Here is a 72,089-nt window from a genome sequence, read left to right on the forward strand (position 1 = left end):
ACAATAGTCTTATTGGTTGTAGGTGTCATCAAAAACTAGGGACGGTGTTCCCCCAAGGGGGAGGGTTCTGTAATAGCCCTAGTCAAAAAATCATGTAAAAGTTAATAAATGGTAAACTATTTACCAAGGTCATGCGAGATGTATTCCAAGATGAATGTTGGGAAAAAACATAGTGATGGGGATCACTTGTGATTAATTAATGGCTAAGGAAATTAGCAAAGGAAATGGCAAATGATTTGGAAATGCTTGAGGCATTATTGGCATTTTATTTATGAAAATAATGGAAAATAGGAGAAAAGGGAGGTGAAATGTCATAGTTTGGATGTGAGGAGGAAAATGAAGGAAAACAATGGAAAATGAAGAAAATAGAGGCCTTGTTGATAAAAAGGCTTCTGAACATCCGTTGGTAACCTTTTATCAATTGAGTTTTGGAGCTCTCTCTCTATTCTCTCTATCTCATACTCTTGGTCACTTAGAGTTTCCTTGGAGCACTCTTGGAGGAGTGTGGCATACTTGGAGTTTTGGAGAAATAAGGCAAAGGAAGAGAAAGAAAGAACAAGAGGACATGGGGATCAACAACTACAACGAGTTTTTCTTGTAGGTACTGAGTTACATGTATGATTTCCTTACTAGATTTGGAATGCATGTGGTGTCTTGATTATGATCTGTCATTGGAATGGAGGATTCCCTATATTTACATTGGATTTGCCTAGAATTGCCATTTCTTGGATAGCCATGGTATTGTGCGTTCCTCTGTTTTGATTTTTGGTTGGTTCTCATGTTCCTTATGGATATGGGTTGAGTTACTAGTTCATGGAAGCCTTAGTTGGAAAAACACTTTGGAAGCCTTGTAAAAACTTGGGTTGATTTAGTAGTCCTCGAAGCCTTGGTTGGACAAACACTCTCGAAGCCTAACGATAGTTGTGGGTTGAGTTACTAGTCCTGGAATCCCTTCTTGGAACAAACAATCTAGAGCCTTAGACAACTTGGGTAGATAAAAATTTGGTGATGGTTAGTGATGTTTGACCATGAGGTGGAGTCACTGGTTGAGGGTTGAGGTGGTTTGGCCCTTGAAAGCCTTGGCTTGGTTTTATTTGGATTGTTCCATGAGATCCCACATTCATGCTTGGAATATGGCACAAGGGTGGTTGGTTGAAAGAGAGATTTGGTTCAACCATGTCTATGGTTGGATGGTTTGTGGAAGTCCTAGAGTTGGTTGCATTTTCCATATGGAAATAAGATCTCTTTTTCTATGGTATTGATGGGTAAATGTACTTGTTATTATGTGTCTTATATGGTTGTTCTATGCTTATCATTTCTATCATTTATATGTTGGTTATAACTATGTTTTATAATAGTGATGATGTATGGCTCTCATCATGTTTTGATTTGTAAATGAATTAACAATGAATCTATGACCTAATAGATGATAATGCAGCTAATGTGATAAGTCGTTAATCCTTCTTATAGATTCTCAGATATGTATGAGACCCCTATGCTTAGATCTTTTTTTAAGTCCTATATATTTCATATTTGTAATATGTTTGAAGAAATAATTGTCATGGCTAGTAAGGGTCCAGTCAAGTCCTTGTTCAAGAAATTGTGTTCGTATCATTGTTCCAATTTTTTCTTTCATTTATGGAAGTTTCATGGAATTTTGGGTAGTGACCTAAGCCTTGGATCTAGAAAGGTGGCACAAAATCTAGAGTCGCAGGCACATAAATACCTTGGAAATTCCCCAGTAACAAGCATTTTCTTGCTATGGGAGCGCCTATAGAGCTCCAATCGCACTCATTCCCATGTCATTGGAGTGACTAAGGGTTTAAGATAGTAAAAGGTCAGTTCGTCTCAAGGGCCAGTCACCTGGAAGGTTTAGATGGATCCTAAGGGGGTTCTGCAGTATGTCTGGAAGGTCTAGGTATTTTTGTTTCGTCGGTTCCACTTCCTTAACTGACACATACCGAGTTGAATCATATCGTAGTAACTCTTCATCACATGTTTACCTCAGTTGGCTAGTTACTTGGGTAGATGTGGGAGGAGGGTTTTACAAGCCCAATCTACAGTCGGGTGGTACCTAGAAGTCAATTAATTAGTAATTAGCATTTGTATATATTAATATGTGTTGATTCTTATTGAAATTAATGAGAAAAAGCCTTGATTTTATGTACAATTTCATGAATGATTTGTCATGGTTCTATTCTGGTTACATGTTGGTTACATGCATGGTATATTTCTTATCATATGATTCTCTCTTTCTATGGATCTATTCCATGGTTTGATGGGCTCCTGGTTACCTTATATGAATGCATGAGCTAATGTGTGTTTTTGTAGCTAGTAATAGAGGGAAACAATCCTTCCTGATGATTCTCTTATGAACTAAATGAATTATTGTACAAACATGTGTTCATGACCTATAGGCACTATTCTTACAATGTGTTTGTAAGAATGTTTACCATATATTTGAAAATTTTGAGTAGGGATTGAGACAAAAATATTGCAAGAAGAATCTTAAAGGAAGCTTTGGAAGTTCTGGGTAGTTTGGGTAGTTGGCCTATAGGTTAGACCTGAAAATCTTGAACATGGCTTCTAGCCACACTCTCAAATCCCAAAAATCTCAGTTGTAGTCACATGGAGGGTGAGTTGTGCATGAAGATGGAGCCTTATAGCCACATGCATAGGTCTACATGTGTGCAGATAGGTTGTGAATTCAAGTAAAAAGAAATTTCCAACTTAGGGAGGGATCACCAATGGGTGTTTGCTAACCTCGAGGTGATCAGGTGTCCCTAGGAGGTTGTAATAAAGTTTCAAGACAATGGTAGGTCATGCATAGTAACTTTCATCTCATGTTTACCCTAGACAGGTTATAAAGGCAGGTAAATCTGGGTGGGAGTTACATTATAGGTGACATTGTGGCAATTATAAGGTGGTCAACGACATTTTTCTACAACATTCTACAGTACATATTTTCTTAGTTATCAAACCCTTACAACTCATGAATTTCAAGTTACGCTTTCACGTAAAAACTATTCACACCAATAGAAAGGACAACAAAATGTTATCTCTTTTATTGAAAGTCTAACATTGGTACATTCCTAGGTGCTTGAAACATTCACCACCCCTAATAAACAATGACTCTTTAAGGCATCAATCGATTTCTAGTAATTTTTTTGGTGGGTGATAATGTTTGGTTATATTTTTAAAAAATATGTTTCAATGGTCATTGACACCATAAATTATTTAGGTGGATATAAGTACCCACCTATCTCTTCCATTAACTCAATAGTTATATATACTTTTAGTAGTTTTTCTATGGTCTTTTAGACCCAAACATCAAACACATTTTCAAGTCCTCAAATGATTTCTTTTGGCAATTCAAGGGGTCATAGGTTTCCATGGAATTTCTATACCAAGGATTTCCATGGAATTTCTTAGACCTAAACAAAAGTTGTAATCCTCGGATAATTTTTTGCAATGAGATACCACCCACCCAAAATGGAGATTGTAGGAAAATGTTGCACCCCTAGAAAGTCAATGTAGCAACTAACCACCTTGGGGCTTGTAAACCTTTTGATAGTTCATCTTCTAGGGTTACATTTTTGGACCCTTAGGGTTATTTTCTTTATGTTAAAATGCATTGTTTGAAACCCTTGTAATAGATTTTTCTAATGAGTATAACATCCATATGCCATCACCATCCTATCCAATTATGTTCTATAATATTCTACTATTTTATTTATTTATAAAATTTGGATTTTCACTAAACTATTTTTCTCTCTACTATATTTCTCTATGTTCATGTTCCATTTTCATTTCTTTTCTATCATTTCATTCCTTGTATATCCCATATTAGTGGTATTAGAGAAATATAGTCCATATTGTCTCTCGATACACGTCCCTTATGAGGTTAGGGTAGAGAGAGTTGGGTCTCAAGGTGTTTTCACTTGGGAAGATCAATATTTATAGCTTAAGCAACCTTCCATGATAGAATAAAAAGAGATAACGGAGGAGGAGATCATATAAAGTTATATCCCAAGGAAGCCCTTACATGAAAAAGGAAAAAGATGATGAAATGAATCAATGTTTTTTATACCTTTTTCTCAAAATTAGGTATCAAATAATATAAATAGAACTTGGCTCTAAACTATCATAGTGGCATATATAGGTACATCTCCTCACTAGGATATGCTTATCGATATGCTGTCAAAATTGAGTAGAAATTTATGCAAAAAAATAAGTGAGAGTTAAAATCTACAAATCAACTAGAAAATAAGTATAGAAAATGTGTAAATAAATCATAGAGAAAAGGGAAAATACATAAGAACCTCAAGATAACCAATCCAAGTCATAAGAAAATAAGCATAATGGAAAGTTGAATAAGGAAACTATAAAGTGGTGTGATTTCTACAAAATCCTCTAGCATAACATTAATGAATTTCATTGGAAGAAATCATTGTTGGATGAAATTAAAGAAAAATAAATAATAAAAATTGCACAAATTATAATTTAGACCCAGATCCGAAAGAACCTTATCTCAGCTAAGGTGATCAAGGGATTGAATCTTTCTATTTTGCCACACCACCAACCATACACCATTGGTTGGTTGATACAAGGACAAGACATTCTCATGAGGCAATAATGCCTCATTTCTTATAACATCAATCCTTCAAGTATGAGGTTTTTTTTTATGTTTCTCCACTTGGATTTTGTGATTTTCCCTCGACAAAACTTATATGTGGAAATGTCATTTTTTTATGTGTCATGTCACAATAGTTTCATTGTCATTTCTATAGGGTTCTAGAGGTATTTCCATCTATTCTAGTTTAATTGATCTTAAAAAAAAATTCTCAAAGGTAATAACTCATATTGATTTTTTTTCTCTTCATTGTTTGGTCAAAATGTAAAAGGAAGGTCACTGCAACCACCATAGCATTGGCATGGGGCCTCTTTACATAGTAGAATAGTTTGAAAATATTGTAAAGGAATATAGAGATATATTCAGTTCACCTTTTGGGGTACCTTTTCATTTCCAATTCAAACATTCAATTGACTTGATACTTGGTGCTCCTTTACATAATGGCCCATTATATAGATACTCTCTTCTAGAAAATGAGGAAATAAAATGTCAAATTCACGATCTCGTCCAAAAGGGCCACATTTTGTTGATATCATCACCTTATGAGCCAAGTTATTGTCTAAGCGGATGTTTCTAGCACTATATTGTTTGAGTGGATCATGAATTTGTTTAAGTCATGAATAGCATTTCTAGCTCGTTGTTGCCGTGGTGGTGTTTAGAGGGTGTTGAAGACGTTCGACTAAGAATTCAAGTTGAGGAAGCCGCAATTTAGCCTGCAAAAGGAAGCCACAATCTCTTCCTGTTACTATTCTGCAAAATCTTACCGGGTATTTATCTTTCTTTAATCTGAACAAAATGGACTCTGCAAGTTCTTCTGATTCAATGGGATGATTTGGTTCTAAGTATTTTGATGCATTGCAAAATGAACAAGAATTAAGATCTGGTTTAGATGATTTATGTCATTCTGAAGAATCTTCTGGAAATGAAGCATGTTTAAATAAAGAAGAAGATAATCCTTCTGTTAATTGGAAACTTCCCCCAGTTTCACCTTCTGATGTATATAGGGGTCTTACTCCTTTTAATTTTAGAGCACTTAGTCAAATAAAAATAAAAGAAAAATCTGTCAAGACTGAGTTAAGCCTGAATGTCATGATGACAATCCCACTACTTGAACAACACCATATCCAAGTAGCCCTTAAGTTGGGATATCAGTACACCCATCTCGGAATGGTGAGAGTAGGCCTAAATGCTTTGCATAGAAAAGGCCAAAAATCCTTTGTTTTCTCAGCCTTGTTTGATAATCGATGGACTAGTTTTACTCAAGCCATGATAGGAGGAATCGAGACTAGCCTCTCTGATGGTCTGATTCAATATGATGTCTATCCTGATTTTTCTGTTGCTCTTGATGACCCACATATTCTAAAATGTCTAACCTTAGGTGTTCAGACACAAGGTTATGAAAACTTTCATGCAAAAGCAAAAAATTTGACCATTTTTTATATTACCTGTGTCCGTTTCTATAATACTACTATTCCTGCAGTTTTACATTCTCCTGACAAAGACTCTGGCAGAGTAACCCTTGTACAGTATGACTCTGCATGTAATCCAGTAGCTCCTGTATATGTTTCCCGTAGAGATCTTTGTCCTCCAGATGATTGGGTTACTAATTGGGGAAAACCGACACGAAAATCTGTTGCTGCAGCCCAATCTATCATTACAGAGAAAGATGGGAAAGTTATCACACGTTTTCCCAGAGTAAAAATAGCTCAGCATGGTGGACCTTCGTCACCACAGTCCCTACAACAGTCTCTATCAATCAATTACATCCTGCTGCAACCCCAACTCCACCGCAGTTTGTAATTGACCAAGCTATGTATGAATCTATCAAAAGACTATTCTCACAGCCAGGCCCATCTCAGCCTTTCAGCTCAGTGTGTGATCATCCACACTGCTCAAAAACATTCTGTCAATTCTCATCTGATCCTCCTACTCCTCATGGAGAATCATCAAGTAACCACCGTGTAAATATGATCAAGTTCGTGCCGCCTTCTGGTGAAGATCTTTCTGAACAAAGTTATAAACAAGTGTCTTTCTTTAATGTTCAAGAAGACCTCCTTGTAAATTCTGTCAATCCTACATCTTCTAGAGCTTTGGGTTTTGTAAATGAGTCTGCTATCCCAGCCTACCGAAGAAATCCTATTGATAAAATTCCCAATTCAATAGAAATTCCCTCAGATGAAGAAATAATTGCCTTTTTGAAGATCTTCAAGGGAATTGGACCATATAATCCAGATGATGTCTGGAAAAAGAAAATGTTTAATTGGGATATATATATACTCATGAGAAGGAACATCTTTACATGCAAGAAATTCTCCTTCTAGAGAAGAAAGACAGAAAGGCTTTCAACCAGCAAAACAGTGAGAAATGGAAAGAATATATGAAAGCCCAAGACCTTTGGATATCATTCTATGAATGGTATTATCCCTCTGCAAGCCAGGTAGAGGAATCTCTAATGAAATAGTTCAGGAATGAAGCCAAACAGAAAAGAATCAAAGAACCTAAACAATATGTAGAAAAGAAATTAAAGGAGAATCGTGTCATCATTCCTTCTCCTCTATGCACTCTAGAATTCTCTCCTAAAATCCAAAACATGATCTCAAAACCAAATCTGCCAAAACATCTGATTGTAGTCAGAGAAAAAGGAGAAGAATTAGTAAAATTCATATGCTCCTAGTTTCATGTGAATATGATTAGATCAGGAACTCCAGGGAAGCATAAGTGGGAACTTCTTGATAGATCTATCCAAGAGACAGATACTGAATTCCCACCATGGAAAATTTTTGTGATTCGACAACAAGATGGAAAGTTGTGCAAACTCCTTCCATCTCATCCTGATGATCCTTCTTTGTCTGCAAAAGAGGCAATTGTAGCAACCAACTGGACAAACTTAGCCATATCCAGTTTGGAAAAATTTATAAGAAATAGATTTGATTCTGTAGAAGTTGCTTGCTCTGAGATGAAAGCTATGTTAAATAGAATTCTACAGAAACAGGATTATAATACAGTCTGTCTAAATGACAGTGTGAAGACTCTGGCAGAAAATGATCAAACTATTGCACAGAGTTTGGACAGACTCTCAATTCAAACAGATAAGAAGATCCATGAAGCAGTAGTGGCTCATGGAAAGGAAATTATCAAGGTAAGTAAAAGCCTTGACATAGTAAAACATCAAGTATGGGTTGTGTCTACCGGAGTGGAATCATTAAAAAAAAAGCCTAGTGCAGAGGCTTACAAATCAACCACTCTATTTTCTGAACCTAAAACATCAGTCCCATACTCTATAACTCCTTCAGTGGAAAGTCTGATCAAAGCTCCTAGCTCCATAAACTTTCCACCACCTACCTCTACACATCCTTATTCTTTGTTTGCTAATCCTAGTGTTTTCAGCAAGGTTCCTTATTTGCAAGAAAAACCTCATGAAGAAAAATCTGATGATTTTAAAGGAAGTGTTTCTGAATTCATATTTGGTGAATCCTCTCATGACAAGGATGATGCAGATACAAGTCTTCACAAGATCGAAATAACTCCAGAACTTGAGGATCTTGAAGCTTGTATTAGTAAATTTTCTGCACAGGATAAAGAACAATTTGGCATAACAGAACCTGAAGAAGATCAAGAGAATCAGATCAATGCCACTTCTTCCAGATCCAAGTGGAATTCTACTTGGGATCCAGCCCCAGACCATCGTGATCTAATGAAATCTGAGTATCATAAAGATTGGTCTGCAAATTCCACATATTCGTGGAATATTGATAATTGTACTGAGGCAGAGGTAATGTCAGTCTTACATTCAATGTTAGTATGTTACAGAACATATCTTGCAGATGACATTGGCCCTATTAATGCCTGTAGAAGAATAATTGGAGGTTTTGAAGGTACTTTGGATGCATGGTTAAGAGCTGAAACACTGAAAGAACCTAACCTTCTTCCTTCTTGGGAACAGTCAGTTATGCTGAATGAAGATGGAACCACATACATGGACCCTGTCACCCATCTTCCTATAAATAATATGATAGGAAAACTACTTTATGGGATCACTATAAATTTTGTTGGTTTTCCTCAGATCACTAATGAGATCACTACCATAACACTGCTTGCTATGAAGTTGCATAATATGCAACATTTTGATGAATATTTTAATGAGTTTCTTCACAGACTCCATACTTTGTCTCCTGATTTGATTCTAGAACCAAAATGGAAAGAGATCATTGTGGCCACTCTTCCACAATGGGTATCCTCAGCAATCGTCAATAAGCTTCTAGGAAAAGTAGGAGACTACAAATTTGGTGTGATCAGACAAGCAGTCAAAGCTGTAATTGTTGAGCTTTGTTCACAGATGAAAATTGCTCGTGCTGCTACAAATCCAAGGAAACCTCATGGCTATCAGCAGCTCTGCAAGCAATGGCACCTTGGGAAAGCTGGCAATTCTGAGGGGCAAAAACGAAGGCACAAGTACCATTCCAAGAAGAATTCCCAGCATTCCAAAAACAAGCCATACAAACATACTGAAATGTTCTCAAAAGAAAAGGAAATAATCTGCTACAACTACAATAAGAAAGGACATACTGCAAATAAGTGTCCTGATAATAAAAAGAAATCTTCTAAAAAGAAGATAGCATATAGGAACAAGAAAGGAAAAGTCAACTTCTTTGATCTTCCTAGCAGTTGTGATGAGCTAATCAGCTCTGATTCAGAGTCAGAAAATGACTTAAACTATGCAGATTATTCTTCATCATCAGAAGAAGAATTATGTAGAGACCCTCACTGCACTGAATGCAGAGATTGTGAATGCAGTGACCCTGATGTCTGCAACTGCAATACAGTAAGAATGATGAAGACAGACTATGAAGAGACTAGCAGGAATCTCTTCACACAAATGATGGCTGCAACAGATCCACAATTGAAAGAAATGTATAAAACATTGCTAATGGATCATCTTAGGAAAGTACCCACAAGTTTAAAAAATCAGCCACATAAAGGGTATGTTCCTCCTACAACATTATTTTCAGTAGAAGCATTAACAAGACAATTCAAAAATGAAGATTTTGGAGAAGATCTTCCACAGACCCTTCCAGCTATCCATCAAGCTATAAAAGAACTAAGGAAGACTGTGAAAGAAAATAAGAGATTATGCATTGAAAATCACAGAGATTTATCAATCAAAATGATGGGATCTCAAGAAGCTTCTACATCAAAGAATCCTCCTCTTTCAAGGAAAACAGAAAATTGGACCTATGTTGTTAATCCAATTTCTGAATAGATGCATAAGCAAGAGCCACCAGAAGAAGAAAAGGAGGATGATAGGATATCACTTGGATGAAATATTATGAATCAGGATGTCATGTATTGCATTAAAATGAGAGTAAAGATTGGGAACCACATGCAGATTGGAAAGTTTTAATGGATACTGGTTCAAGATTGAATATTGTAAGTGATATAGAGGTAAGTGCACATTTGCGACAGCCCACCGCATGTCCCAGAGTTACCATAGCCAGTGGTGACATTGTTACTAAAACAGAGGCAGAAATTGATGTATTTCTGACCAAAGATGTCGGAGTAAAAGTGGTATGTCTGATAGTTCCAGGAATGGATTGTGCCATGTATCTTGGAACACCCTTCCTTCAGAACTTCGATAAGCATGGAGCAAAGCTTAACACTGCTACTCAAAGGTATGGATATTTTTCCACTCTGAATAATAGAGAGATATTATTTCCTTTCATTAATTCAAATGCACCGAATAGACTACGAAGGATAGAGAGATTAGAAGGTCTATTGGCTAAAATGGAGATAAAGAAAGAATCTCTTAAGACAAATGAACTTCTAGATAATGGGAAGTATGCTAGGGAAATAGTAGACCTCACTACTAAGTTCAAAGAATGTTCTTCAGATGATCCAAATGCATTATGGCACATTCATAAACATGAAGTTGAACTCCCATTAAAGAAAGATTTTAGTGGTAAACTCAGAAGATCCAAAGCAGTTCCGATGAATGAAGAACAGATGAAAATGTGCAAAGAAGAAATCAAAGATCTTCTGAAAAAAGGATTAATAAGGAAAAGCAAGAGCCCTATTGCTTGCTTTGCATTCTATGTAAATAAGCATGTAGAGATTGCTAGAGGTAAGCCCAGACTGGTGGTCAATTATAAACCTCTAAACAACATTCTTGACTATGATGCTTATCCTTTGCCAAAACCATCCACAATTCTGGCCCAAATATCAAAATCCAAGATCTTTTCTAAATTTGATTTAAAGTCAGGTTTTTGGCAGGTTGGTATAAAAGAAGCTGATAAATGGAAAACAACTTTTTCAGTTCCACAAGGGCACTATGAGTGGAACATCATGCCATTTGGATTGATCAATGCACCTTCAACATTTCAAAGGATTATGGATGAGACATTTGAAGGTATGGATGAATTTTTAAAGAAATACATTGATGATCTATTAATACACTCTGATAATATACCAGATCATATCAAACATTTGAAGATTTTCTTGAAGAGAGTCAAAGAAATGGGAATTGTATTATCTGCATCAAAAATGAAACTCTTCAAGACAATGATAGATTTCCTAGGATATAATATCCAATATGGTTCATATATTGTAATTCAAAGAAGCCTCAATTTTGTGGACCATTTCCCAGATGAAATAACTGATAAGAATCAGTTACAAAGATTCCTTGGGAGTCTTAACTAAATTTCAAAATTCTTAAGTCATTGTACCCAGGATAGAAAGCTGTTAAATAAGAGACTCCAAAAGATCTCAATCCCATGGGATGAAAACTGTACCCAAGCAGTAAGAAGAATAAAGGACAGAGTAAGAAACATCTAGCCTCTGTCTCCAATAAGAGAGGAATGGAAAGACACAATCATGACTGATGCTAGCCAAGCAGGATGGGGAGCAGTTTTGTGTTAGGAAAATCCAGGAAAACCTGGCAAAGAAAGAGAAATAGAGGTATGTCAGTATGCATCAGGCCTATGGGCCAAAAACCAGTTGAATTGGTCCATTCTGAAAAAGGAACTTCGAGCAGTTTGTCTTGGAATTGAAAAATTCAAAGACTTTGTTATCTACACAAAATTCATAGTCAAAATAGATTGCCAGGCTCTCAAATATGCAATTCATAAGTGTGAATTTGAAGATGCGGCAATGGTCCACTGGGTTATGCAACTCAGCCAATATAATTTTGACATTGAATTTGTAAAAGGGGATAAGAACATCTTCGCTGATATGTTAAGCCGAGAATTTTTATCTGAACATTCCATCTTAGCATTATCTTGCAACTATATCAAAAGAAGAGAAGATACAGTGGAAATAGAGACTCCTAATGGATGGATTGCATATAATTTGGAACAGTCTCTACTAGATCTTGATGATGAATGGTTTCCACTTAAGGAGATCAGACATAGGGAAGGAATTCCATATCTCTGGACAGAGACCTTGCAAAATGAAATGAATGAAGAAGCTCTTGAGGCTTTGGAATATTTGAGACACATAGGCAGTATTGCTTATGTAATAGAAAGAGATGATGAAGATGATGACCGTATTACAAGTTGCCATATAACTTTCAGACGTCTCAACAATCATCTCAACAGGGAAGAATTTGATGAGGATCGTCAGAGAGAAGCTTTCTATTCAGGTATGAATTTACAAAATCATTCTTCTAACCTGTTTTATGCTATGTAGTTTTCCTTCATTTTTGAAGGAATGATAGTTGAAGACATGGAAGAAGATGATCCTATTCCAGATTGGTTTATGGATTGGTGGAAAATCTATGGTTTATCGACTCTTCTCACTAAACCATATTCTCTTACAATGCTCAAGATTCCTGGTTTTAGCACTCCAAATTCTCTCGTGACTGGGATACTTTACAACTCAGTAAGGAATCTGACAGAAGTCAGTGATCTTTCATTTCTGCACGGGATGAGAAGATGTGGCCATGTGCGTTGGTTTGTCACAAACCACTACAAAGTCAGATCAATCTCCTCCAGTACGAATTATGATGACTTCCATAGCCAGATTGATCCAAGTGTCAATCCTTTCCTCAACATCAACTTCACAGAGCCTCCGGACAGACACAATAATCAAGTCTGGGAATCTGAAAAAGAAGTGAGGGTCCAATACTTCTCCAACTATCTAATTGAAAGATGGAATTATCAGCACTATACACTCCCCCAAGTTGATTATTATACCCTGTGATGTGTCGTCTTTCCAACCGACTTTGGTGTTGGACAAGCTTTCGTGGGTTCCCTTGTTCAGGAATCTCCACTTTGTAATTTTTTGTACAAAATAAGATTTGCATATATCCTCTTTTTAGAGCTTCTGTGGGTTCACTCATTTCATGAACTTCCACTGTGTAAACAATTATGAGTCCTAGATTCAGTCCCCACATGCCTCTGGCTATCCGTAAAAGGAGAAGGAACTAGATAACATTGGATAGTCCTCCCATGCTCGAATCTAGCTTTCGGTGATCTAACCAGATTTGATCGGCATCTTACTTTTGAGTCATCACTATGTACATAGCTGGTCACGAATCTTTGTCCCCCTTGTGGGTTTTCTATAAATAGAACCAGAACCACAAGGTAAGGCTCATTTGGGATTGGGGATTTGAGAGTTGGAAAGTCTAGAGTTCTGAGTCGAGTTTCTCTCCTGCTCTACATCTGTGGACTTTCAGTCTAAATTGCTTGCATCAAGAGAAGAGCTCAAGTCATTAGGTGATTTGAGAAGCTTGCGCATTAGTGCTTGACCCTAGTGTGAACCTAAAGTGGTCGAATCATTTAGGTTTTCTGTAAGTCTGTAAGTCTATTGGTTTTTGAGACTCAGCCTGCATGCATGCTAGGTAGCCTATGGATTTCTTAAGCTTTTGGCTAAGATATATTCGTTCAATGCTACTGCAGTCAATCTGAGGAAGAAAAACTCAGTCTTGCAAGTGTCCATTTCTGTAATCTTTTATATCATATTTAATAAAGAAAGATATTTCCGCATTGAACTACTTGGGTACAGTTTTCATCCCATGGGATTGGGATCTTCTGGAGTCTCTTGTTTAACAGCTTTCTATCCTGGGCACAATGACTTAAGAATTTTGAAATGTAGTTAAGACTCCCAAGGAATCTTTGTAACTGATTCTTATCAGTTATTTCGTCTGGGAAATGGTCCACAAAATTGAGGCTTCTTTGAATTACAGTATATGAACCATATTGGATATTATATCCCAGAAAATCTATCATTGTCTTGAAGAGTTTCATTTTTGATGCAGATAATACAATTCCCATTTCTTTGACTCTCTTCAAGAAAATCTTCAAATGTTTGATATGATCTGGTATATTATCAGAGTGTATTAACAGATCATCAATGTATTTCTTTAAAAACTCATCCATACCTTCAAATGTCTCATCCATAATCCTTTGAAATGCTCAAGGTGCATTGATCAATCCAAATGGCGTGATGTTCCACTCATAGTTCCCTTGTGGAACTGAAAAAGTTGTCTTCCATGTATTAGCTTCTTTTATACCAACTTGCCAAAAACCTGATTTTAAATCAAATTTAGAAAAGATATTGGATTTTGATATTTGGGCCAGAATTGTGGAAGGTTTTGGCAAAGGATAAGAATCATAGTCAAGAATGTTGTTTAGAGGTTTATAATTGACCACCAGTCTGGGCTTACCTCTGGAAATCTCTGCATGCTTATTTACATAAAATGCAAAGCAAGCAATAGGGCTCTTGCTTTTCCTTATTAATCCTTTTTTCAGAAGATCTTTAATTTCTTCTTTGCACAATTCATCTGTTCTTCATTCATCGGAACTGCTTTGGATCTTCTGAGTTTACCACTAAAATCTTTCTTTAATGGGAGCTCCACTTCATGTTTATGAATGTGCCCAAAATCATTTGGATCATCTGAACAACATTCTTTGAACTTAGCAGTGAGGTCTGCTATTTCCCTAGCATACTTCCCATTATCTAGAAGTTCATTTGTCTTTAGAGATTCTTTCTTTATCTCCATTTTAGCCAATAGACCTTCTAATCTCTCTATCCTTCATAGTCTATTTGGTGCATTTGAATTAATGAACGGAAAGAATATCTCTCTGTTATTCAGAGTGGCAAAATATCCATACCTTTGAGTAACAGTGTCAAGCTTTGCTCCATGCTTGTCGAAGTTCTGAAAGAAGGGTGTTCCAAGATACATGGCACAATCCATTCCTAGAACTATCGGACATACCACTTTTACTCTGACATATTTTTATCAAAAATACATCAATTTATGCCTCTATTTTAGTAACAATGTCACCACTGGCTGTGGTAACTCTAGGATATGCAGTGGGCCATCGCAAATGTGCACTTACCATTGTATCACCTACAATATTCAATCTTGAACCAGTATCCATTAAAACTTTCCAATCTTCATACTGGTTCCCAATCTTTACTCTCATCTTGATGCAATACATGACATCCCGATTCACAATATTGCATCCAAGTGATATCCTATCATCCTCGTTTTCTTCTTCTGGTGGCTCTTGCCTATGCATCTGTTCAGAAATTGGATTAACAACATAGGTCCAGTTTTTTGTTTTCCCTGAAAGAGGAGGATTTTTTGATGTAGAAGCTTCTTGAGATCCCATCATTTTGACTGATAAATCTTTGTGATTTTCAATACATAATCTCTTATTTTCTTTCACAGTCTTCCTTAGTTCTTTTATAGCTTGATGGATAGCTGGAAGGGTCTGTGGAAGATCTTCTCCAAAGTCTTCAGTTCTGAATTGTCTTGTCAGTGCTTCTACTGAAAATAATGTTGCAGGAGGAACATACCCTTTATGCGGCTGATTTTTTAAACTTGTGGGTACTTGCTTTAGATGATCCATTAGCAATGTTTTATACATTTCTTTCAATTGTGGATCTGTTGCGGCCATCATTTGTGTGAAGAGATTCCTACTAGTCTCTTCATAGTCTATCTTCATCATTCTTACTGTATTGCAATTGCAGACATCATGAGAGGATTCACCAAATATGAATTCATAAACACTTCCTTTAAAATCATCAAATTTTTCTTCAGGAGGTTTTTCTTGCAAATAAGGAACCTTGCTGAAAACACTAGGATTAGCAAACAAAGAATAAGAATGTGTAGAGGTAGGTGGTGGAAAGTTTATGGAGCTAGGAGCTTTGATCAGACTTTCCAATGAAGGAGTTATAGAGTATGGGACTAATGTTCTAGGTTCAGAAAATAGAGTGGTGGATTTGTAAACCTCTGCACTAGGCTTTTTCTTTAATGATTCCACTCCAGTAGACACAACCCATACTTGATGTTTTACTATGTCAAGGATTTTTCTTACCTTGATAATTTCCTTTCCATGAGCCACTGCTGATTCATGGATATTTTTATCTGTTTGAATTGAGAGTCTGTCCAAACTCTATGCAATAGTTTGATCATTTTCTGCCAGAGTCTTCACACTGTCATTTAGACAGACTATATTATAATCTTGTTTCTATATAATTATATTTAACATAGCTTTCATCTCAGAGCAAGCAACTTCTACAGAATCAAATCTATTTCTTATGAATTTTTCCAAACTAGATATGGCTAAGTTTGTCCAGTTGGTTGCTGCAATTGCCTCTTTTGTAGACAAAGAAGGATCATCAGGATGAGATGGAAGGAGTTTGTACAACGTTCCATCATGTTGTCGAATCACAAAATTTTTCCATGGTGGGAATTTAGTATCTGTCTCTTGGATAGATCCATCAAGAAATTCCCACTTATGCTTCCCTGGAGTTCCTGATCTAATCATATTCACATGAAACTGGGAGCATACGGATTTTACTAATTCTTCTCCTTTTTCTCTGACTGCAATCAAATGTTTTGGCAGATTTGGTTTTGAGAGCATATTTTGGATTTTAGGAGAGAATTCAGGAGTGCAGAGAGGAGAAGGAATGATGACACAATTCTCCTCTAATTTCTTTTCTACATATTGTTCAGGTTCTTTGATTCTTTTCTGTTTGGCTTCATTCCTGAACTGTTTTATTAGAGATTCCTCTACTTGGCTTGTAGAGGGATAATACCATTCATAGAATGATATCCAAAGGTCTTGGGCTTTCATATATTCTTTCCATTTCTCATTGTTTTGCTGATTGAAAGCCTTTCTATCTTTCTTCTCTAGAAGGAGCATTTCTTGCATGTAAAGATGTTCCTTCTCATGAGTGTATATATCCCAATTAAACATTTTCTTTTTCCAGACATCATCTGGATTATATGGTCCAATTCCCTTGAAGATCTTCAAAAAGGAAATTACTTCTTCATCTGAGGGAATTTCTATTGAACTGGGAATTTTATCAATAAGATTTCTTCGGTAGGCTAGGATAGCAGACTCATTTACAAATCCCAAAGCTCTAGAAGATGTAGGATTGGCAAAATTTACTAGGAGGTCTTCTTGAACAATAGAGAAAGACACGTGTTTATAACTTTGTTTAGAAAGATCTTCACCAGAAGGCGGCACGAACTTGATCATATTTACACGATGGTTACTTGATGATTCTCCATGAGGAGTAGGAGGATCAGATGAGAATTGACAGAATGTTTTTGAGAAGTGTGGATGATCACAGACTAAGCTGAAAGGCTGAGATGGGTCTGGCTGTGAGAATAGTCTTTTGATAGATTCATATACTGCTTGGTCAATTACAAACTGCGGTGGAGTTGGGGCTTCAGCAGGATGTAATTGAGAGCCCAATTGTGTTGGTGCAAGAAAAATATGAGACATGTATACTTTATATATATTACATATCCTTGCAATCTCCCAAATTTATGATATTATTTATTAGCTTAATGGTGCCAAATTTTTTACTGATGTTCATCTAGATTCAAGATACCACCAAGTTCCAATTGAACAAGCTAACATATTTGGAATAAAACATTCAAATATAAAGAAGTACGTCTTTATTGTTTTTCCATCCCTTTTGGCTTCGCTAATTCTCTAGAAACATTCATGAGGATGATGCAATATATCCTTTAGATGTTCGCAAACTCTTTTCTGGTCATATATTTGGATGAAATCCTTATATTTAGTGAAACCCAGGTGGAAAATTTGTAGCACAATGAATAGGTATTAAGTACTCTATGAGAGCACGATTTTGACAATATTAGAAATGTTCATTTTTCATGCAAATAATTGGATATTTAGGATATGTCATGGATGAACATGGTGTGCCAAGATCCAAGTCATTAGAGATTGGATTGGATGAATCTTGTGTAGCTCCATAACTTATTGTGCCATTTTAACTTCTGCTGAAGGTTCATGTTGTGGTTCTCTTAGATTGCTTATGGCTTAAGTCAAGTAACCAAAGTTGGAGATAAAGAAATCTTTTCCTACTTGAAGTCACAAAAGAAAAGAATTCAAGGCTTTGAAACACTACCTCTACTTCACACCTATCCTCAATTTTATAGACCTACAATATCCATTTGAGATTGGGAAAAATGACTCTAACTATGCTATTGGTGCAGTTCTGACTCAACAAGGATGTTAGGTGTTCTATCACACTGAAATATTCTCTTATATTATTTGTGGATGTTAACTATTTATAATTGTAGGGATATTAGGTGGCCTATCACAATGAAACATTTTTTGACATTGTCTATTATGTTTATAAAATATTCCATATCTTATTGAACACACAATATCACTATGTGCATAAAACATGGAGTGGCACAAATGATATGGAAAATTTCAGAAAGGCCAAAGAGGTTGGATACACCAAATTTATTATATAGTGGGGCATTAAATTGATCATAGAAGCTGGACAAATTTATATTAGTAGCAACCCAAAATCTTTGATTTCCCATTTAGAGACCAACTCATCTCATGAAAGAGATATATCAAATCATGTTAGCTTGAATGGAAGGGATACACTAGTCATAGACATGTCCAAATTCTAGTAGAATTGTTCGAAAAATGGAGTATTTGTCCATAAGTTGAACACATTAAGAAATTTCTGACAAAAATTGATTAGAAATAAGTAGACCAATGTGATATGTAGCTAAAACCCTCAAGAAGGGAAATAGTCCATCATGATATTTAATGTAGCCACTTAAAGCAATATGATTGATACAAAATGAAAAATAACATCAATTAATTATAATCAATTATCAACAAATGTCCATCCATGCTCTTTAAATAGATATTATGGACCAATTAAGTATTAATCCACAGATAAATATATCAATTAGTATTAAGGAGAAAATGAAATGTTAGATCACTTTACATATAGAAGATACTATTACCATTAAATTGCACAACTACAAATGGATACTATGTCAAAAACTTTACCCAAAGACACAATAGACCAAGATGACCTTAAATAACTCATAATTATCTAAATATACTAACATTCCCACCTAAGAATAAATTGTGATAGAATTGAATAATTTACAAATATGAAATAGGAAGGAAGGGAAGGGGGAATTAGTCTTTATCCCATCATAAAAATAACTTCATAAAATCCTCATGTAAATTAAAGTATAAAACTTCACTTTGATAAGAGTCTTTGTTAAAATGTTCATAACATCATCATATGTAGGGAAAATAACACTTCAAGAATGTGATCTTGATTAATTTTTCTAATGAATTACATGCATATCTCATTTTGTCTATTTCATTAATGTTGAAATGGATATTTGGCAAGTTTGATGGAACTTTTACTACCGCACACAAGTGTGGCCTAATATTTTTTCTAGTATCCAAGCTTTGAAATAATCACTTGAGGTCATAAGGATTCATGACTTGCATTATATTTAACTCAATACATTTCTTCTACTAAAGTAAAAACATGATCTTATGACTTCTCATGATCTTAAGTAATAGGTCCAAAAACAAAATTGAGAACATAGATTGTAGTAAACATGTAGTCATCAAGGTCACTAGCCAATCAAAATTAATGAAATGAACCAACAGAGTCATCCTTAAATTGTAATGTATCTGAAACGAAACTATGCCCTACATATCCAGAAGTAACCCTTTTTATTAGTTTTATCTCAGATGCGCTCTTTACATATCCTAGGAGAAAGAAACAACATAAAAAAAAATATTGCCAACTGATTTATGGTATAAACTAGTATGTCCTTCAAATGTAGTACAAGTGAAAATAATTCTGAGTTTAGATCATAAGGGAGATGGGGTTCAGTTGAAATATTCCATGTGAACTTGGAAAAGAAGGTTAGACCCATGCTTAGACTAGGAAAAGGAAATGAATTTTTTGGTTTGAAATACTTGGAGGGAAATCAAATAATTCAAATGATCTAGGTTTTTCGTTCCAAAATTCTCGTTAAGGTTGTATTTCACTTGGTTTAAAATCTTGGGTTCACTACCAATGAAAATGAATTCATCAATGTTGGAGATCAGATGCACAGCAATACATAAATCATATACAAAGCAAAAACAACAAGCACATAAAACACAAGAATTAACGTGGTTCACCCAACCAATCTGGGCTACGTCGACACAAACTAAGGCATCGGCAATCTTATTAATCAATAAACAGGAGATTACATCAATTCTCTCACACTACACCCAGCTATCCGTATGACCACCTATTTTATAGCAAGGAGAATCTAACTGCTTCTCACATCAAATCTAGGATGCATTAAATCTCTCCCAACAACCTGGAGATAATCCAGCAACAGATTTTCTATTGTTGTCACACACTGGGATTTTGCCTATTTTGACTAAAACAGAAAAATCTCAACAATCTCCACCTTGACAACAATTAGCCTGATGCCCTGTTTGTTTATTATTTTCATCTTTTCTGCAAGCCAAGAGAAGCCAAACACCAACGTAGCTTCTCTAACAAAACTGGTTTCGTGAACATGTCTGCACAGTTTTCCTTTGTATGAACCTTTTCAAGAGAAACTCCTCTTTCAGTGATAACCTGTCTTACAAAATGAGACTTGATTGGAATATGCTTTGATTTACTATGATAGGCCGGATTCTTAGCCAAATGTATTGCACTTTGACTGTCACAAAGTAACCTGATGTTGTCCTGTAACCTACCAAACCGACCAAACAATCCTTTCAACCAAACCGCCTCTTTGCAAGCATGCGAAGCAGCAATATATTCTGCTTCAGTAGTGGATAAAGCAACAATGTTTTGTAGCTTTGACATCCAGCTAATAGCTTCACTTGCAAGAGTAAAGACATACCCTGAAGTTGACCTTCTCTTATCCAAATCACCTGCAAAATCAGAATCAACATATCTGCAAACAGATTCACTACTCTTATTGTAAGTTATACAATAACTACTTGTGCCTCTCATATACCGAAGCACCCATTTTACTGCTGACCAGTGCTCTTTACCCGAATTTGCCATGTACCTGCTGACAACCCCAACTGCATGAGAAATATCTGGTCGCGTACACGCCATCGCATACATCAAACATCCTACTACATTGGCATATGGAATTCGAGACATATAATCCTTTTCTTCATCTGTATTAGGACATAAACTGGAAGAAAGCTTGAAATGGGAAGCTAAAGGGACTGACACAGGCTTCACATTATTCATACCAAACCTCAAAAGTATTTTCTCAACATACTTCTGTTGTGATAGCCACAGCTTACCATGACTCCTGTCTCTGAAAATCTCCATGCCTAAAATCTGTCTTGCTGCTCCTAGATCTTTCATATCAAACGTCCTTTCCATCTGAGTCTTCAACCTGTTGATTTCTTCAATGCTTTTGCTTGCTAAAAGCATATCATCAACATACAACACTAAGATAATGAACATGCCATTATTTAACTGCTTAAAGTAAACACAATGATCATATTCACTTCTTACATATTTTTGACTCAACATGAAAGAATCAAACTTCTTATACCACTACCGAGGCGATTGCTTCAGGCCATATAATGACTTCTTGAGCCTGCAGACAAATTTCTCATTGCGATGCTGAACAAACCGTTCCGGTTGTTCCATATATATTTCCTCATCTAAGTCTCCATGTAGAAATGCAGTCTTAACATCTAATTGCTGCAACTCTAAATCAAGCAAAGCCACTAATGCTAACACAATTCTAATTGAAACAATTTTAACCACTGGTGAAAATATCTCATGAAAGTCTATGCCAGCTTTCTGAGAAAACCCTTTTGCAACCAGCCTTGCTTTGTACCTGTCTTCCGTATCATTCACACCCCGTTTCACCTTGAACACCCACTTGCATCCCACAGTTTTCCTGCCTTTGGGAAGTTCAACCAGATCCCATGTACCATTCTTACTTAAAGCCATCATTTCGTCCTTCATGGCTGCTTTCCACTTGTCACTATTTGAACCTTCTACAGCTTCCTGATAACACAAAGGTTCATCATCATTAGCGATCAAAGCAACTGAAGTAACATGATCATCATACCTTCTCGGAGGGCGTTTGATCCTTGTAGACCTCCTTAAGAATGTTTCTGGTGCTTCCATAATTGGCTGTCTATCATCTGTACGAACTTCTTCATGATCGCCACCTGAGACCTGTTCATGACCTCCATCTGAACCCTGTTCATAATCTGATTCTGAAACCTGTTCATGACTAGAATCTGAACTATGGTCATTATGACTATCATTAGATATGCTGTCAAACTGAATATGCTGGAAATCAGATACATCATCCTGTTTCAATCTACTATTTACATCTAATTGTACAAGAGAGGATTCATTAAACTTTACATCTCTGTTGATGATGATTTTGTGGGTAGTAGGATCCCACAATCTATATCCCTTTGTTCCATCACCATACCCAACAAAGATATACCTTTTAGACTTTGGATCTAGTTTAGTTCGCTGATGTTTAAGCACTAGAGCATATGCTTCACAACCAAACACTCTGAGTTTAGAATAATCACAAGGGTGTCCTTTCCATACCTCTTGCAGAACCTTGCAGCCTATCGTCGTTGAAGGAGATCGGTTTATCACATAACAAGCTGTTGCCACTGCTTCCGTCCACAACTCCTTTTGCAACCTGGCGTTACTCAGCATACACCTTGCTCTTTCTAGAAGAGTCTTGTTCATGCGTTCAGCAACTCCATTCTGCTGAGGAGTATAAACCGTGGTCTTATGTCTCTCGATCCCTGCATCCTTGCAATAGCTATCAAACTCCTTGGAGGAAAACTCACCACCATTGTCAGTTCTTAAACATTTTATAGTTCTACCAGTGCTGTTTTCTACCAATGCTCTAAATTGCTTGAAAACTGTAAAAACATTAGACTTCTTTTTCAACATGTAGACCCATACTTTCCGAGAAAAGTCATCAATAAACGACACAAAATACGATGAGCCACCATACGACGCTGTAGGGGCCGGACCCCAAACATCTGAATGAATATAATCAAGTATCCCTTTACTAGTATGTTTGCATGTTTTAAACTTTTGTTTACTTTGTTTTCCAAACAAGCAATGTTTACAGAAATCTAACTTTCCAGATCTTAGATTAGGAAGTAACTTGCGGTCAGCCAAAATTTTCAACCCTCGTTCGCTCATATGGCCCAACCTTTGATGCCATAGGCGAATGGAGCTACTGTCCTGTTCAGACACCGACACATGATCTGACCCAGTTCTACCTTCTAATTGAAAAAGATTTCCTACCTTCTTAGCCTTCATCACTAGTAAGATACCTTTATAGATTTTCATAACTCCACCTTGAATTACAGTTTTATATCCATTCGTATCCAGTGCTCCTAATGAAATTAGATTTTTTCTTAGATCTGGTACATGTCTGACATCAGTTAACATTTTGGTTGTGCCATCAAACATTTGTAATTGTACACTTCCTATTCCAACAATACTGCAAGTGACATCATTACCCATGTACACGACTCCATCATCAACTGATCTATATGTTTTAAACCAATCGTTATGAATACACATGTAGTTAGATGCCCCGGAATCTAACAACCAATGTTGATCCTGTTTTGAAATATTAACAGACAATACCTCATCACTCATACCTGAACCAGATACTGAACCTGTATCTGTGTTGTTGGCTTCCTTCTTTTCTGTCGAAGAGCCTTCTTTAGCAGCCTGCTTTCGCTTCCAGCAATCCTTTTTCAGATGTCCAGCCTTGCCACAATGCCAGCACTTCACCTTTGGCTTCTTTCCTTTGGACTTTGAGCGAGAGTCGCTATGCTTTCCCCCGGAGTGTCTCTCTCGTGAGCGACCTCTGGCCATCATTACCTCTGATGTAGAGGTGTCTGCATTCGACCTCTTCCTCGTCTCCTCAGCCAACAAGGCTCCAACAACATCGTCAAACTCAAGGATGTCTGATGTACTAAAGCTTATGGAAGTAACAAAGTGATCCCAGGATTCGGGCAATGAACACAATAGAGTTATTGCCTTATCCTCTGAATCAAATTTCACATCTAGACTGTCTAATTGCACCAGTAAGGTATTAAAAACATTCAGGTGATCAGCAATCGAGGTACCTTCTTTCATCCGCAAACCGTAAAGCTGTTGTTTTAGGAGAATCCGATTTGTCAAAGATTTCGTCATATAGAGCTTCTCAAGCTTCGACCACAGGCCTGCGGCGGTTTTCTCTGACACAATGTTGAACAGAACATCGTCCGCCAGACATAACCGAATTGCGCTCAGAGCTCTATCGTCCATCTCATCCCATTCATCCTCCGTCATGGAAGGAGGCCTTTTGTTTTTCCCCAACAGTGCTTTCGCCACACCTTGTTGAACCAGCAGATCGTGCATCTTTACCTTCCAGATCTCGAAATTATTTTTCCCATTAAATTCCTCTATTTCAAAACGGGCACTTTGAGTTTTGGCCATCTCGTATAAAAAACAAAGAATCTCCAATTTCAATTTAATAAAAAACAAAATTGAATCTCAATAAATGCCTGTGCCTCAGTTTACATTTAATCTCATTTAAAAAAAAAAATGTAAATCAAATTGGCGCTTGCTGATCAACAGAAGAACCGCGCCTTTGAAAAAACGCTCTAAGGAATGAAAAATTGGCGCGAGAATCTCACTCATATGCGTGCCAATCGGCCCATTAGCGCATTGGCGCTCTTAATTACTTCGTATCCGTGCTAATTTAATGGTTGGCGCACTTAATTGATTTATTGGCGCGACTGTTATTAATGAAACTCGCGCCAATCTGCAGCCCACCATATACATATAAAACACAGCGCATCTATATGCAATTTTTAAATATCAATGCGCCGTTTTTAAATATATATATATATCCACACAGTTTTAAAAAACCATATCCACGCATAACCATGCATTTTTTTTTTTCAACGTAATTGCATCTCCACCCAATTTACAAATATATATGTCCACGCAGTTTTTTAAAAAAAATACATACCCACGCTGATGTATATCCGCACCGATGTTAATATGTATCAACGCTGTTTGATACAAAAAACCATCTCCACGCAGTTTTTGTATACCAGATCCACGCCGGTTTTATAAATTGATTTCCACGCATGTGTCAATGCACGCCCTATCAATGCCACATCAACGAATACGCTAGGTTTTACGAATACGTTGTGGCAGCAAAGCAATCCAGCATTTTACGGTTCGGCAGCATCAAGAAGTAATGTGCTATATCAATGCACCGCCAGCACCAACAGCGTTTACACGCAGGTATACAGCTTCACTCAACCTGATACGCCCCTCCAACATGCGCTCTGATACCAATTGTTGGAGATCAGATGCACAGCAATACATAAATCATATACACAGCAAAAACAACAAGCACATAAAACACAAGAATTAACGTGGTTCACCCAGCCAATCTGGGCTACGTCCACACAAACTAAGGCATCGGCAATCTTATTAATCAATAAATAGGAGATTACATCAATTCTCTCACACTACACCCAGCTATCCGTATGACCACCTATTTTATAGCAAGGAGAATCTAACTGATTCTCACATCAAATTTAGGATGCATTAAATCTCTCCCAACAACCTGGAGATAATCCAGCAACAGATTTTCTATTGTTGTCACACACTTGGATTTTGCCTATTTTGACTAAAACAGAAAAATCTCAACAATCAACAAGAAAACATGTGATATGGTTGCCATATATTTATTAATATAGACACTAGGTTTAGAATTACATTTAGAAAATTTAGTATTAAGAAGAAAGTTATCTATTTTATCAAAAAAAAATCACTAGAATTTCTTAAGACCATAGAAAGATTTCTTAAGGTGGAACACGAGGCTAAAGTAATCTAAACATATCTAAGAGGTTGTTCATAAATTTCTTCCTAAAAATTTACATGCAAGAAAATACAATAAACATTCACTTGATTAACCTACCCTAAATGGAATCCACTTGGATATAATGGAAAATGTTTCATTATAATAAATAAATTCCTTGAAGAAAATCTATTGGCAACCAATTAGACTTCTATTTGATGCATAGTTATTTCCATGCACCCATTTACATCATGTCTACCTATTACAAGTTTTCTTCCTTTTTAAGAAGCTAAAAGATCCCAAATATCATTTTTCATTAAGAAATTATATTCTTGATTCATTTTTGCGTCCCACTTTAAATGGATAGAAGCTTTTGTAAATATTTGTCGATCATAGGTCTTTGACACTTGTGCCAAAATTTGGGAGCCCCACTCAAGTTGTAAATATATACAGTGTTCATGTATAGGAACATGTATTGTTTCTCATGTTAAACAAAACAATTTTGGAAGTGACGAGGCCATTCTAAATTAATATTAAGTGGAACCAACTAGGGAAAGGTGAGTAGGTCGAGGAGGATTTTCTCCTCATGATCACCATCCCAAGAAGAAACCAGTTCATAGATGTCAAAGATGGATTGTAGGCTTAAGATGGCACAATTGTCAAATTAGAGTTGCAAATCAAAAGTCATTCAGCAAGATTAGCATATCTTCTAACAATAATTTCATTGGAATTAGGTTGAAAAAATATATATCATTTTACATTTTTAGAATATCCAACAAAAAAAATTACTCATTTTTTCATTATAATGATTACTTCTTTTCATTAGCAACATCAGCACATGCTTCACTACCAAATACATCGAAGTGGTTTACATCTAATTTAATTTTACTTCATGCTTATTTCATTTTTATTTTTAAAATCTTTTGCGAAAATATGATTTATTATATAATTAGAACAATTAATGGATTTTGGCTAAAAATAAATATTTAATCCCATAAATTGGATCATACGATTTTCCATTTCCTATATCTAGTTATTTTAGATAAAAACACCATTTAGTTGTGACATATATGGAATAGTATGTTGCATTAGAATGTCCTGCATAATGCAATGAGTATTTTTTTTCCTTTAACATGTTCACTTCCATTATTTAGTGTTTTTAACCCCCAAGATTTCCCTCACGGTTTGAGGGAAATCCAATAGAATACTCTCCTGTCAATCAATCGACCTTTCAAAGCCCTTCACTTCGTGGTAATATTTGGTTTTTTTTTTCCAAAGGGTAATTTTATAATGTTTTTTTACTCCTGTGTATGCGGAATAGTTATCTAACTAAATCTTGATTGGCACCGAGGTTTTTGATCTAATTTAGGAGGAGAGCTCTTTGCTCTCTAGAGTTATTTTCTGTGTATTTTGTCATGAAATCCTAACTCTTATTTTTTTGGATTGCAAATCCATTATAGATTGGTCTAACAAAATGTTGCATTGAATTCCTGCAAATCCATTATAAATTGAGCAAACAATAAAGACACAATAAATTCATCAAACCGAAATACATGGAAATGCTGAATTAAAACCTACTCCAAGCTTTCAACTCTGTCTTCATTACTCACATCTATCAGTGACAAAATAAAGAAACAAATAACCTCTCAAAAAAAGTTGCAGCTCATATCAAACAATATCTTCTTCAAATAATTTGCCTCTAGTTCATTTCTACGATCTGCACACATTCTGATTTAATTGAATACACTTGCAAATGATTTAAAAACTGCTTGAGAAATATGTAATAGAAATTATCCAACACTGCATGTTAGAGCAATGATTAATCATCATAAGAACTGGTATTTTATCAAGTATAAAATTGTTTCTGGTTAAAGACAGGACGAACTAATAGTTTTTTGTTTCTGTTTTATTATATTTTCTTATTTCTAGACGAACTAATAGTTTCTCGTTTCTGTTTTATTGTACTTTCTAATTTTTATTAATATGAAAGCGTTTTGGAAAAAAAACCTCTTATATTTCGATAGTTGATAAATAAGAAAGGCTAGATAATTTTAATTTAAGGACAACTACATAAAACAATCCATCGCTGGAGCATTCAAATTTCTACCGCGCGCGTGTTTTGTTCTAAGCTAACAGTTTTTTACACCAATTGATGCCCTCGTTGGAAAAACAGCTCACATATTCGCATGTGGGACTAAAAACAGTACGGTCTAGTGTCACCCTGCTCATAACAAATGAGGAAGAAGGAAACTTTGAGATATTGCAAGGCCATAGAATTCACGAAATCTTTCATCTTCGAATTCGGCTCTGTAATCTGTTTTCTTTTCTTTTTTAACTCTTACTGAATTCAATGTTTATCAAAATGGCTGTAGATCACACTGACTTCCAATGGAGAATGCAGGTTCGAGGTATTTGCCTCCCAGTATCGCTTGGGTGATCAGTCTGTTGGCATGATCGGTCCAGTGAACTCCATCCCAAATGATATAAGAGGCCGGATCGGCGCAGGCTTCTGCCTTCACAACATTGCCATTGATAATCCCAGTGCTTCCGCACCAAATATTGGCATCATAATTATAATTTCCTCCCACTCCACAACAAGCTCTAGTGGTTTGATTGAACCCTGCATGCATTTACATCGGTGTTAGATCATAACACAATAAAAGGATCTATATACACAATAAAATGAACTATATTGATAAAGTTTGCAGTGCACACCATAGGTGGAAGGGTTAGTTATTAAGTCAAGGACCATGTTGTAATTATCAACATAGATGATATTTGCACCGTTGAGCTGCGTTCGCAGGTTTGAAAGACTTTGTCTGAGCAGATTGTTGTAGTATTGGACTGCATCGTTGAAGGAAATAGAGCAGCCATTCTTGTCAAAATCATTAGGGGCAAGAGAGAGCCAGAAGGGTTGGCAACCTTGAGGCCCAACGTTCTTTACTAAAATTGTCCTAGCGCCTTCATTGTATAGCTCCTGGATCCATTGCACAATCATCATGATATTTTACAATTAGTAGTTAAATTATGAGAAATATTAGTTTGAAATTATTAATCAAAAATTCTTTTATCAATCTGCCCAATCTATATATTGATATAATAATGAGATCAATAGTACCTGCACAGCAGCTGTAACAGATCTGGTCACGTTGGGAAGAAGGCTCTGCTTCAGCTGACTTGTACTCAAATTGAGATTTTTATACCCATAGCTGAAGTCATTGCCTCCTATTTCTATCATGTAAATTCCCTTCTCAAATGCATCTGCTCTTGGAAGAGAGATTTGAGAACCTATACCCAGAAAAGAAAAATGATACCAACCAAATGTTTCCATCTACATTAGATGCAACAATACTCTGCATAGGTGTTTGTTAGAATTTATAGTAAATTAGCCATGAAAATTGTCTTAATTACCTGATGTGCCAGACGTGACCTGCTGCTTGAATACCTTGAACTGATTGATCTGAACAACGAGAGAAATTGGAGCAATGAAGGAATTGATGTCATTGGCAGTTGCACCAGAAGCTGCAAAGTTGGCTCCCTGCCAATACTTAGAGCCCACACTCTGCATGTATGGACTCAGGTACGGTAGTCCCAGAGCAGTCGCTGTATTAGAATCAAAAAACATTATCATAAATTCATCAATGTTCGGTATACTGCGATCTGAAAATTGAAAATATACTTAAATATTGAATGCAGACTGTAATTAACAACACACCGAAGAAATCAATAGACAGGCGCCCGTCACTATAGCGATATACAGGTCTACCGAAGAAGGTTTGTCCATAGGGAGGATTCTCTGCAGCTTCGTGATACGGGAAAGCAAAGTGAATAGCGCCGGTATCAGAGGTCGAATCTCCGAAGTTAAATATTGCAGGAAAGTTGCAGCGGCAGTGACAAGGTATTGGCAGCAGGGATACCATCAGAATTAACCCATGTAAAAGCAATAATCGATGAGAGTAGCAGCGATCCATTCTGAAGAGTGAATACAAACGCAAGAACGATGTAAAATTCAATAGAAGGAAAGAAGAAAACGAACGATCAGAAAGCAAGGTCATGAGCCTTGAGGTTGACAGGCTGAGAGCTTGATACACAAGAATGACAAAAGATATAGTGACCCGAACTCTTGTAGATATTCTTCTTTATTGTGATGCATTTATAGAATTCCTTGGTAAATTTCAATGGTATGCACCGAGGCTTTGGGAGTCAAAGTAAAGGAAAATTTTAGGTAATCTGTTATAATAATAGTTTTATGATCAAATTGTCCATATGGGAGGAATAAACGGTATAATTTAGTAAGGTAAATCTATACCTACTATCAAACTTTACAATTTCTTTCAACGTGTGAACCAAATTTTGAGAAAATTAAATAGATAAAGAATTATAACTGCACTTTGGAAATAACATCTTATTGGAAATGTCACGACACCATCTTTAAAAACGAAATTTTATTGTTGGAAATTTCAGTACACAGAGGTTTGTGAGCTCTAACCCATTTATAAATCTTCTTATTTCACAAAATTTATTCTCATCTTAAATTTTAATACCACCTAATTATGAATATTTATAAAGGTAAAAGGAAAAAATTAAACTACACAGTGCCCTAACTGAAAACACAATTTAAATACCCCACATATCCAATGCCCCAATCCCCTCCAAACTTTCAACACTGGAACCCCAATCTTGAAACACGTGACCAGTATAAGCCTAAAAGGGCATCACATTGGATGCGAATGAGCCCCGGGTTTGTCGCAAACGAAGTTTTTTCTCTCTGGAAATAACAACTCAAGAAAGAAACATATGTTTACACGAAAATCCATGAAAATTTCAAAAAAATGTTTTACGTATTTTATTATGATATTATGTTTTGGGAACTTATTTTTATCTTAATATTTTTTAATATACTTTTTGAATTATTTAATCGAAAATTAGTATAATTTGCATTTTAATTTTGAATTTATCATATAACTAGGGACACATTTATCATATATCCTAACAGAGACAATATTTTAATGTGTTTTGGAAAAAATTTTGGGAAATTAACGTAAAGTAAAATAATTTTGGATTAATCTAAAAGAGGGGTGGAGAAATATGGAAAATAAATATTATTATAATAATTTTATATTAATTTTGGGTAAATTTAAAGTGATTAAATTTTTAAAAATGTAATTTTTTAAATGTGAATATTATTTGATTTGTATTGGTGTAGGATACTAAATTGGTATATGAAATCTCTTGTTTGTTGAATAAAAGGCCTAAGAGGTGTACATACTCTAACTCGCTCTAGATTTAAAATTATGAAGCACACTTTCCTACTTATGTTGTATAAATGTGAAACAATTGACAATAATTATATATATGCACAAGTGTGAGCTCCATATTGAACAAGGAATGAGTTATACATATCCCTCCTATTATAAATATCTTATATGTACAAGCATATAATCCATAAAAGTTATTTATGACTTGCACTATTTTTATTTTTTTTAATAAATTTTTTTTAGATGCAAGACATCTACTCCGTGCTAGCTCATGTCTCCTTCAAAATAAGATGTAAATAGATCATATCAACATCATTCGACTATATATATAATATTTGATATTCAAATATTTGATATAGTTGATATTAAAATATTTCATCCTAAGTCATGAAAAGTAAATATTTTATTTATTTCATCCAAGTCACTCATCAACTTCATGTTAAACAACAAAGAATTACACCTAGCTCATGATGGAATGTAAAATGTACAATATTTTGCTTGCAAATATTCTTTATATAAATTTAACGTAAAATCATTTTAATAGTGGTAGACATTGAATTTTTTTACTTGTAAGTTCAAAACCTTCTATTAATCATAAATGAAGGTACATTTTAAGTACAAAATGAATGGCTTTTAGTCTACGTAAGCTTATTAGATTGGAAACTAGAGTACATGCAAAATTATAGAGATTTCGTCCATTGATTCAAACAAACCTGAACAATTTTGCAAAATAGAAAATAGACCTATAAAACCTTGGTTTGACAACTAAATGCATATCACCGGTAGCTAATATGAGTATACTATCGAAAGAAACAAAAATATCGAGCATAACATAGCAAAGTAGTGTTAGAAATAATAATGATACAAATGGAGATGGTCAAGATGAAGTGGAGATACCAATGGGCATCAATTTCTCTAGAATCTCGAGGGGAGTTGGTCCCTTTCCTTATATGATAATCTTCCATGCATTCATCCAAGTCCTGAAAAAGAAATTGAATTTCCTCCATTATGAGGAGGAGTCATCCTTACTATCATTTATTTCAAGTAATACTTTCTTGAGAAAAGGTTTAATATGACAATATGGATCAAGAGTCTGCAAATAATGGTTTTTTCTTCCCTCAGAATTACCTAGCTTGAGGATCCATTTAAGGATTGTGGCAATAATCTAAAAGTTAGAGTGGTTCCCTAGACCTTGAATAATTTCCTACTCAGCATTCCTAATCTCATTTTGTATAGGCAAGGGGGTCTCTTGATGATGCAATCTTGCAAAAGAATGGGGTCAAGGGCTCGAGAGTGAGCTCTAACACCATTGTATCCACCCCTTCCACTTACTCCCTTCCAGGAAAAAGCTCTCTACCTAATCATAGGAGTAATAAGACAAAGAATCACTAGAGAGAGGAATGAAATGAAATAAAATGTTAGCTAGGGATGCAAAAAAGGAACTAACATAAGAGCAAGATGAGGTAGACTAGGAAAGAATAGGTAACCATATAGAGAAAACTCTCCCTTAAGCATAAGCCCAAAACATCAAACCTAAGGAGAAAACCAACTACATAGATAAATCCATAGCCATAAATATGAATTATTCACTAGAGAAGAGACAATTTAGCTTGAGGAATTAGGAAATGTTGAGCTCAGAAATCAACCTCCTAAGGAAATTATTAAAATAAGAGATATGGTTTTTAAAGAAAAAGAAAGGAACTTTTTTTTTTAAATTTTATTTTTGGCTTATTACCTTATAAGTTTACTCAAATGTCAAGGGTATATACCTTCATAATGTTAAATTAAATTCCGCATCCAACAATTACCCACTATGCATACTTTTGAGTAGACCCACACTAAAAAAAATGAAACTACATGAAAATACTCTATATTTTCAAATTTTTTTATGTTGGTCTACTCAGAAGTGTGCAGAGTGCATACTCATTGGATGTCGAATTTAATTCCATGTCCAAGATATCTACACTTGATATTTGAGTAAATCTTAAAGAACATAAGACAAATATACAATTAAAAAAAGTAGTTTCTTCCCTTTCCTCCAAAATATTTAGACTTGGGGATGACATTATCATCTTAAATCCTATTGTTCTTTTAAATATAGATCTTTTAGCACATTTTTTTTCTTTTGAGACCCACTTGACGTCAAAATTCCATTAATAGGAGGGGTATTCAGGGAGCAAAAGATCTTGGTCCTTCTCCTAGAAAAAAGCCACTCTATAGAGAAATAGAATTCCCAAAGACATAGATGGGTCAAAGGTAAACTTTCCCCAACATATAAAAAATAGGTTGTATGAGTAAAAAATAGATTAGAAAGGCTATATTAATAGTTCTTGTAATAACTCCATAGTACTCACAACTATCATGAAACACATCTAGAAGTGCCAAATACAATTAAGCCCAAGGTCCCTCACTCTTTGTGGCATCTACATGTAGTAAGTATGGTATTGAATTCACCTAAGTAGCACAATGGCATCCATCACACATTGATTCGTTGTGGGGGAGGATATAAACTACACCATTCTCCTCCATTATGTTGAGTGATAGTGAGTTGTCCCCTCATAAACATTGTACATCACCATTTATCACACCTTCCAAGGAGTCATAATCCTTAATGAGTAAAGCATAGGAATCCTATTGATGAAAATTATAGGAAGGATAGGCCATTTCTCTACCAATATTATGTCTAGAATTTCACAACCAACATTGGTAAGGCAAACTTCCCCGTTGTATGTTGATTTGTGCACATGGGATGTAAAGATCATGTTGAGCCAAGAGATGAGAGAGATAATGTGTAATAAATATTTTTCCAAATTCTAGATAATGGAGGGTTTTCTAGGACTGAACCCATTCATTATGTGTTTGAAAATTTTAACTACCATCTGAAATTCCCCTTCAATGACAAGTTCGGGGAAAACCTATTGAGAAGCATGGATGAGACTCATCTCAAGAGGAAAAAAATTAGTTGTGTAACTGGTGTCATGTCCCATGGATCCCATATAATAAAAGGGCACCTACCCACCATTTTTGTGAAAGAAACCCCCAATACATGCTTTCCCTAGATTTATTTTCCAAGTGGAATGCAAATTTTGCTTGAAAAGGATGTGGGGGAGGAGACTAGATAGATGGACCGTGAGAAGCTAAAATTACAGGTGGGGAACAAGAGGATACATGAACTAGTGACAGGAAGAGATTGCAAAAAATGTGATGCTTAGGTGTGAGATTTAATCATCCTAAGATCAAGGCCAGATAAATACCATTTCCTTTATAAAACATAGACTTTTTTTTCCAATACATCACCACCCAAGGAGCTTTGATCTCAAAATATTTTAAATTTCCTTTCCTTAAAAAAAACGAGAGAACAATGTAGGTTTGAACCCTATACAATTAATTACTGCAAATAAATTATTAACAAAATAGAAAAAATGCAATGACAAACACACACATAAACACAGGTATTTTATCATGGAAACTAAAAACTAGGAACACCAACCAATTTTTTCAAGATGTATTCTTTTTTACAATGTTAAAATACAACATATATGTCCTATGACATCCATAAATTTCTAATAATCTACCTTGGATTAGAATAAAACCATAGCTCCTTACCTAAAATTCAAAACCATGAAAAAAAGCACCATGGACCAAAAAATCACTTTTAGCTAAATTGTATGCCAAAAATAGCCAAAACATATACAAAAATATTGCCCAATTTTTTTTGGGACGGTGCTTCCCCCAAATTCTTGCACATGGGGACTTCCCCCCCTTGTTATGCATGTAATAGTCTACAATACGTGGGGATATTTCACTGGACAATTTGTCACATCAAATCTGATAATATTATATTAAAAAATCTAATATTCTACACTATTACAACTTTATATAATTTCTAGATCTATAAAATTAACTGTAATTAGTGCATGCATGTAAAAGTAAATCAAGAAGAGAAGTAGAGAACAAAAAAATAATCTCTCACACACATAATACACAATATATGCTCTCTGGGAAACCCTTTTGGGAGAAAACCCAACTGGAAGGTGAGGAAACTTTGCTCTCTTTATGTATCTGGAAATATGGTTGTAGATACAAACAAGTAATGTTTATGGCCCGTAGGCTGCTATAGTCAATAGATCCTATATGTGTGTTATACCTCCTATCTCTCCTGGCTATCTTTTCTCAACTATGGAACAAAATTCTCTCGAAAGAATGGAATGCCTCTTCCTCCTAGTGGCCCGGTTATAACACAAACCAATAGCCTACTAGTGGTTAAGTTTGACCACATCAACTCTTAACTAGAGTTATAAAATAGAATCGTCTCGAGTCTTTACATCACAAACACATGTCTAGCCCCTTTTCCATGAATAATGGGGGCTGACACAACATCCTTCTAAACTATACGTGTGAAAACAATAACGTCAACTTCTGAGTGGTATAACTTTTGCATACAGACTTCGATTGATGTGATTCTTGTGTTGTTGGAAAGTTTTTTATGTGTAGAATAGAATGAAAAGTTGTGGCACTTAAGAGACAAAGTTTTGCCCACAAAAATTGTCATTTGATGCCTCAAAACGATCCCAGAAGACCTCAGACCCCGTTTTGCCAAACTGGATCCCACCAGTAAAAATGGTCCCGTGATATAATTCCTCCACTTTTTCCACTCCAAATGCATAAATATGGATGAAAAACAATATAATGGTTGAATTCTGATCACACTTCCCCATTTTTGGAGGATTTTGGTTCCCAAAAGATTTTACCGAATGAGGTGATGAAATTTCTCCTCCACCTTCTCTCTGGTGTACCATTTAGCTTTGCCTGGAAGTTGTCCCTTCAACCCAATATGCCAAAGGTCTTGTTGCCTTTGTCTTGTAATTCTGGACCTCTTCTGCAAAATTGTATCTTCTGTCAACTCTACTTGAGCGTCTAGTTCCTAATCCTACACAAAAGGTAGGACCTGTTCCTCTTCCTCATCTAGCATGGAAGGCTCATAGAGTTTCAAATTCTCCACATTTATAACTGAGTAAATGTGCATATATGGTGGTAAACTGAGTTGATAGGCATTATCACCCACCTTTTCCATTATCTCAAAGGGACCGTATCTGAGAGCCTTAATTTTATTACGAGGTCGATGCAGCCTCTCCTTGTTCAACTGTCACCATACTCTATCTCCTACCTTGAATTATTTCTATGTTTTGTGTTGATCATGTCTGGCCTTATGCTTCTCCTACGACTTCTACAGTGTTTCCTATACCTACATATGGATAACCCTGATCTTATCTATAAAATTTTCAGCCCTCAAAGCATCTCCTATTAGGTCTTCCGTCACTCCTCCTTGTTGCCCATATGAAATATCCAAAGGTGAAGGTGAAAATATCCAAAACAAGTTTCAAATGAAGACTTTCCTATAGAAGTGTGGACTGCTCTGTTATAAGAATGTTGTATATATACCAGATTTTCATCACAGGCCTTTGGATGCTTCTGGTTGTAACCCCTCAGATGTTGCACCAAAGTCATGTTGACTACTTCTATATGCCCATCTGTCTGTGGATGGAATGTTGTAGATCTCTTCAACCTTGTGCCCATATTCTCCCACAATGTGGTCCAGACTGCACTGAAAAATCTTGTATCCCTGTCTAAAATGATGCTCCTTGGTATCCCAAAGTGTACTAGACCTGTCCAAAGAACAAGTTTTATTCTTATTTTTTGCTGATGATCCTTTTACAGGGCATTAGAACACACATCTTGTTGAACCTGTCAACTACCATGAACAGGTAGTCATGTCCCTTCCTAGTTGTTGGTAAACCTCCCACAAAGTCCATGGAAATGCTTTCCCAAGGACGACTAGGTACAGGTAAGGGATAATACATACCCTGTTTCCTGTTGCTAGGCTTGTTTATATAACAAAGCATATATCCTCTTATGAACCTAGCTACTTTTTCTTGCATCTTGGGCTAATACCTCTACAAGTTAGCCACAGTCTTCTCTACACCAAAGTGCCCTACAACCTTGGAGGTGTGAGCCTCTCTAATCAACTACGAGCAATCACCTTTAGGAACACATAGCTTATCAAGCCTATATAGTAACCCATCCTACAGATGGTAGTCAACGGTGTTGTCACCATCGTGCACATGACTCTGACTGTGTAACTGTTGATACACCTCATTGAAGTCCTCATCTTATGAATATGCCTCTTTGTATGTATCATGGGTGAATGGCTCCATGTGCATAAGAGACCCCAAAGCTATAATATTTAATGTGGGTGGTCTTGAAAGCATATCAACCAACTTGTTTGTGTTTCCCTTCTTATACTTGATCCCCAAATGAAACTACTGTAAAATCCCCATCCACTTATAATGCCAGGTCTTTTGTAGCTTATTCTAGACCTATAGGTACTATAACAACTAGTGATCCATGTGGAATATTGTCTCCTTTCCCATCAGATAGTGATTCCACTTCTCCATATATTACACCATGGCATAGAGATCCTTATCATAGGTAGGGTAGTTAAGAACTACCCCATGAAATAATTCATAAGTGTAGCAAACAGGTCTTCCTCCTTTCATCAAGACAACTCCCATAGCATACCAACTCACATCTGTCTCCACTTCAAAGGGTCATTGCAAGTTTGGTAATGCTAGAACTGGAGCTTCACTAAACTCCTTATTTAACTCATCCAAAGCCTTCAGTGGACCTTTTCCCCACTGGAGACTCTCGCCACTTGCTATTATGGCATGGAGTGGTGCCGCTACCACTAAAAACGAGGCTATGAATTTCCTCAGGTACTCTTTTTCTCCATTGAAACTCCTAACCTCAATAATATTAGTAAGTGCTGACCATTTCATGATGGCCTCCATCTTGGAAGGATTTATCTTCAATTCTCCTCAACCAATCACAAATACCAAATACACTAAGGATTGCTATGAAAACTCACACTTCTTGACATTTTCTAGTAGTTGGTGCTTCTTCAATGTTTCCAGCACCTACGCCAAATGCGAAATATGCTCCTCCCAGCTAGCACTATATAGTACGAGTATGTTATCCAAATAGACAATAACAAATGAATCTATAAAAGGGGGTAGTACATCATTCATCAATGTCATAAATGTAGCTCGTGCATTACATAGGCCAAATGGCATAAATAACCACTCATACAAACCTTTCCTATTTTTGAAGGCGATCTTCCATGTATCTTCTTCTTTGACTCGAACCTGGTGATATCCAGACTTCAAGTCCAGCTTGGTGAAATACTATGCTTGCTGCAAATGATCTAGCAGATCATCTATCCTGGGTAGGGAGTATCTTTTCTTGAGCGTGATTTTATTCAATGCCCTGTAATATATACACATTCGCCAAGTCCCATCCTTCTTTGGCACAATGATGATGGGTGACCCACATGGTGATGTACTTGGTCGAATGACACCCTGCTCTAGTAGCTGCTGAAACTGTTTCATCACCTCACTTGCTTCTATAACAAACTATCTGTAAAGTCCAATATTTGTCAATGGGGAGTCTGTAAATAGCAAGACCTCGTACTTCAGTTCTCTCTTAGGGGGTATCCCTTTAGGCTCTCAGAACATGTCCTTGTATGTCTGTAACAACTCCTTCAATTGTTGTTTTTGTTTCTTAGTACACCACTCTAGGGATGCCTTGCCTCTTATTATCTCCTATATGGACTAGTTTTCTCTTAAAAATAATAAGACATACTTCTTGTTGGAACTGATCAATTTCTTGGCTTGGTTTGCACTTACTAGTGAAATTTTTTACTTGCCTTTGTGTGCATTGATGATGAATGATTTTTCATCCTTGATGAGATAGTATTGGTACCAAATCTAATTTTACACTGTTTTGTTACCTTTAGCTTTGAATCCTTATGTACCCATCCCAATGGATATGGATTTGGATGACGACAAACTTCCAGCCCCAAATTCTTGACCAGATCTACTACAATAAGATTTTCATGCGATCCTGAGTCAAAGAGAGCATCAATATTCATCTTCTTGACATGCATTGTTACATGGAAGAATTTGGTCATTACTTTCTCTTCTTGTTGCTGAGGATACTCAGATTCACCTCCTTCTGCACTAACATACAAACAGTTTTCTCATCCCTGTCCGAGCTTCTTTCAAGTTGGTCACTTGAATCAGTGGCCATGAGATTTTTCTTCTTATTATCTTTCTTCTTGTTCCTTGGGTTTAGCTATGGATGCAATTTCCAACACATCTCCTCTGTATGGCGATCAACGTTGCACTAGTTGTAGTCATTACTAGAATCTTTTCACTGGTGTGTTGTGGCTATCATCTTTTTATCATTTCCCCCCTTTTCTTCTTCTTCCCCTCCTTCTAAGCATCTTATTGCTCCTTTTGCTTTGATCCACTGATTGCGCTCTTTTTAGGCCTATGTTCTCCAGGTATTGTGCCTATACACAAGCCTCATCCATCGTTTTGGGCTTGAACAACATCACTTGCTCACACATATGGCAGTGCAAACCCCCAAAATACTTGAGGAGTACATCTGGGTTCTTTGGGGAGATACCCAACATTATAGCCATCTTTCTTAATTCTGTGGTGTACTCCTGCATGCTTTGGCCCGGTTTTCGCCTGAAGTAATGCCGCTGGATCCACTGGTCTTCCATGTATCCAACAGGATAAAACTATAACTTTATGATGATTTTGAAATCCTCCCACTTAGTCATTAGAGGTTCTCCCTACAACCTTAGGGTTTCTTTGTGGCTCTCCCACCAAGTCAGTGCATGGCACTCTAGTTTTAGCCACACAAATGAAATGTTCTACCCTTCCTCAATCTGATGGACACAGAAATAAACTTCCAATTGTTGCAATCAGTGGTTCAACTTCAGAGCGCCGAGCTTGTCGTGATATGGCTTGATATCAAATTTTTCTTCCGCTTTAAACAGGTATTGGTTCATGGAACTTGAACTGGGTTGATATTTTTTGGGTTATTTCTTCGTCTAGTTCTTTGCATATTCTTGATCTCTCGCTACCCTTCTGATTTGTCCTCTACATTCAAACCCCTTTCTTCTCCAAGTATCCCCATCTTATTTCTTAGGTCTACAATGAATAGGTTAACCTTGCGATTTATATCTGCGACTTGTTCTTTGAGCCGTGAAAACCTCACCTCTGCATAATCACAAGGTTTGTTTACAGATTCATCACCCATGATTAGGGTTTTATGATTTTCAGCCCCGCTGATCTATATCCCTGCATGTTAAGTTTAGGTATGTTCTATGCTAGAGAAATTTATTTTATTTTTCCAATATCTTTTCCAAATTAGCAATCACATCAGCATTAAAGTAAACTACAGATAGAACATAAATATAAATTGCAGAAGACAAGCCAAGACAAGAGGACACAAGATGTGGTGCCAGCCAAGGACAAACCCCAATTATGGGAAACCCTTGATCAATTCTTCTTTTATGTTCTTCAAAGTTCAGCAAAGAGAGAGACAGAACATTTACAACAGAGGTCAACATTTTGACTTATCTAGATCTGAGCATAGATCATCTCCTATAACGATGATACCTGAGATCAGTTGAAGACATTCTGCTTCAACTGATTCTCCAAGGTGATGGATTCACCCATTTCATCCATTTACCACACCTTACCGTGTAGCACCATCTCATCTACTTTCATCATCATGTTGCCCATTATTCTGCATCTTCCATCATTATGCAGCCCTATTCATCATCATGCTGCTCATGCCCATTATGTTGCATCATACATCATCAGCTGTCTCATCCATCAGCATGCAGTCTCATTGATGTCGCCTCATACATCAGCATGCAATCTCATTATCTGATCATGCTGCCCTTTAGATGTTATGAAACCAACTCACAAAAAGATAGAAAGGATAGTTGAACGCCTTAGAATTCAGCCTCTTCAAGGAGGCAACCTCCTTTACATTACACAAACGAAAAATTCTTGGATGATACAAATGAAAATACCTCCTTTCTTTATATAGGAGTCTAAGGGATCATAATATAATTAGAGCCGACATAACAATAATAATGTAAGGGCATAATAATAACAATAGTGGGCTTCTATGGGGCACAATAGTAACAATATGGGGACTACATGGGTATAAAAATATAATAAGGGGGTTGTACTAATAACAATAAGGGGTTACACTAGTAGTATAGGGGCCTAACATTAGATCATCGTGATCATGCTGCCCTTTACATGATAACGCAGTTCCATTATTGATCATGCTTATATACATATATATGATGCTTGTCACTTTTCTTTGAAATATGTTGAGACTGCTGTATGCTAAGGATCTCTTCATTGAACCCTTATCTCATCATTGAGTCATAGCTGGTTGTTTATGCTGATTTAGTTTAGCTGTTTCTGAACCTATCCGAGGACGTAGCCAAATCTTATATCTATCGCACATAAAATGCGGATTCATTTTATTTATGATGTATAACTGCGTATATGACTGCAAGGATGTTCATTGCTTGCTCAGTGTATAGGGCTTCCATAACTGTGTGTAACTACATGGATCTCCCTCCTGTGCATACATATATTGCTCAGCGTATATATATATATTATATATATCTTCATTTCCAGCATATATATATATATATATATATATATATATATATATATCTATATATATATATATATATATATATATATATATATATATATATATATATATATATATATATATATATATTTATATATATATATATATATATATATATATATATATATATATATATATATATATATATATATATATATATATATATTTCCACTGCCTGCGTATATATATATTGCCATTGCCTGCGAATATATATATCTTGCTGCGTTGTATTATTGCCTGCGGCTCTGCGTGCTTGTTATCACTGCGGCTGCATATTGACTGCGGCTTTACTTCACCTTTAATGCAGCTACCCTCTGCGGCTTTATCACCATGACTGTGCATTGATTGCGGCTTCATGTATTGACCCGATACATAGATTACGTTGCGTCCATATGGAGTCTGACTGCGTGTAAGGATCTCTGCCCTGTGTATAATTAGGGCATCACGTTGACTGTACAGCATAACCATGAACAACATACAAGTGTGACTCCATGAACAACATACAAGTGTGTCTCCATGAACAGCGTATTAGGCCTCTCATGAACAACGAGTTAGAGCATCACTTTTACTGTGTATAGATGTCTTCATGACTGCATTAGATTAGGGCATCATCTATAGCTAGGCCAACATATTCTTTTTGTGTCTCTCCTTCTCCAGAAACCCAAGAGGTGGAGAGGAGGAGATCACGTCAATAATGTATGTCCAAAATGACTTCATGTCCTCACATAGTTACACTAAAAATGTAGATGATGAATAGTCATGTCTATTGGGCTTCTGAGCCTACTCAAATTTCTGGTCGGCTTGATAATAATTCCATAATCAAAATAAATTCATATCTTGATGAATACTTATTAGAATTGAATGATCTTTAGATCAATCCTACACCTATCAATGAGAGGGATCCAATAAAAATATTATCTACCACAAATAAGATGACCCACATGGAGTTTGGCCCTAATTGCCAATTTTAACACTCCCTCTCATCTAAGGAGAACTCCATCCGATGATCCATATGTACGACTGTACTATCTCTGCCATCAGTGCCCTGCACTACTCTACCCATCTTTACTCAGCTATGTTGGCTATGCTCTGCTCTGCTCAGCTCTGATAGCTCTGTTTTTCTCGGCTCAGCTCCGTTGGCTCTACTCTACTCTTCTTAGCTCTATTGGCTCTGCTTTGCTTTACTCAGCTCTCCTGGCTCTGCTCTGCTCAACTTAGCTCTGCTAAACTATGAAGAAGAAGAATTGATCAAGAATGAGTCATACCATTCTCCGCTGACCCAAAGTCAGTCTCATAGTGCGTACTACTGGTCCCAGACCAGTCTCAACCGACCCAAAGTCAGCGTCATAGTGGGTACCACTCCTACCACTGGTCCCAGACTAGTATCATCAGTCTCAGACTGTGTACCACTGATCCCAGACTAGTCTCAACTGACCAGAAGTCAGCGTCATAGTATGTACCACTCTCACTGGTCCCAGACCAGTCCTACAATGAACTAAAGTCAATCTCAGAGCATGTACCACTAGTCCCAGACTAGTCCCAACTGATCCGAAGTCACCGTCATAGTACGTACACTCTCACTAGTCCCAGACTAGTCCTACACTGACCTGGAGTCAGTCTCAGAGTATGTAATATTGGTCCCAGACCAGTCTTAACTGACCTGAAGTTAGCGTCATAGTATGTACCACTCTCACTAGTCCCAGACCAGTCCTACACTAACCCAAAGTCAGTCTTAGAGTATGTACCACTAGTCCCAGACCAGTCTCAACCGACTTGAAGTCAGCGTCATAGTAGGTAAAACTCCTACAACTGGTCCCAGACTAGTATAATTGATCCCAGATCAATGAAGGTCATCCTAGCATAGGGAGTGCGGTAGATACAATAATGCGTCCATCGGTACTACTATGGTCCCTATCCTCGTTTCCCTGCTCATTGATTAGACGAGAGGTACTTCCCATGAGTCCCAGACTGCATGGGTAGGATGCCTCGACAGGAGAACTTAATCAATCATGTCCTCACAGGAGAACTAATCATCCTGTTACATAATCGCCATGGAGAACACATCGTCCATGCCTCACAAGAGAACTAATCATCCTGCTACATAATCGTCATGGAGAACACATCATCCAAACCTCATAGTAGAACTAATCATCCTGCTACATAATCGTCATGGAGAACACATCATCCAGACCTCACAAGAGAACTAATCATCCTGCTACATAATCGTCACGGAGAACACATCATCCCGACCTCATAGGAGAACTAATTATCCTGCTACATAATCGTCATGGAGAACACATCATCTAGACCTCACAGGAGAACAAATTATCCTGCTGCATAGTGGTATCCAAACAGCTCACTAAAGAGATTTCGTAACCAAACTGCCTCTCAGGTAGCCATGCTAGCAGCAATATACTTTGCCTCGGCGGTGCTCAAAGCCACTGACTTCTACCTCCTACTCAACCAAGATATCGAAGCAGATCCCAAGGAGAACCAGCACTGAGAAGTGCACTAGTGATCCTCCACACTGTCTGCCCACTCAACATTTGAAATATTTCAGCAGTTTATCTCAATCCATGAGAGATTGTGCCCTGAAGATGTCTCAGAATATTCTAAGCACCAATCCAATGAAGCTCAACCAAATATGAGCTCAGCATACTAATTTCAAAACATATGTCCGGATGGAGGTTCACTAAGAACATCAACATAAATGAGTTTATGAAACTTAGAGGCATTTCTCAAATCTGGTTCGACATCACTACCATGTAACTTCTGAAAGTTAAGATCCTCGAGGTAGTCACACAAGCTTGCAATTTATCTTTCCACATTCAGAATCCAACTCCCTTTGTCTCCTTCAAATGAGAGGGTCTGCACCTATAAGACATAGGCGCCGGTATGAGAGGTCTATCATCCACAACCTTTGAGTAATGGTTTGGATCAGTTTCACTCCTAGTGAATCTCAGCTTCATCAGACAGCTATCAATGCTCTCATACTACGCCCGAGGTGTTTTGCTTCAATCCATAGAGGGCTTTCTTTCACCTGTATACATGATATTCCCGATTATGAATCTCAAACTCCTCAGGTTGTTCCAAACCTGTGGACCTGTTGCATGAGGGGAATGGTCCCCCTCGTAATATTTTCCTTTGGTACATTTCAAACATGTACCTTCATTCTTTTTGAATTCAAGTATTATTTTCACGATCTAACTTACAAACCTTCAGTGTTGTGTCAATGGACATGGTTCCCAGTGGACTTCCTGCAACTTGATACAACCCTAAACTCAAAAAGATATTTGAAAAATCTATTTTCAAACACGTACCTTTCCATCGATGAGTGCCACCCTAAACCTTTGACTTCCATTGCTGAAATGGACACCAAGTTCTTCTTGCGATTAGGTACATAATTTTTTTTCTATAAATGAATCAAGTTACTCTCGTCCAATTGAGGGATAACATTCCCAACATCCTTTCCAGGATAGGTGGAATCAGCTCCAAGTATAATTCCACCCATCTCTACCAAATTAGAGAGTGTACCCATCTATCTGATGAAGAGCTTGGAGTTCCTTGGTTTCTCTGAAGAGTCAGCTGTGTCCTTGATGACCCACATCTCTACCATTCAGACATTCCTTCGCATACGGGCCAAACTTATTGTAACCAAGGCATCTGCATTTCCTTCCATCCTTAGATCCAAACTTCCCAATGAAGTGATATTTAGGTAGGCCATCAGAAATTTCCGCTACGCTAGTCTGATAATATTCTCTGCTTCGACTTCACCCTGGATGAATTATGAGGAACCCATTGGTCCTTTTGTCTTGTCCCAACTATCTTCACCTCAACTCTGATACCATGTTAAGTTTAGGTATGTTCTATGCTAGGGCGATTTATTTTAATTTTCCAATATCTTTTCCAAATTAGAAATCACATCAGCATTAAAGTAAACTGCAAATAGAACATAAATATAAATCGCATAAGACAAGCCAAGACAAGAGGATAGAAGATGTGGTGCTAGCCAGGGAAAAACCCCAATGTGGGGAAACCTTTGATCAATTCTTCTTTCATGTTCTTCAAAGTTTAGTAGAGAGAGATAGAGTACATTTACAATAGAAGTCAACATTTTGACTTATCTAGATCTGAGCATAGATCATCTCTTATAACGATGATACCTGAGATCAGTGGAAGATATTATACTTCAACTGATTCTCCAAGGTGATGGCTTCACCTATCCATTTCATCCATTTACCACACCTTACTGTGTAGCACCATCTCATCAGCTTTCATCATCATGTTGCCCATTATTATGCATCTTCCATCATTATGCATCCCTATTCATCATCATGCTACTCATGCCCATTATGCTGCATCATACATCATCAGTTGTCTCATCCCTCAACATGCAATCTCATTGATGCTGCCTCATACATTAGCATGCAGTCTCATTGTCTGATCATGCTACCCTTTAGATCATCGTGATCATGCAACCCTTTACATCATAATGTAGTTCCATTATTGATCATGCTTATATACATATATATGATGCTTGTCACTGTTCTTTGAAACATGTTGAGACTATCGTATACTACAAATCTCTTCATTGAACCCTTATCTCATCATGGATTCATAGCTGGTTGTTTATGCCGATTTAGTTTAGCGAATTCTTAACCTATCCGAGGACACGGCCAAACCCTAGAACTATCCCACATAAAATGAGGATTCATTTTCTTTATGACGTATATATATATATATATATATATATATATATCTGCGTAAATGATTGCATGGATGTTCATTGCCTGCTCAGCGTATAGGGTTTCCATATCTATGCGTAACTGCATGGATATCCCTCCTGTGCATACATATATTGCTTAGTATATATATATATCTTCATTTCCAACATATATATATATATATATATATATATATATATATATATATATAGATAGATATATATATATTTCCAATGCCTGCATATATATATATATATATATTTCTATATATATATATATATATATATATATATATATATATATTGCCATTGCCTATGAATATATATATCTTGTTGCGTTGTATTATTGCCTGCGGCTCTGCATGCTTGTTATCACTGCGGCTACATATTGATTGTGGCTTTACTTCACCTTTAATGCAGCTACCCTCTGCGGCTTTATCACCATGATTGTGCATTGATTGCGGCTTCATGTATTGACACGATACATAGATTACACTACATCTATATGGAGTCTAACTGTGTGTAAGGATCTTTGCCCTGTGTAATTTGGGCATCACGTTGACTGTACAACGTAACCATGAACAACATATAAGTGTGACTCCATGAATAGCGTAACCATGAACAGCATATAAGTGTGTCTCCATGAACAACGTATTAGGCCTCTCCTGAGCAACGAGTTATAGTATCACTTTTACTATGTATAGATGTATTCATGACTGCGCTAGATTAGGGCATCTGTAGCTAGGCCAGCGTATTATTTTTGTGTCTCTCCTTCCCCAAAAACCCAAGACGTGGAGAGGAGGAGATCACATCAATAATGTATGTCCAAAATGACTTAAAGTCCTCACATATTTATACTAAAATCATAGATGATGAATAGTCACGTCTATTGGGCTTCTGAGCCTACTCAAATTGTTGGTTGGCTTGATAACAATTCCATAATCAAAATAAATTCATATCTCCATAAATACTTATCAGAATTAGATGATATTTAGATCAATCCTACACCTCTCGACGAGAGGGATCCAATAAAAATATCAGCTACCACAAATAAGCTAACCCACATGGAGTTTGGCCCTAGTTCCCAATTTTAACACTGTAATATCCACAAAATACCCAAATATACCTGCTCTGATACCAAATGATCCGTAAAATTTTGTGCATATTCCACTTGATAGTTTGTCACAACAAAACCAATAATATTATATTAAAAAATCTAAGATTCTACACTATTACAACTTTATTTAATTTCTAGATCTGTAAAATTAACTGTAATTAGTGCATGCATGTAAAAGTAAATCAAGTAGAGAAGAAGAGAACTAAAAAATAATCTAACACATAAATAATACACAAGATATGCTCTTTGGGAAACCCTTTTAGGAGAAAACCTAGCTGGAAGGTGAGGTTGATTCCCTCTCTTTCTCTGTCTAGAAATATGGCTGCAGATACAAAGAAGTAATGTCTGTGGCTCATGGGCTACTACGGTGCACAAATCCTCTCTGTATGCTCTACCCCCTACCTCTCCTGGCTATCTTTTCTCAACTATGGAACAAAATTCTCTTGAAAGAATGGAATGCCTCTTCCTCTTAGTGGCCCAGTTATAACACAACCCGATAGCATACTAGTGGTTCAGTTTGACTACATCAACTCTTAACTAGAGTTACAAAATAGTCTCTTCTATAATATTTTACATCACAAACATGTGGCCAGGCCATTTTCCATGAATAATGGGGCTTGACACAGCATCCACCCAAAGTATAGGTGTGAAAATAGGAAGGTCAACTTCAGAGTGGCATAACTTTTGCATACGGACTCTGATTGAAGCGATTCTTGCGACATTGGAAATATTTCTCTGTGTAGAATAGAATGAAAAGATGTGGCACCTGAATTAGTTGGTAGATATTTTAGGACAACTTTGGAGAGAACAACAAACATCAAACAACTAGGGTTGCAGGTTTCTAAGCAGGGGCAAGAAACCTTTAGAACCTATTAGAGGACATACAGGAAACAGGGATACAAATATGGAAGGGGATCAGGAGGTCACCAAACCAAGAGATGACAACGGCACGAAAGATAAGGAGGAAGAAGACAAAATATAGGGATTAGAAAACAAGGCACAAAAGGGGCCCTGCAAACCCAAAGCTGAGGTCACTCCTAGAGTTGTTTTAAATGATCCTGCCCTGCAGGTGCACAGAGATCACATGCGGACGTATGCTATCATTCGTAAATTCATAGGATTATGGCCCACTAAAAAGGCACTACAAACATGGATCAAATATCATTGGAAACCGAAAGGAAGCATTGACCTACACCTTGGGTCAAAAGGTTTTTTCACTGTGGTCTTCACAAATATTGAGGATAAAAACAGAATGTTTGAAGGAGGACCCTACTTCTATGCAGCAGCGGGCCTCTATATGCAACCGTGGATGATGAATTTTGTTCCAGAGAGAGAGACTTTTACCTCGGTGCCGGTCTCAGTAAGACTCTACTCCCTTCCTCTTGATTATTGGCAAGAGGAACCATTATCTACCATAGGAAACAAACTAGGACATTTTGTTAAAGCCTCTGAAGCCACCAGACATGGAAAATACACCTCCTTCGCAAGAATATGTGTTGAGATGGATCTTTCAGGAGCCCTACCAGGCGAGGTCATCTTGGAAGTTTTTGATGAAGAATGGGTACAAACAATAGATTATGAACATATTCCCTTTAGATGTGGTAGATGCCATGAGCATGGGCAGCTTTTTAGAGACTGTCCCCTTAGCAAAATAGAGAACAAATACAAAGCAACCACTATGAAAGATACTAAAAACATTCACAAAGTGGGACACAAAGGAAAAGGAGGCAAAAGGGGGCCAAAACAACAACAAACAGAAATACAATAGGCCAATCTGAACAGGTTCCAAGTTCTCAAAGAAGAGGAGGCAATATCAAAGGAAGATCAGGTAATGGAAAGAAACTCAGAAAAAAATGAGAAAGAAGAGAATAGGGAACAAGCACGGGATGCTACTAAACATAAATAAGTAATGCCATATAATGAAGAACTGGAGATGGATCAAGAAATTATTCAAAGTGAGATGGAAACTGAGGATTGGGAACTGCAGGAGATTCTGGATAGAGAAAACCTAGATCTGGAAGGATTTTTGAAACAGGGAACCATGGGAGGGGTAGACTCATTACCTTAACAAGAGTTCAATAGAGTATATTAGCTATTCCTATGGAAAACTCAGGACAAAGGGACAGAAAAACAAAGCAACAATGAAAGATCAGACAACGAAGGAGTGAAATCTATGAAATCTACACCAGGACTAGCTCCCAGAAACCCAGGAAAGAAAAGAGGAAGAAAAAAGCAGAATGAGCTACTGATGGAATGTGGAAAGCTAATGATTGATTCAGGTAAGATGAAAGACCTATCTAGTTACTCCTTTACAAATATTTAATGATGAAGTTCACATCTTGGAATATCAGAGGTTTAGGTAATAAAAGGAAGCAAAGATTACTTAGCAATAGAATGAAACAAGAGGCTCCGTATATGATCTTTATCTAGGAAACTAAATGTTCCATTCAAAAAATCAGAGAACTTAATAGTAAGTGGCTCAATAAATATGAATTTCTTGAAGTTAAAGCATATAATACAACTGGAGGCTTACTCACTCTTTGGAACCCCCACAAGATTGGCATAATAGATGCTGAGGCATCTAGGAACTATTTATCAGTGGTTATACAACCTGTGGGAGACAGCATGACTTACTTGGTCACGAATCTCTATGGGCCGCAAAGACTGGATGATAAAATCAAATTTCTGGATTCTCTGGTAGAACTCAGAGATAGACATGCAATAGTTCCCTAGATATTGGGCAAGGACTTCAACATGATATTTAATGTAGCCACTTATGGAAAATATCTTTGAAATTTCAAAAAGGCCAAAGAGGTTGGATACACCAAATTTATTATATAGTGGGGCATTAAATTGATCATAGAAGTTGGAAAAAATTATATTAGTAGCAACCAAAAATCTTTGATTTCCCATTTAGAGACCAACTCATCTCATGAAAGAGATATATCAAATCATGTTAGCTTGAATGGAAGGGATACACTAGTCATAGACATGTCCAAATTCCAGTAGAATTGTTCGAAAAATGGAGTATTTGTCCATAAGTTGAACACATTAAGAAATTTCTGACAAAAATTGATTAGAAATAAGTAGAGCAATGTGATATGTAGCTAAAACCCTCAAGAAGGGAAATAGTCCATCATGATATTTAATGTAGCCACTTAAAGAAATATGATTGATACAAAATGAAAAATAACATCAATTAATTATAATCAATTATCAACAAATGTCCATCCAAGCTCTTTAAATAGATATTATGGACCAATTAAGTATTAATCCACGGATAAATATATCAATTAGTATTAAGGAGAAAATGAAATGTTAGATCACTTTACATATAGAAGATACTATTACCATTAAATTGCACAACTACAAATGGATACTATGTCAAAAACTTTACCCAAAGACACAATAAACCAAGATGACCTTAAATAAGTCATAATTATCCAAATATACTAACTCTCCCACCTAAGAATAACTTGTGATAGAATTGAATAATTTACGAATATGAAATAGGAAGGAAGGGAAGGGGGAATTAGTCTTTATCCCACCGTAAAAATAACTTCATAAAATCCTCATGTAAATTAAAGTATAAAACTTCACTTCCGTAAGAGTCTTTGTTAAAATGTTCATAACATCATCATATGTAGGGAAAATCACTTCAAGAATGTGATCTTGTAATTTTTTTAATGAATGGCATGCATATCTCATTTTGTCTATTTCATTAATGTTGAAATGGATATTTGGCAAGCTTGATGGAACTTTTACTACCGCACACAAGTGTGGCCTAATATTTTTTCTAGTATCCAAGCTTTGAAATAATCACTTGAGGTCATAAGGATTCCTGACTTACATTATATTTAACTCAATACATTTCTTCTACTAAAGTAAAAACATGATCTTATGACTTCTCATGATCTTAAGTAATAGGTCCAAAAACAAAATTGAAAACATAGATTGTAGTAAACATGTAGTCATCAAGGTCACTAGCCAATCAAAATTAATGAAATGAACCAATAGAGTCATCCTTAAATTGTAATGTATCTGAAACCAAACTATGCCCTACATATGCAGAAGTAACCCTTTTTATTAGTTTTATCTCAGATGCGCTCTTTGCATATACTAGGAGACATAAACAACATAAAAAGAACATTGCCAACTGATTTATGGTATAAACTAGTATGTCCTTCAAATGTAGTACAAGTGAAAATAATTCTAAGTTTAGATCATAAGGGAGATGGGGTTCAGTTGAAATATTCCATGTGAACCTAGAAAAGAAGGTTAGACCCATGCTTAGACTAGTAAAAGGAAATGAATTTTTTGGTTTGAAATACTTGGAGGGAAATCAAATAATTCAAATGATCTAAGTTTTTCATTCCAAAATTCTCCTTAAGGTTGTATTTCACTTGGTTTCAAATCTTGAGTTCACTACCAATGAAAATGAATTCATCAACAAAAAAACATGTGATATGGTTGCCATATATTTATTAATATAGACACTAGGTTTAGAATTACATTTAGAAAATTTAGTATTAAAAAAAAAGTTATCTATTTTATCGAAAAAAAAAAAATCACTAAAATTTCTTAAGACCATAGAAAAATTTCTTAAGATAAAATACAAGGCTAAAGTAATCTAAACATATCCAAGAAATTGTTCACAAATTTCTTCCTAAAAATATACATGCAAAAAATACAATAAACATTCATTTGATTAACCTACACTAGATGGAATCCACTTGGATATAAGGGAAAATGTTTCATTATAATAAATAAATTCCTAAAAAAAAATCTATTGGCGACCAATTAGGCCTTATTTCCTCTAAGACTTCTATTCGATGCATAGTTATTTCCATGCACCCATTTACATCATGTCTACATATTACAAGTTTTCTTCCTTTTTAAGAAGCTAAAAGATCCCAAATATCATTTTTCATTAAGAAATTATATTCTTGATTATTTTTGCGTCCCACTTTGAATGGATAGAATCTTTTGTAATTATTTGTTGATCATAGGTCTTTGACACTTGTACCAATATACAGTGTTCATGTATAGGAACATGTATTGTTTCTCATGTTAAACAAAACAATTTTGGAAGTGACGAGGCCATTGTAAATTAATATTCAGTGGAACCAACTAGAGAAAGGTGAGAAGGTCGAGGAGGATTCTCTCCTCAGGATCACCATCCAAAGAAGAAACCAGAGTATAATAATTAATATAAAAGTTGGAAATACAATATTTCATAGATGTCAAAGATGGATTGTAGGCTTAGGATAGCACAATTGTCAAATTAGAGTTGCAAATCAAAAGTCATTCAGCAAGATTAGCATATCTTCTAACAATAATTTCAGTGGAATTAGGTTGAAAAAATATATATCATTTTATATCTTTAGAATATTTAACAAAAAAAATTACTCACTTTTTCATTATAATGATTACTTTTTCTTATTAGCAACATCAGCACATGTTTCACTACCAAATACATGGAAGTGGTTTACATTTAATTTAATTTTACTTCATACTTATTTCATTTCTATTTTTAAATTTTTTTTGCGAAAATATGATTTATTATGTAGTTGGAACAATTAATGGATTTTAGCTAAAAATAGATGTTAAACCCCTTAAATTGGATCATATGATTTTCCATTTCCTATATCTAATTATTTTAGATAAAACACCATTTAGTTGTGACATATTGAAATGGTATGTTGCATTAGAATGTCCTACATAATGCAATGAGTATTTCTTTTCTTAACATGTTCACTTCCATTATTTATTGTTTTTAGCCCCAAGATTTCCCTCACACGGTTTGAGGGAAATCTAATAGAATACTCTCCTGTCAATCAATCGACGCAACGAGTATTTATTTTCTTAACATGTTCACTTCCATTATTTATCTTTTTTACCCCCAAGATTTCCCTCACACGGTTTGAGGGAAATCTAATAGAATACTCTCCTGTCAACCAATCGACCTTTCCAAGCCCTTCACTTCGTGGTAATATTTGGTTTTCCTTTCCCAGCGGGTATTTTTATAGTGTTTTTTTTACTCCTGTGTATGCGGAATGGTTATCTAACTAAATCTTGATTGGCAATGAGGTTTTTGATCTAATTCAGGAGCAGAGCTCTTTGCGCTCTAGAGTCATTTTCTGTGTATTTTGTCTTGAAATCTTAACTCTTATTTTTTTGGGATTGCAAATCCATTATAGATTGGTCTAACAAAATGCTGCATTCAAGTCCTGCAAATCCATTATAAATTGAGCAAACAATAAAGACACAATAAATTCATCAAACCGAAATACATGGAAATGCTGAATTAAAACCTACTCCAAGCTTTCAACTCTGTCTTCATTACTCACAGGCAATTCCTATTTCATAGACCATAGAAAAGTAAATGCTCCTTGACATGCAAGGCAGATAGCTTTCGCCCTCTGAGTGACACCACGCGAATCCAGATAACAGCCTCGAGAGAGCGCGAAAGCTATCTACCTTGCATGTCAGGCAGCATTTACTTTTCTATGGTCTATGAAATAGGAGTTTCCATTACTCACATCTATCAGTGACAAAATAAAAAAACAAATAACCTCTCAAAAAAAAGGTTGCAGCTCAGATCCCAACAATATCTTCTTCAAATAATTTGCCTCTATATCATTTCTACGATCTGCACACATTCTGATTTAATTGAATACACTTGCAAATGATTTAAAAACTGCTTGAGAAATATGTAATAGAAATTATCCAACACTGCAGGTTAGAGCAATGATTAATCATAATAAGAACTGGTATTTTATCGAGTATAAAATTGTTTCTGGTTAAAGACAAGACGAACTAATAGTTTTTCGTTTCTGTTTTATTATATTTTCTTATTTCCAGAACGAACTAATAGTTTCTCGTTTCTGTTTTATTGTACTTTCTAATTTTTATTAATCAGAAAGCGTTTTTCTGTTTTGGAAAAAAAGACACTTATATTTCGATAGTTGATAAATAAGAAAGGCTAGATAATTTTAATTTAAGGACAACTACAAAAATTAAAACAATCCATCGCTGGAGCATTCAAATTTCTACCGCGCGCGTGCTTTGTTCTAAGCTAACAGTTTTTTACACCAACTGATGCCCTCATTGGAAAAACAGCTCACATATTCGCATGTGGGATTAAAAACAGTACGGTCTAGTGTCACCCTGCTCATAACAAATGAGGAAGAAGGAAACTTTGAGATATTGCAAGGCCATAAAATTCACGAAATCTTTCATCTTCGAATTCGGCTCTGTAATCTGTTTTCTTTTCTTTTTTAACTCTGGCTGAATTCAATGTTGATCAAAATGGCTGTAGATCACACTGACTTCCAATGGAGAATGCAGGTTCGAAGTATTTGCCTTCCAGTATCGCTTGGGTGATCAGTCTGTTGGCATGATCGGTCCAGTGAACTCCATCCCAAATGATATAAGAGGCCGGATCGGCGCAGGCTTCTGCCTTCACAACATTGCCATTGATAATCCCAGTGCTTCCGCACCAAATATTGGCATCATAATTATAATTTCCTCCCACTCCACAACAAGCTCTAGTGGTTTGATTGAACCCTGCATGCATTCACATCGGTGTTAGATCATAACACAATAAAATGATCTATATACACAATAAAATGATCTATATTGATAAATTTTGCAGTGCGCACCATAGGTGGAAGGGTTAGTTATTAAGTCAAGGACCATGTTGTAATTATCAACATAGATGATATTTGCACCGTTGAGCTGCGTTCGCAGGTTTGAAAGACTTTGTCTGAGCAGATTGTTGTAGTATTGGACTGCATCGTTGAAGGAAATAGAGCAGCCATTCTTGTCAAAATCATTAGGGGCAAGAGAGAGCCAGAAGGGTTGGCAACCTTGAGGCCCAACGTTCTTTACTAAAATTGTCCTCGCACCTTCATTGTATAGCTCCTGGATCAATTGCACAATCATCATGATATTTTACAATTAGTAGTTAAATTATGAGAAATATTAGTTTGAAATTATTAATCAACAATTCTTTTATCAATCTGCCCAATCTATATATTGATATAATAATGAGATCAATAGTACCTGCACAGCAGCTGTAACAGATCTGGTCACGTTGGGAAGAAGGCTCTGCTTCAGCTGACTTGGACTCAAATTGAGATTTTTGTACCCATAGCTGAAGTCATTGCCTCCTATTTCTATCATGTAAATTCCCTTCTCAAATGCATCTGCTCTTGGAAGAGAGATTTGAGCACCTATACCCAGAAAAGAAAAATGATACCAACCAAATGTTTCCATCTACATTAGATGCAACAATACTCTACATAGGTGTTTGTTAGAATTTATAGTAAATTAGCCATGAAAATTGTCTTAATTACCTGATGTGCCAGACGTGACCTGCTGCTTGAATACCTTGAACTGATTGATCTGAACAACCAGAGAAATTGGAGCAATGAAGGAATTGATGTCATTGGCAGTTGCACCAGAGGCTGCAAAGTTGGCTCCCTGCCAATACTTAGAGCCCACACTCTGCATGTATGGACTCAGGTACGGTAGTCCCAGAGCAGTCGCTGTATTAGAATCAAAAAACATTATCATAAATTCATCAATGTTTGGTATACTTCGATCTGAAAATTGAAAATATACTTAAATATTGAATGCAGGCTGTAATTAACAACACACCGAAGAAATCAATAGACAGGCGCCCGTCACTATAGCGATATACAGGTCTGCCGAAGAAAGTTTGTCCATAGGGAGGATTTTCTGCAGCTTCGTGATACGGGAAAGCAAAGTGAATAGCGCCGGTATCAGAGGTGGAATCTCCGAAGTTAAATATTGCAGGAAAGTTGCAGCGGCAGTGACAAGGTATTGGCAGCAGGGATACCATCAGAATTAACCCACGTAAAAGCAATAATCGATGAGAGTAGCAGCGATCCATTCTGGAAGATCAAATACAAACGCAACAACGATGATAAAATTCAATAGAAGGAAAGAAGAAAACAAACGATCAGAAAGCAAGGTCTTGAGCGTTGAGGTTGACAGGCTGAGAGCTTGATACACAAGAATGACAGAAGATATAGTGATCCGAACACTCTTAGATATTCTTCGTTATTGTGATGCATTTATAGAATTCATGGGCAAATTTCAATGCGATGGACCGTGGCTTTGGGAGTCAAAGTAAAGGAAAATTTTAGGTAATCTGTTATAATAATAGTTTTTATGATCAAATTGTCCATATGGGAGGAATAAATGGTATAATTTAGTAGGGTAAATCAATACCTACTGTCAAACTTTACATGATTAGCTGATGTAATGTATATCTAAGCAATATCTAAGCAATTTCTTTCAACGTGTGAACCAAATATTGAGAAAATTAAATAGATAAAGAATTATAATTGCTCTTTGGAAATAACATCTTATTGGAAATGTCACGACACCATTTTTAAAAACGAGATTTTAATGTTTCAGTACACAGTGGTTTGTGATCTCTAACCCATTTATAAATCTTCTTATTTCACAAAATTTATTCTTATCTTAAATTTTAGTACCACCCAATTATGAATATTTATAAAGATAAAAGGAAAAAACTAAACTACAGAGTGGTTTGTGATCTCTAACCCATTTATAAATCTTCTTATTTCACAAAATTTATTCTTATCTTAAATTTTAGTACCACCTAATTATGAATATTTATAAAGATAAAAGGAAAAAATTAAACTACACAGTGCCCTAATTGAAAACACAATTTAAATACCCCACATATCCAATGCCCCAATCCCCTCCAAACTTTCAACACTAGAACCCCAATCTTGAAACACGTGACCAGTATAAGCCTAAAAGGGCATCACATTGGATGCGAATGAGCCCCGGGTATGTCGCAAACGAAGTTTTTTCTCTCTGGAAATAACAACTCAAGAAAGAAACATATGTTTACACGAAAATCCATGAAAATTTTTAAAAATGTTTTACATATTTTGTTATGATATTATGTTTGGGAACTTATTTTTATCTTAATATTTTTTAATATACCTTTTGAATTATTTAATCGAAAATTAATATAATTTGCATTTTAATTTTGAATTTGAATTTATCATATAACTAGAGAGACATTTATCATATATCCTAACAGAGACACTATTTTAATGTGTTTTGGAAAAAAAAATTGGGAAATTAAGGTAAAGTAAAATAATTTTGGATTTATCTAAAAGAGGGGTGGAGAAATATGGAAAATAAATATTATTATAATAATTTTATATTAATTTTGGGTAAATTTAAAGTGATTAAATTTTTAGAAATGTAATTTTTTTAATGTGAATATTATTTGATTTGTATTGGTGCAGGATACCAAAAATGGTATATGAAATCTCTGGTTTGTTGAATAAAAAGATTAAGAGGTGTACATACTTTAGCTTACTCTAGATTTAAAATTATGGAAGCACATTTTCCTACTTATGTTGTATAAATGTGAAAGAATTGATAATAATTATATATATGCACAAGTGTGAGCTCCATTTTGAACAATGGATGAGTTATACATATCCCTCATATTATAAATATCTTATATGTACAAGCATATAATCCATAAAAGTTATTTATGACTTGCACTATTTTTACTTTTTTTAATAATTTCTTTTTAAATGCAAGACATCTACTGCATGCTAGCTCATGTCTCCTTCAAAATAAGATGTAAATAGATCATATCAACATCATTCAACTATATATATTATTTGATATTCAAATATTTGATATAGTTGATATTAAAATATTTCATCCAAGTCATGAAAAATAAATATTTTATTTATTTCATCCAAGTCACTCATCAACTTCATGTTAAACAACAAAGAATTACACCTCGCTCATGATGGAATGTAAAATGTACAATATTTTGCTTGCAAATATTCTTTATATAAATTTAACATAAAATCATTTTAATAATGGTAGACTTTGAATTTTTTTATTTGTAAGTTCAAAACCTTCTATTAATCATAAACGAAGGTACATTTTAAGTACAAAATGCATGGCTCTTAGTCTACCCAAGCTTATTAGATTGGAAACTAGAGTACATGCAAAATTATAGAGCTTTCGTCCATTGATTCAAACAAACCTGAACAATTTTGCAAAATAGAAAATAGACCTATAAAATCTTGGCTTGACAACTAAATGCATATCACCGATAGCTAATATGAGCATACTATTGAAAGAACAAAAATATCCAACATAACATAGCAAAGTAGTGTTAGAAATAATAATCATACAAATGGAGATGGTCAAGATGAAGTGGAGATACCAATGGGCATCAATTTCTCTAGAATATCGAGGGTAGTTGGTCCCTTTCCTTACATGATAATCTTCCATGCATTCATCCAAGTCCTGAAAAAGAAATTGAATTTCCTCCATTATGAGGAGGAGCCATCCTTACTATCATTTATTTCAAGTAATACTTTCTTGAGAAAAGGTTTAATATGACATTATGGATCAAGAGTCTGCGAATAATGGTTTTTTCCTCCCTTAGAATTATCTATCTTGAGGATCCATTTAAGGATTGTGGCAGTAATCTAAAAGTTAGAGTGGTTCCCTAGGTCTTGGATAATTTCCTACTCAACATTCCTAATCTCATTTTGTATAGGCAAGGGGGTCTCTTGATGATACAATCTTGCAAAAGAATGGGGTCAAGGGCTCGAGAGTGAGCTCTAATACCATTGTATCCACCCCTTCCACTTACTCCCTTCTAGGACAAGCTCTCTACCTAGGCATAGGAGTAATAAGACAAAGAATTACTAGAGAGAGGAATGAAATGAAATAAAATGTTAGCTAGGGATGCAAAAAAGGAACTAACATAAGAGCAAGATGAGGTAGACTAGGAAAGAATAGGTAACCATATAGAGAGAACTCTCCCTTAAGCATAAGCCCAAAACATCAAACCTAAGGAGAAAACCAACTACATAGATAAATCCATAGCGATTAAATATGAACTATTCACTAGAGAAGAGACAATTTAGCTTGAGGAATTAGGAGAATTTTGAGCTAAGAAATCAACCTCCTAAGGAAATCATTAAAATAAGAGCTATGGTTTTTTAAAGAGAAAGAAAGGAATTTTTTTTTAATTGTATTTTTGGCTTATTACCTTATAAGTTTACTCAAATGTCAAGGGTATATACCTTCCCAATGTTAAATTAAATTCCGCATCCAACAATTACCCACTATGCATACTTTTGAGTAGACCCACACTAAAAAAAATGAAACTACATGAAAATACTCTATATTTTCAATTTTTTTTATGTTGGTCTACTCAGAAGTATGAAGAGTGCATACTCGTTGGATGTTGAATTTAATTCCACATCCAAGATGTCTACAATTGACATTTGAGTAAATCTTTAAGAACATAAGACAAATATACAATTAAAAAAGGTATTTTCTTCCCTTTCCTCCAAAATATTTACCCTTGGGGATGACATTATCATCTTGAATCCTATTGTTCTTTTAAATATAGATTTTTTAGTACATTTTTTTTCTTTTGAGACCCACTTGACCTCAAAATTCCATTAAGAGGAATGGTATTCAAGGCAGGAGATCTTGGTCCTTCTCCTAGAAAAAAACCACTCTATAGAGAAATAAAATTCCCAAAGACATAGAGGGGTCAAAGGTAAACTTTCCCCAATATATAACCAATAGGTTGTATGAGTAAAAAATAGATTATAAAGGCTATATTAATAGTTCCTGTAATAACTCCATAGTACTCACAACTATCATGAAACACATCTAGAAGTGCCAAATACAATTAGGCCCAAGATCCCTCACTCTTTGTGACATCTACGTGTAGTAAGTATGGTATTGAATTCACCTAAGTAGCACGATGGCATCCATCACACATTGATACATTGCAGGGGAGGATATAAACTACACCATTCTCCTCCATTATGTTGAGTGATAGTGAGTTGTCCCCTCACCTACATTGTACGTCACCATTTATCACATCATCCAAGGAGTCATAATCCTTAATGAGTAAAGCATAGCAATCCTATTGAGGAAAATTATAGGAAGGATAGGCCATTTCTCTACCAAGATTATGTCTATAATTTCACAAGCAACATTGGTAAGGCAATCTTCCCCATTGTATGTTGATTTGTGCACATGGGATGTAAGGATCATGTTGAGCTAAGAGATGAGAGAGATAATGTGTAATAAATATTTTTCCAAATTCTAGATAATGGAGGATTTTCTAAGATTGAACCCATTGATTACGTGTTTGAAAATTTTAACTACCATCTGAAATTCCCCTTCAATGACAAGTTTGGGGAAAACCTATTGAGAGGCATGGATGAGGCACATCTCAAGAGGAAAAAAATTAGTTGTGTCATTGGTGTCATGTTCCATGGATCCCATATAATAAAAGGGCACCTACCCACCATCATTGTGAAAGAAAACCCCGAATACATGCTTTCCCTAGATTTCTTTTTCAGGTGTAATGCAAATTCTGCTTGAAAAGGATGTGGGGGAGGAGACTAGATAGATGGACTGTGAGAAGCTAAAATTACAGGTGGGGAACAAGAGGATACATGAACTAGTGATGGGAAGAGATTTCAAAGAATGTGATGCTTAGGTGTGAGATTTAATCATCCTAAGATCAAGGCCAGAGAAATACCATTTCCTTTATAGAACATAGACTATTTTTCCAATACATCACCACCCAAGGAGCTTTGATCTCAAAATATTTTAAAGATCCTTTCCTTAAAAAAAAAGAGAGAACAATGTAGGTTTGAACCCTGTACAATTAATTACTGCAAATAAATTATTAATAAAATATAAAAAATGCAATGACAAACACACACATAAACACAGGTATTTTATCTTGGAAACCAAAAACTAAGAAAACCAACCAATTTTTCAAGATGTATTCTTTTTTACAATGTTAAAATACAACATATATGTCCTATGACATCCATAAATTTCTAATAATTTACCTTGGATTAGAATAAAACCATAGTTCCTTACCTAAAATTCAAAACGATGGAAAAAAACACCATGGACCAAAAAATCACTTTTAGCTAAATTGTATGCCAAAAATACCCTAAACATATACAAAAATACTACCCAATTTTTTTTGGGAGGGTGCTTCCCCCAAATTCTTGCACATGGGGACTTCCCCCCCTTGTTGTGCATGGAATAGTCTACAATACATGGGGATATTTCACTGGACAGTCTGTCACATCAGATTTGATAATATTATATTAAAAAATCTGATATTCTACACTATTACAACTTTATATAATTTCTAGATCTGTAAAATTAACTGTAATTAGTACATGCATGTAAAATTAAAGCAAGAAGAGAAGTAGAGAACAAAAAAATAATCTCACACACACATAATACACAATATATGCTCTCTAGGAAACCCTTTCGGGAGAAAACCCAGCTGGAAGGTGAGGCAACTTTGCTCTCTTTATGTATATAGAAATATGGTTGCAGATACAAACAAGTAATGTTTGTGGCCCGTAGGCTCCTATAGTGCATAGATCCTATATGTGTGCTATACCTCCTATCTCTCCTAGCTATCTTTTCTCAACTATGGAACAAAATTCTCTCGAAAGAATGGAATGCCTCTTCCTCCTAGTGGCCCGATTATAACACAGCCCAATAGCCTACTAGCGGTTAAGTTTGACCACATCAACTCTTAACTAGAGTTACAAAATAGAATCTTCTAGAGTCTTTACATCGTAAAACCGTGTCTAGCCCCTTTTCCATGAATAATGGGGGCTAATGCAGCATCCTTTTGAACTATACGTGTGAAAATAGGAAGGTCAACTTTTGAGTGGTATAACTTTTGCATACGGACTCCGATTGATGCGATTCTTGTGTCGTTGGAAATTTTTTTATGTGTAGAATAGAATGAAAAGTTGTGGCACTTAAGAGACAAAGTTTTACACACAAAATTTGCCATTTTATGCCTCAAAACGATCCCAGAAGGCTTCAGACCCTATTTTACCAAACTGGGTCCCGCCAGTAAAAATGGTCCCGTGATATAATTCCTCTACTTTTTCCATTCCAAATGCATAAATATGGATGAAAAAAATATAATGGTTGAATTCTGATCACACCTCCCCATTTTTGGAGGATTTTGGTTCCCAAAATATTTTACTAAATGAGGTGAGGAAATTTCTCCTCCACCTTCTCTTTGGTGTACCATTTAGCTTTGCCTAGAAGTTGTCCCTTCAACCCAATATGCCAAAGGTAGTGTTGCCCTTATCCTATAGTTCTGGACCTCTTCTGCAAAATTGTACCTTCTGTCAACTCTACTTGAGCGTCTGGTGCCTAATCCTACACAAAAGGTACGACATGTTCCTCTTCCTCATCTAGCATGGAAGGCTCATAGAGTTTCAAATTCTCCACATTTACAACTGAGTAAATGCGCATATATGGTGGTAAACTAAGTTGATGTGCATTATCACCCACCTTTTCCATTATCTCAAAGGGACCGTATCTGAGAGCCTTGATTTTATTACCAGGTTGTTGCAGCCTCTTTATGTTCAACTGTCGCCATACTCTATCTCCTACCTTGAATTATTTCTATGTTTTGTGTTGATCATGTCTGGCCTTATACTTCTCCTATGACTTCTACAGTGTTTCATGTACCTACATATGGATAAGCCTGATCTTCTCTATAAATTTTTCAGCCCTCAAAGCATCTCCTGTAAGGTCTTCCTTCACTCCTCCTTGTTGCCCATATGCAATATCCAAAGGTGAAGGTGAAAATGTCCAAAAAAGGTTTCAAATGGAGACTTTCCTGTAGAAGTGTGGACTGCTCCGTTATAAGAATGTTGTATATATACCAAATTTTCATCACAGGCCTTTGGATGCTTCTGGATGTAACCACTCAGATGTTGCACCAAATTCATGTTGACTACTTCTATATTCCCATCTATTTGTGGATGGAATGTTGTAGATCACTTCAACTTTGTGTCCATATTCTCCCGCAATGTAGTCCAGAATGCACTGAAAAATCTTGTATCCCTATCTGAAATGATGCTCCTTGGTATCTCAAAGTGTACTAGACCTGTCCAAAGAACACGTTTTATTCTTCTTTTTTGTTGATGATTTTTTTACAAGGCATTAGAACACACATCTTGTTGAACCTGTCAACTACCATGAACAGGTAGTCATGTCCCTTCCTAGTTGTTGGTAAACCTCCCACAAAGTTCATGGAAATGCCTTCCCAAGGATGATTAGGTACAGGTAAGGGATAATACATACCCTGTTTCCTATTGCTAGGCTTGTTTTTATAACAAAGCATACATCCTCTTATGAACCTAGCTACTTGTTCTTGCATCTTAGGCGAATACACATACCTCTGCAAGTTAGCCACGGTCTTCTCTACACCAAAGTGCCCTGCAACCTTCGAGGCGTGAGCCTATCTAATTAGCTGCGAGCACTCACCTTTAAAAACACATAGCTTATCGAGCATATGTAGTAACCCATCCTAGAGATGGTAGTCAACGGTGTTATCACCATCGTGCACATGACTCTGACTGTGTAACTGTTGATACACCTCGTTGAAGTCCTCATCTTCTGAATATGCCTCTTTGTATGTATCATGGGTGAATGGCTCCATGTGCATAAGAGACCCCAAAGTTGTAATATTTAATGTGAGTGGTCTTGAAAGCATATCAACCAACTTGTTTGTGTTTCCCTTCTTATACTTGATCACCAAATGGAACTACTATAAAAACCCCATCCACTTATAATGCCTGGTTTGTTGTAGCTTATTTTGGGCCTGTAGGTACTATAACAACTGGTGATCCGTGTGGAATATTGTCTCCTTTCCCATCAGATAGTGATTTCACTTCTCCATAGCTTACACCATGGCATAGAGATCCTTGTTGTAGGTAGGGTAGTTAAGAACTACCCCATGAAATAATTGATAATTGTAGCAAACAAGTCTTCCTCCTTGCATCAAGACAACTCCCATAGCATACCAACTCACATCTGTCTCCACTTCAAAGGGTTGTTGCAAGTTTGGTAATGCTAGAACTGGAGCTTCATTGAACTCCTTATTTAACTCATCTAAAGCCTTCTGCAGACCTTTGCCCCACTAGAGACTCTCACCACTTGCTATTATGGCATGGAGTGGTGCTGCTACCGCTAAAAACGAGGCTATGAATTTCCTCAGGTACCATTTTTCTCCATTGAAACTCCTAACCTCAGTAACATTAGTAGGTACTGACCATTTCATGATGGCCTCCATCTTGGAAGGATTTATCTTCAATTTTCCTCAACCAATCACAAATGCCAAATACACCAAGGACTGCTACGAAAACTCACACTTCTCGAGATTTGCTAGCAGTTGGTGCTTCTTCAATGTTTCCAGCACCTGCGCCAAATGTGAAATATGCTCCTCCCAGGTATCACTATATAGTACGAGTATGTCATCCAAATAGACAATAACAAATGAATCTATAAAAGGGGGTAGTACATCATTCATCAATCTCATAAATGTATCTGGTGCATTACATAGGCCAAATGGCATAACTAACCACTCATACAAACCTTTCCTAGTTTTGAAGGCGATCTTCCATGTATCTTCTTCTTTGACTCGAACCTGGTGATATCTAGACTTCAAGTCCAACTTAGTGAAATACTTTGCTTGCTTCAAATGATCTAGCAGATCATCTATCCTGGGTAGGGGGTTTCTTTTCTTGAGCGTGATCTTATTCAATGCCCTATAATCTATACACATTCGCCAAGTCCCATCCTTTCTTGGCACAATGATGATGGGTGACCCACATGGTGATGTACTCGGTCAAATGACACCCTGTTCTAGTAGCTGCTGAAACTGTTTCATCACCTCACTTGCTTCTATAACAAACTATCAATATAGTCCAATATTTCACAATGGGGAGTCTATAAATAGCTAGACCTCATACTCTAGTTCTCTCTTAGGGGGTGTCCCTTTAGGCTCTCAAAACACGTCCTTGTATGTCTCTAACAACTCCTTCAGTTGTTGTTTTTGTTTCTTAGTACACCACTCTAGGGATGCCTTGCCTCTTATTGTCTCCTCTACGGACTAGTCTTCTCTTAAAAATAATAAGGCATACTTCTTGTTGGAACTAATCAATTTCTTGGCTTGGTTGGCACTTACTAGTGAAAATTTTTACTCTCCTTTGTGTGCATTGATGATGAATGATTTTTCATCCTTGATGAGATGGTACTGGTTAGCTCTCCTCATGAATATTTCATCATGCACGTACATGTATGGACTCCCAAACATGACTCCACATACATCAAGGGGGACCACATCCAAATCTAGTTCGTCAATAAAATCAGCACTGCTAGCAAATCTATTTTTACACTATTTTGTTTCCTTTAGCTTTGAATCCTTATGTACCCATCTGAATGGATATGGGTTTGGATGACAACAAACTTCCAGCCCCAACTTCTTTACCAGATCTGCTACAATGAGATTTTCCTGCGATCCTAAGTCAAAGAGAGCATCAATCTTCATCTTCTTGACATGCATCTTTACATGGAAGAGTTTGGTCATTACTTTCTCTTCTTGTTGTTGAGGACTCAGATTCACCTCCTTCTGCACTAACATACAAACGGTTTTCTCATCCCTGTCTGAGCTTCTTTCAAATTGGTCGCTCGAATCAGTGGCCATGCAATTCTTCTTCTTATTATCTTTCTTCTTGTTCCTCAGGTTTAGCTATGGATGCAATTTCCAACACATCTCCTCTGTATGGCCATCAATGTTGCACTGTTTGTAGTCATTACTAGAATCTTTTCACTAATGTGTTGTGGCTACCATCTTTTTATCGTTTCCCCCTTTTTTCTTCTTCTTCCCCTCCTTCGAAGCATCTTATCGCTCCTTTTGCTTCGATCCACTAATTGCACTCCTTTTAGGCCTATGTTCTATAGGTATTGTGCCTGTACACAAGCCTCGTCCACCGTTTTGGGCTTGAACAACATCACTTGCTCACACAGATGGCAGTTCAAACCCCCCAAATACTTGAGGAGTACCTCTAGGTTCTTTGGAGAGATACCCAACATTATAGCCATCCGTCTTAATTCTGTGGTGTACTCCTGCATGCTTTGGCCTCGATTTTTGCTTGAAGTAATGCCGCTAGATCCACTGGTCTTCCATGTACCCAATGGGATAAAACTATAACTTTATGATGGTTTTGAAATCCTCCCACTTAGTCATTGGAGGTTCTCCCTACAACCTTAGGGTTTCTGTGTGGCTCTCCCACCAGGTCAGTGCATAGCCCTCCAATTTCAGCAACAAAAATGAAATATTCTACCCTTCCTCAATTTGACGGACACATAAATAAACTTCTAGTTGTTGCAACCAATGGTTCAACTTCAGAGTGCCGAGCTTGTCGTGGTATGGCTTGATATCAACTTTTTCTTCCACTTTAAATAGGTATTGGTTCACAAAACTTGAACTGGGTTGAAATTTTCAGGGTTATTTCTTCGTCTGGTTCTCTGCGTATTCCCGATCTCCCGATCCCCCTTCTGATTTGTCCTCTACATTCAAACCCCGTTCTTCTCCAAGTATCCCCATCTTATTTCTTAGGGCTACAATGAGTAGTTTAACCTTGCGATTTATATCCGTGACTTGTTCTTTGAGCCGTGAAAACCTCACCTCTACACGATCATGAGGTTCATTTACAGATTCATCACCCATGATTAGGGTTTTACGATTTTCAGCCCCACCGATCTATATCCCTGCATGTTAAGTTTAGGTATGTTCTATGCTAGGGATATTTATTTTAAGTTTCCAATATCTTTTCTAGATTGGCAATCACATCAACATTAAAGTAAACTACAAATAGAACATAAATATAAATTGCAGAAGACAAGCTAAGACAAGAGGACATAAGATGTGGCGCCAGCCAGGGACAAACCCCAATGTGGGGAAACCCTTGATCAATTCTTCTTTTATGTTCTTCAATGTTCAGTAGAGAGAGAGACAATACATTTACAACAGAAGTCAACATTTTGACTTATCTAGATTTGAGCATAGATCATGTCCTATAAAAATGATACCTAAGATCATTTGAAGACATTCTGCTTCCACTGGTTCTCCAAGGTGATGGCTTCACCTATCCATTTCATCCATTTACCACACCTTACCGTGTAGCACCATCTCATCTACTTTCATCATCATGTTTCCCATTATTCTGCATCTTCCATCATTATGCAGCCCTATTCATCATCATGCTGCTCATGCCCATTATGTTGCATCATACATCATCAGTTTTCTCATCCATCAACATGCAGTCTCATTGATGTCACCTTATATATCAGCATGCAATCTCATTGTCTGATCATGCTGCCCTTTAGATGTTATGAAACCAACTCACAAAAGATAGAAAAGATAGTTGAACGCTTTAGAATTCAGCCTTTTTGAGGGGGAAACCTCCTTTACATTACACAAATGAAAAATTATTGGATGATACAAATGAAAATACCTCCTTTCTATATATGGTTGTCTAAGGGGTCATAATATAATCAGAGCTGACATAACAATAATAATGTAAGGGCATAATAATAACAATAGTGGGCTACTATGGGGCACAATAGTAACAATATGGGGACTACATGGGTACAAAAATATAATAAGGGGGTTGTACTAATAACAATAAGGGGTTACACTAGTAGTATAGGGGCCTATCATTAGATCATCGTGATCATGCTGCCATTTACATCATAATGCAGTTCCATTACTGATCATGCTTATATACATATATATGATGCTTCTCACTTTTCTTTGAAACATGTTGAGACTGCCGTATGCTATGGATCTCTTCATTGAACCCTTACCTCATCATCGAGTCATAGCTGGTTGTTTATGCCGATTTAGTTCAGCAGTTTCTTAACCTATCCGAGGACGCAGCCAAACCCTATATCTATCCCACATAAAATGCAGATTCATTTTCTTTATGATGTATATATATATATATATATATATATATATATATATATATGATTGCGTGGATGTTCATTGCCTGCTCAGTGTATAGGGTTTCCATAACTGTGTATAACTACGTGGATCTCCCTCCTGTGCATACATATATTACTCAGCGTATATATATATATATATATCTTCATTTCCAGCATATATATATATATATATATATATATATATATATATATATATATATATATATATATATATATATATATATATATATATATATTGCCATTGCCTGTGAATATATATATCTTGTTGCATTGTATTATTGGCTGTGGCTGCATATTGACTGCAGCTTTACTTCACCTTTAATGCAGCTACCCTCTGCAGCTTTATCACCATGAATGTACATTGATTGTGGCTTCATGTATTGACCCAATACATAGATTATGTTGCGTCTGTATGGAGTCTGACTACGTGTAAGGATCTTTGCCCTGTGTATAATTAGGGCATCACGTTGACTGTATAGCGTAACCATGAACAGCATACAAGTGTGACTCCATGAACAACGTAACCATGAACAGCATACAAGTGTGTCTCCATGAACAACATATTAGGCCTCTCCTGAGCAATGAGTTAGAGCATCACTTTTACTGTGTATAGGTGTCTTCATGACTGCATTAGATTAGGGCATCATCTACAGCTAGGCCAACGTATTCTTTTTGTGTCTCTCCTTCTCCAGAAACCCAAGACATGGAGAGGAGGAGATCACATCAATAATGTATGTCCAAAATGACTTCAAGTCCTCACATAGTTACACTAAAAATGTAGATGCTGAATAGTCATGTATATTGGGCTTCTGAGCCTACTCAAATTGTTGGTTGGCTTGATAATAATTCCATAGTCAAAATAAATTCATATCTCCATAAATACTTATCGGAATCGGATGATCATTAGATCAATCCTACACCTCTCGATGAGAGGGATCCAATCAAAATATCAGCTACCACAAATAAGATGACCCACATGGAGTTTGGCCCTACTTGCTAATTTTAACACTCCCTCTCAACTAAGGAGAACTCCATCCACTGATCCATATGTATGACTGTACTATCTCTGCCATCAGTGCCCTGCACTGCTCTACCCAACTCTACTTAGCTTTACTCAGCTCTGCTAGCTCTGCTCTACTCTGCTCAGCTCTTCTTAGCTCTGCTAGCTCTGTTTTGCTCTGCTCAGCTCTGTTGGCTCTCCTTTCCTCTACTTAGCTCTATTGGCTCTTCTCTACTTTGTTCAGCTCTACTGGCTCTGCTCTGCTCAACTTAGCTCTGCTAAATTATGAAGAAGAAGAATTGATCAAGAATGAGTCATACCATTCTCCACTGACCTGAAGTTAGTCTCAGAGTGCGTACCACTGGTCCCAAACCTGTCTCAACCGACCAAAAGTCAGCATCATAGTGGGTACCACTCCTACCACTAGTCCCAGACTAGTATCATCAGTCTCAGAGTGTGTACCACTAATCCTAGACCAGTCTCAACCGACCAAAATTCAACATCATAATATGTACCACTCTCACTAGTACCAGACCAGTCCTACACTGACCCAAAGTTAGTCTCAGAGTATATACCACTAGTCCCAAACCAGTCCCAACCAACCTGAAGTCAGCGTCATAGTATGTACCACTCTCACTAGTCCCAGACCAGTCCTACACTGACCCGAAGTTAGTCTCAGAGTATGTACCACTGGTCCCAGACCAATCTCAATTGACCCGAAGTCACCATCATAGTATGTACCACTCTCACTGGTCCCAGACTAGTCCTACACTGACCCGAAGTTAGTCTCATAGTATATACCATTAGTCCCAGACCAGTCTCAACCAACCCGAAGTCAGCATCATAGTAGGTACAACTCCTACAATTGGTCCCAAACCAGTGTCATTGATCCTAGATCAATGAAGGTCATCCTAGCATAGGGAGTACGGTAGATACAACAATGCATCCATCGGTACTACTATGGTCCCTATCCTCATTTCCCTACTCATTGATCAGATGAGAGGTACTTCCCATGAGTCCTAAACTGCATGGGTAGGATTCCTTGACAGGAGAACTTAATAAATCATGTCCTCACAGGAGAACTAATCATCCTGCTACACAATCGCCATGGAGAACACATCATCCATGCCTCACGACAGAACTAATCATTTTGCTACCTAATCGTCATGGATAACACATCATCCAGACCTCACAGGAGAACTAATCATCCTGCTACATAATCATCATGGAGAACACATCATCCAAACATCACAGGAGAACTAATCAAATCGTCATGGAGAACACATCATCCAGACCTCATAGGAGAACTAATCATCTTGCTACATAATCGTCATGGAGAACACATCATCTAGACCTCATAGGAGAACTAATCATCCTACTACATAGTGGTATCCAAACAACTCACTGAAGAGCTTTCATAACCAAACTACCTCTCAGGTAGCCATGCTAGTAGCAATATACTCTGCCTAGGCAGTGCTCAAAGCCACTGAATTTTGCTTCCTACTCAACCAAGATATCAAAGCAGATCCCAAGGAGAACCAGCACTGAGAAGTGCTCTAGTGATCCTCCACACTGCCTGCCCACTCAACATTTGAAATATTTCGGTAGTGTATCTCAGTCCATGAGAGATTGTGCCCCGAAGATGTCTCAGAAGATTCTAGGCACCAATCCAGTGAAGCTCAACCAAATATGAGCTCAACATACTAATTGCAAAACATATGTCTGGACGAAGGTTCACTAAGAACATCAACTTGAATGAGTTTATGAAACTCAGAGGAATTTCCCAAATCTGGTCTGACATCACTACCATGTAACTTCTAAAAGTTAATATCCTCGAGGTAGTCACAGGCTTGTAGTTTATCTTTCCACATTCGAAATCCAACTCCCTCTGTCTCCTACAAATGAGAGGGTGTGCACCTGTAAGACATAGGTGCCGTATGAGAGGTCTGTCATCCACGACCTTCGAGTAATGGCTTTGGATCGGTTTCACTCCTAGTGAATCTCAACTTCATCAGATAGCTATCAATCCTCTCATACTAGACCCGAGGTGTTTTGATTCAAGCCATAGAGGGATTTCTTTCACCTTTATACATGAGATTCTCGATCATGAATCTCAAACTCCTCGGGTTTTTCCAAACTTGTGGACCTGCTGCATGAGGGGAATGGTCCCCCTCATAAGATTTTCCTTCAGTACATTTTAGACATCTACCTTCCTTGCTTTTGAATTCAAGTATTCTTGTCACCATCTGACTTACATACCTTCATTGTTGTGTCAATGGACATGGTTCCCAGTGGACTTCCTGTAACTTGATTAACCCTGAACTCAAAAACATCTTTGAAAAAACTATTTTCAAACACGTACCTTTCCATCGATGAGTGCCACCCTAAATGGCATTAGCTCCAAGTATAATTCCACCCATCTCTACCAAATTAGAGAGTGTACCCATCTATCCGATGAAGAGCCTGGGGTTCCTTGTTTTCTCTGAAGAGTCGGTTGTTTCCTTGATGACCTACATCTCTGCCATTTGGATACTCCTTCGCATAAGGGCCGAACTTATTGTAACCAAGGCTTCTTCCTTTCCTTCCATCCTTAGATCCGAACTTCCCAATGAAGTGATCTTTAGGTAGGCCATCAGAAATTTCCGTTGCACAGGTCTGATAA

The 72,089-nt window shown here is 36.4% G+C and overlaps 2 protein-coding genes across 2 annotated transcripts; both read right to left on the bottom strand.

The window, feature by feature from the left end:
- Positions 1-28,150: 28,150 nt before the first annotated feature.
- Positions 28,151-29,764, bottom strand: LOC149260437 (GDSL esterase/lipase At4g01130-like). The gene is made up of 5 exons (XM_089459061.1): positions 29,509-29,764; positions 29,205-29,396; positions 28,912-29,081; positions 28,509-28,770; positions 28,151-28,413 (listed from the first exon to the last, which is right to left on the bottom strand). The coding sequence occupies exons 1-5, from the start codon at positions 29,762-29,764 to the stop codon at positions 28,151-28,153; spliced, it is 1,143 nt and encodes a 380-aa protein (XP_089315187.1).
- A 25,029-nt stretch (positions 29,765-54,793) lies between these two features.
- On the bottom strand, positions 54,794-56,407 carry LOC149260438 (GDSL esterase/lipase At4g01130-like). The gene is made up of 5 exons (XM_089459072.1): positions 56,152-56,407; positions 55,848-56,039; positions 55,555-55,724; positions 55,152-55,413; positions 54,794-55,056 (listed from the first exon to the last, which is right to left on the bottom strand). Exons 1-5 carry the CDS (start codon positions 56,405-56,407, stop codon positions 54,794-54,796), a joined length of 1,143 nt encoding a protein of 380 aa, XP_089315198.1.
- Positions 56,408-72,089: the final 15,682 nt, after the last annotated feature.

The sequence above is a fragment of the Pinus tabuliformis genome, chromosome 6, assembly GCF_031772625.1.
Source record: "Pinus tabuliformis cultivar Carrire ecotype Pingquan chromosome 6, CPIR1, whole genome shotgun sequence".
NCBI lineage: Eukaryota > Viridiplantae > Streptophyta > Pinopsida > Pinales > Pinaceae > Pinus > Pinus tabuliformis.

What these genes read in the sequence shown, in the direction of transcription:
- LOC149260437 (XM_089459061.1), bottom strand. Translation starts at nt 29,764, where the DNA reads ATGGATCGCTGCTACTCTCATCGATTATTGCTTTTACATGGGTTAATT. An exon ending in CTGTTACAGCTGCTGTGCAG is followed by an intron (nt 28,771 to 28,911) that starts GTACTATTGATC and finishes CAATGGATCCAG; the next exon opens with GAGCTATACAATGAAGGCGC. An exon ending in AACTAACCCTTCCACCTATG is followed by an intron (nt 28,414 to 28,508) that starts GTGTGCACTGCA and finishes AAATGCATGCAG; the next exon opens with GGTTCAATCAAACCACTAGA.
- LOC149260438 (XM_089459072.1), bottom strand. Translation starts at nt 56,407, where the DNA reads ATGGATCGCTGCTACTCTCATCGATTATTGCTTTTACGTGGGTTAATT. An exon ending in CTGTTACAGCTGCTGTGCAG is followed by an intron (nt 55,414 to 55,554) that starts GTACTATTGATC and finishes CAATTGATCCAG; the next exon opens with GAGCTATACAATGAAGGTGC. An exon ending in AACTAACCCTTCCACCTATG is followed by an intron (nt 55,057 to 55,151) that starts GTGCGCACTGCA and finishes GAATGCATGCAG; the next exon opens with GGTTCAATCAAACCACTAGA.